We start from the raw sequence: 72,089 nt of genomic DNA on the forward strand, positions 1-72,089 counted from the left end.
GGTTGTATAAGTTTGTCTTCCATTACAACTTCCCATAGATCATAAGCTTCAAGATAAGATTTCATCTTCACTGACCAAATCTGATAGTTTTCACTAGTGAAAGTTTGTGGGGTATTCAAAGAGAGACCGTTGTTTGCCATTGTTAAAAATTTGGTTAAAAATCGGTATGGGTAAAAATGGGTATGGTTTAAAAGTGGTTGAAATTGGTTGTTTTCAGCGAATTCAGAGATCCGTCAAGATCAATGGAGGCTCTGATACCACTATTATGGATTTTAGAAAAATATGCAAGCAGCATTCTTGCTGAAAATAGGATTGAAAAACTGTCTCTAAAATTTTATTAATCATAGGACTTTAAATAGCCAAATAAATAAAGTAGTAGACTCCTCCTACAACTAAATTACTAAACTCTTACTATAATTAAAATTCTGAATCTTCTAGCAGACTCCTCCTAAAACTAAACAACTAATTATTTTAGAAAACAGTAGCAGTAACAGATGCAAAATCCAACATTTTTATCACAAGTAATTGAAATCCCCTGGAGTCTTTTTTCTTTTTTTAAAAGTTAAATCCAGAGCTTCTTGTTTTCTCTGGTACATGAAATATTCCTAAGATCAAAAGAAAGACGAGATAATGATTCTTTTTTTAAAAGTTAAATCCAGAGCTTCTTGTTTTCTCTGGTACATGAAATATTCCTAAGATCAAAAGAAAGACGAGATAATGATTTCCATAGAAATCTCCAACGTTTGGAATACACACTGGTTGCTACTGCTTCGTTAGTGGGAAGAAAAGAGATTATTGAACATAACACTTCATCTTGAAAATTGCTAGTCAAATCTGGAGCTTCGATTTTTTCTCTGGTACATGAAATATTTCTAACCCGCTTACGGCGTTTATGCTGCTTTTGCATTTTGAGAGAGAATTGGAGTTTGACAAATACCTTGTACCCTCGCTTTAATTTATATATCTTAGGTTTTTGGTCCTAAAAGGAGAAAGGCCCTTTTTATGTTTCCTTCCTACTAGAATCTCTCCTTCTCTTCCTAGAACTTCTTTATTAGTAAATCTACCCGCGTCGCGGTCATCAAAAGAGAATAAAAATATAGGTAAATAGTAATTGTTAGAATTATTATAAGAAATCAATCTTTACTAATCAAAGAAGTAGCCTAAAAAAGATGAAAAATTAATTTGTTAACTCATGTCCTTGAGATAACTCATGCAGTGAAACTTTTAAAGTCATCCTTAACATTGACCATTAAAATATAATTCTTATTCTAGTATTTTATCTCTAGGAGCAATATTAAATTTTATATAATAGCAAAAGTGAGTTTCAACAAAATTTATTCTCAAGAGCATACAATGAATGATAGTGGAAGTAGTACTCTTTGATCAGTTTACACAATTAATTATTCATTTTTTTTGTTTTATCATCATTAATCCCTATCAACAACCAAGAAGTTCTCCATTGCAAACAAAAATCCAATAAAACTTTTAATTTTCTCTCTCTTTATATATATATATATACACTAATAGTTTTTATTTTATGATATTATGTTAATGTTAAACATATGATATAAAATTATTTAATAAAAATGAAAGATAGAACCATTTAAAAAATTGGAAAAAACAAAACTGTAGAAACATATAATGATGAAATAGAAAGATGAAGAATAAAAATTTAACAAAAACATACATGTGGTTTCATGAGTGAGCACCATCTCGTGATATAGGAAAGTGAATTTGGAAGGATGCCCAATTTTTTGTTGCTCGTAATACGCAAGGCATGAGAAGATTCTCAGTTAGGTATGTTCTTTGTGCTATTTATGAAGAAAGTCCCCTACTGAAAAATGGGATGGAGAGAAGGATTAGTTCCAACTTTTAATTACTATCATTATTTCCATGATGGTAACGTTCCATCTATTAGAACTGTTGCATTCCTTTTTTCTTAATTTATGATTTATGATTGCAGCGTTACTTCTTCAGTCATAACCTTCCATAATGAGGTGTAAGTTATGAGGTGTGAATTTTTTAAAAATAAGATTAAAAGAAAAAAGTGAAATAAAAAGTCAAAAAAAGGAGAATAAAGATAAATAGAATCCCTACACAATGAAACACGCCACATCATCTTTCTCATTCCCAACTTTATATATATATATATATATATATATATATATATATATATATATATATATACACTTTTTTGTATCTTATATACGTAAAAGTGATTTAACTTTGTGTTCATTACCCAAAAGTCACTTTTTGTCACGACCCAAAATTCAACTAGTCGTTATGGCACCTAACCTAACCCGCTAGATAATCCAATTATCAACTATCCAATTCCAATGTAATTTAACAAGACAATTAAGCAAAAAAAATATCTAAATCTTATACATTCCCCAAGAATTGGTAGTACAAATCATGAGCTCCTAAGAATAGAGTTTACAAAGCTAGTATGAAATAAATACATCATCTGTTTGAAAAGTACATAAGTAGAGTTTTATGAATCTAAGGCTACCATGAACAAGAGGCAGCAACAACCGAAACGCAGGTACATCTTCAGATCCAACTCCCAACGAATACATCAACATCAACAGCCAACATCTGCACGCAAGGTGCAGAAGTGTAGTATGAGTACAACCGACCTCATGTACTCAATAAGTAACAAACCCAACCTTAGGTTGAAAGTAGTGATGAGCTTGTACCAAGGTCAGAGTCCAACTCCAATAACCAATAACAGTTCATAACAACACAACGCAAGTAATACAAGAATTAACTCAGAGATAAAATGCTCAACAAAATCATGATTTCTGAAAATAGTTCTGCCTTTCAAGTACATGAGTGAAAACCCAAATCGTTTATAGAAGTTGCCAAAAATATGAATAAGTTTAAAAACAGTAATTCTCCCAAAAATCCTTTCAATAATAATTAAGATGTTTTATTTTCTTTCCAGATAGCCAGTGTAAAACAAATGCATCGCCATGCCCATATGTCAACATGTGTGAGAAGTTATGAATGGCGTAATATCGTACAACATGAGAAAAATACATCTTTATGACTGTATGTCATGTGTGTATGTCAATGCAATGTATCTCAGAGATGAACTCATGTACTCACACTCTCAGAGTACTCAATCTCACTTTCTCATATATTCCACTCATCATGCTCAATCGCTCGGTACTGTATATGGCCAATCCGGCCCAGGGAAGATCCATCCCGGAATATACACATCAACCGATCATCAGTCACTTAGTACCGAGTAGGGCCAATCCAGCCCATGGAGAAGATCCATCTCCAGGTATATAATGCTTTGGACAAGATCCATGTCGAGGGAAGATCCATCCCTCAATCATAGCAACCGCGCTCACTGGGGGGGAGCGGTGTAGACTCCGGAGGGGCTCCTTCAGCCCAAGCGCTATAAACCGCACGAACAACTCACGTGCCATAGTATCAATATCTCAAAATCAGGCCCTCGGCCTCATTTAGTCATCAACCTCTCCAGTCTCTCGGGCTCACAATGACATGAACTAGCCCACAATGATGATATGATGTATCAATAAATAACCACAGAGACTGAGATATGATATGCAATGAATGAATATGACTGAGTATGACATTGCAATGTAATCAAATAACTCAATAGCAGTAATGACCTCAGTGGGTCCCAAAAGAATAAGCATGTAGACTAGACATGGTTTATAACACAAATCACAGCTCGATAACTCTAGTACGTAGAAATTCCATATTACAAATAAGTTCAGATAACTACATAGTACCTCAGAAATAACGAAGTTACAGTTCACACGGTGTACGCCCACACGCCCATCACCTAGCATATGTGTCACCTCAACACCAAACACATAACACGTATAGTCACGGTTCATACCCTCAGCTCCAAGATTAAAAGAGTTACTTACCTCGAACAAGCCAAATCCAATGTCGAGCAACCTAAACAATGCTCCAGAAATTCCATTCTGTGCATATCAACTCCTGAACGGATCGAATCTAGTCACAATTAATTTGATTCAGTCCACACAATTATAGGAATTAATTCCATATCAAAATTCTAATATTTTTCCACAAAATCTGAAATTACACTCAAAAATCGCACGTGTGGACCACGTCTCGGAATCCGACGAAACTCACAAAATCTGACAACCAATCCAATTATAAGTTCAACTATACTAATTTCACCCAAATCCGACTCCGAATCGATGTTCAACTCTTGAAAATTCATTTTATGAAATTGTAGAAAACTCTTCTGATTTCTCTTGAAAAATCAATAATCTAATGCCGAAAATGAAGATTAATTCATGAAATATACTCACAAGGGAGTCAAGAACATTTACCCCATATTTTGTGAAAAACTTCCTCTCCAAAATCGCCCAAACCGAGCTCCAAAATCCGAAAATTGCTAAAAATAGTGAAACCCCGAATTTAAGCTTTTGCCCAGCGTCTTCCGCATCTGCGGATAAGAGGTCGCATCTGCGACCCTCTCTTTTGCGGAAAAGGCACGCATTTGCGAGACAGGCCGCTTCTGCGATGGCCATAGTCGCATCTGCGATGCTCGCTTCTGCGCATGTGAACCGCATCTGCGGTTGCGAAGGTGTGTCCATGCACCCGCATCTGCGATCCTCACGCCCAGCTCCCCTTCACGCTTCTGCGATAACACTGTCGCTTTTGCGGCTCCGTACCTACACTCAACACTCCGCAGGTGCGGTCACACCAGAACTAGAAATCTTCAGCAATGCAACATGAAATGAAAATGATCCGAACAAGGAACTACTCGAGGCCTCAAATTACATCAAACAATGTCAAAATCGCAAATCATGCTCCAATTCAAGCCTAATAAACTTTGAAATTTCCAAATTCTACAAACAACGTTGAAACCTATCAAATCAAGTCCGATTGACCTCAAATTTTGCACACATGTCATAATTGACACAACAAACCTATTCCCATTTCCAAAATCGAGTTCTGACCCCGATATCAAAAAGTCAACCCTCCGGTCAAACTTCCAAAAATTCAACTATCGATATTTCAAGCCTAATTCCACTACGGACTTCCAAATAATTTTCCGGACACGCTTCTAAGTCCAAAATTACCATACGGAACTATTGGAATCATAAGAATTCAAATCCGAGGTCGTTTACACATAAGTCAATATTCGGTCAACCTTTTTAACTTAAGTTTTTAATTATGAGACTAAGTATCTCATTTCACTCCGAAATCCTTCCGGACCCGAACCGATTACCCCGGAAAGTTCTACAAAAGTTGTAAAGCATAAATTGAGTAGTAAATGGGGGAACATGGCTGTAATACTCAAAATGACCGGCCGTGTCGTTACATTCTCTCCCACTTAAACATACGTTCGTCCTCGAACGTGCTAAGAGCTGTTTCCAAGCCATTAAATCTTTATTCTATCTGACCACGCACGTACCCGGGGGTAATCCCACACCACCTTATTCCATATAGGCCTGACAATACAACATAATTGAAGATCATTACTTTAACCTTAGCCCATAAACCTTGGAATTCAATTTTCGACCTTCAGAATTTCTTTCAAGACGCGAATCTTACATTTACACAATGTATGAGTCTGAACAAGCTGTATTAAGACATAACCATGACCCTAGATATATTCACATATATATTATACATCTCGCATGCTCGCAGCACCATTCCTGATCACAGTAACTACTCCAACTAACCCAGTACTAGTATTAAACCCCATATTAAGCCAAACCTCATTCCAAAACCTTCGTACATTGTTGATAATAAAAGAAACATGTAGAATCTCGTAACCCCTTTTCAGTTCAACAAGTCATGGAGCTCTTTCGCTTCAACCAGAACCATAATCACTTTCTTAGCCTACTTTCAATGTCATCCTCCCAAATATATTGTTTCAAACCTGATAGTACCCACTCTAGGTCCAATGACCTTATATTATTAAACACAACTATCCCACAGACATGCCACACCAATATAACTTAGAGCCACAAACTGTGTCATCCATGCACCAATACGCAACAATTTAAATGTACTCAGTCGTGAAAAAAAATGACTCAAATGAGAGAACTACCCCGCATGATTAACAAGTACTGCCACAAAGAAATGCTAAAAATCCATCACACACCGTAGAGCCATCACACGATTCTAACACAAGGTTCATACCTTAACATAACTCCGCTGCAATGCGTGACCCCATCCAAACGCTGGTCCATATTATATACCTCGAGCCACCCTACTCAAAATCAATAACCACGGAGAGGAAAATGACACAATGCCACACAAAACCTGAAAGAACATAACCAATACGCAATCGATCATGCAATACACAAATACTCGTCTCGCTCGAATTCCTCCATGAGCCCCCCAATAGAACCGTACCATGTCTGCATATAACTAATGAATCACAACTCCTCGTAGCATAAAGGAGTAACTCACAGATCATTTCATACCACGAATAAGTTCAACATCAAATGAATGGCCGTTTCCTCAACAATAGCAGTATGGAGCCAACCAATCCGACACGGTGTAGAATACACATCCTAATTGGGCCTACCAATGGACCCCCAAATCGACTCTGGTAACACACAATTAGATACATAGCCCTCCGAAAATCCACAACGACTGAATCATAATGCATACTATCATCTGGCTAGCTTCGGCCACAACTTCATAGTCCGCAACCATGAAACAATCTGCTCCTAAAAACTCCCACTCTCCAAATCCATAAAACACACGAATCATCATTTCTGATCCCATCTCCACCGCCCGAAGGTCTAACACATCTCTCATACACGATTATTCCACGAGGAATACTTCTCCCATTCTTTCGTGCCACAAAGCAACATCTTTAAATCATCAGTCGATCAACCAGGAGAGTGTCGCAAAACTTATGACATATCCATAATTCAAAACATAGTGCGTCTTCTGAAATGCACACTCTACTCACGCAATAATAAATAGTTATAGCATTCATCTAAACATCAAAAACCGTCCATGCCCTCTAAGATTTTATGACCTCCCTTTCAAAACTAAACCGTGACCTTGCACACGCAAACCTTAATCCTACACAACACACCGCATCTATCATACCATCATATGAAAAATACGAGAACCTCATAATTATTCTGAGTCACAAGTAGAATACATATCCAACCAGCCAGAAGCCTTCCATTTGATCCCATCCGGTAGAAAAATCACAATACTCAACATGATCCTCAGGTCGGTAGTAAATATCCATCGCATACCGTGGTAGAAATCCTCGAGAATGCCTTGGAATGCATTTTCATATAATCAAGCTATCAGGACTAAATTTCTCTAACTCGACCAAGCCACGCAGGTCACCAAACCCAAGAATATTGCCGCCAAAACATTTGTAGAGCCTCACCATATCCTAATCATCCAAAAGAACTGAGCATGCCATTACCATACTGGTCTAGCCTACTACCCAGTTGTCCTATTTTCTCCGAGTTTCTTCTGAATTACCCTCAAGTTGACCCTTCTCCCTGTCAGAACACTACGATCCTTACCCAAAGCTCACTATAAGACACCCTAACATAAAACCACACCGCTCTAAGGCCCATAAGTCATCGTATTCTTCTTAAGGACCCCATAAATACCACAACCGAGACATCCACTCTAAAAGACCTTCTTCACGAGACCCATTAGAATAACAACACTCAAAGAAGTAATCCTGCCTTAACACCACCGATCAAATTCATACTTCGTGTGCACTACATCATCCACAAATAATAACTCACTCATCCCATGATTTTCATATGCTCATAAAGCGCAATATAACCCGTATTTAGGAATTTCAGTACTCTAGTCATTCTCGAACTCAACCTCTGCAAGTCATAACTAATCCATAAGTATGCCTCAGACCAACTAAAATTTAATAGATAACCATGAATTGAATTGTCAACAGCGGGCTCCCCCACTTGGCTCAAAGCCATAGATTAAAACACTTGATAACTCACAATATCCATACTTTATTACTGTCATAATACTGCATTCAGTTCAACGAAAATTCTTCTCAAGATCATACAATGCCAACCATAAAAAAAATGCCTCAATTATCCGCTAAGCTCGTATTTATTCTCTTGACACTCAAGTCAACTTTCTTAACCAGATTCAAATTCGATTCTTAACACATACGCCCTGCTAGTAAAAAAAAAACTCTCCATCCACATTATAAGAAACACACATACGTAGATTACTCCGCAGGGGATAACCCACCTACTTAGCCTCAAATTGGTATCTTGTTATACCCTTTCGCAGTCACAATTACTATGCAATCACTTAGTCTATCTGAGTCCAAACTCATTAACCAGACATGAGAATTTAATTTGTCCCTACATTTAACAACGTGAAAGGTCTTTCAAAACATTCATACTCGTGAATGTACGTCACATCAAAATGAAAAATCAAGCACCCAATGGACCTTTTTACATCTCAAGGAAACACTTCTCGTCATATTCAAACCATCATACCACATCCTACAGTCACATCATACTCATCACGAAGCAATTCCACAGCTCATCGAGCCACAAATTCCATTCATAGGGACATTATAAGATATATGAGTCTAAATGTACAAGTTACAACTAAAGCTACCGAGCTTAAGCTGCGGTCTAACCATGGCCTCAAGTCCTCCAGACTGGCCCATCACAAAAAAACAGAATACTCACGTCAAACCTCGTTCATGGAATCACAAGTCGGCGATGCACAGATGATACCGAGCGCTCATGTGCACATATGAATGCGTGGAAGGAATTCAAAGGGTGATGTTTCAAGCTGAATAAATTTCGCACGATAAGGAAAGGAAGATGGGAAATTACCCTAAATGCCCTGTAGCCTCTTAAAGATAAGTATGGACGTCATCATACCGATCCGCAAGACTCTACTAGACACTTGCTCATGACTTGTAGAACCTATGAACCTAGAGCTCTGATACCAATCTGTCACAATCCAAAATCCAACTAGTCGTGATGGCACCTAACCCAACCCGCTAGGTAATCCAATTATCAACTATCCAATTCCAATGTAATTTAACAAGACAATTAAGCAAAAGAAATATCTAAATCTTATACATTCCCCAAGAATTAGTAGTACAAATCATGAGCTCCTAAGAATAGAGTTTACAAAGCTGGTATCAAGTAAATACATCATCTGTTTGAAAAGTACATAAGTAGAGTTTTATGAATCTAAAGCTACCATGAACAAGAGGCAGCTACAACCGGAATACAGGTACATCTTCAGATCCAGCTCCCAACGAATACAGTAACATCAGCAACCAACATCTGCACGCAAGGTGCAGAAGTGTAGTATGAGTACAACCGACCTCATGTACTCAATAAGTAACAAACCCAATCTTAGGTTGAAAGTAGTGACGAGCTTGTGCATGTAGCCTAGACATGGTTTATAACACAAATCACAGCTCGATAACTCTAGTACGTAGAAATTCCATATTACAAATAAGTTCAGATAACTACACAGTACCTCAGAAATAACGGAGTTACAGTTCACACGGTGTACGCCCACACGCCCGTCCTCAATACCAAACACATAACACGTATAGTCAGGGTTCATACCCTCAGCTCCTAGATTAGAAGAGTCACTTACCTCGAACAAGCCAAATTCAATGTCGAGCAAGCTAAAACATGCTCCAGAAATTCCATTCTCCGCGTATCAACTCCTGAACGACTCGAATCTAGTCACAATTAATTTGATTCAGTCCACACATATATAAAAATTACACACAAAAGTCGCACATGGAGCCCACGTCTCAGAATCCGACGAAACTCACAAAATCCGACAACCCATCCAATTACTAGTTCAATCATATTAAGTTTAACCAAATCCGACTCCGAGTTCAAATCTTGAAAATTTATTTTATGAAATTGTAGAAAACTTCTCCTATTTCTCTTGAAAAATCAATAATCTAACGCCGAAAACGAAGATTAATTCATGGAATATACTCACAAGGGAGTCAAGAACACTTACTCCAAGTTTAGTGAAAAACTTCCTCTCTAAAATCGCCCAAACCGAGCTGCAAAATTCAAAAATTGCTAAAAATAGCGAAACCCAGAATTTAAGTTTCTGCCCAGTGTCTTCCGCATCTGCGGACAAGATGTCGCATCTGCGACCCTCGCTTTTGCTAAAAAAGGCACACATTTGCGAGACAGGCCGCTTCTGCGATGGCCATGGTCGCATCTGCGATGCTTGCTTCTGCGCACGTGAACCGCATCTGCGGTTGTGCAGGTGCGTCCATGCACCCGCATCTGCGATCCTCACGCCCAGCTCCCCTTCACGCTTCTGCGATAACACTGCCGCTTTTGCGGTACCGCAACTGGGCTCAATACTCCGCAGGTGCGGTCACACGAGAACTAGAAATCTTCAGCAATGCAACATGAAATGAAAATGATCCGAACCTCGTTCGAAACTCACCCGAGCCACTCGGGACCCCATCGAAATATACCGAGAAGTCCCATAACATAACACGGACCTACTAGAGGCCTCAAATTACATCAAGCAACGTCAAAATCGCAAATCATACTCCAATTCAAGCCTAATGAACTTTAAAATTTCCAAATTCTACAAACAACGTCGAAACCTATCAAATCAAGTCCGATTGACCTCAAATTTTGCACACAAAATGGACCTATTCTCATTTATAGAATCAGATTCCGACCCCGATATCAAAAAGTCACCCCCCCCGATCAAACTTCCAAAAATTTCAACTTTCGCCATTTCAAGCCTAATTCCACTACGGACTTTCAAATAATTTTTCGGATACGCTCCTAAGTTCAAAATTACCATACAAAGCTATTGGAATCATCAGAATTCAAATCCGAGGTCGTTTACACATAATTCAATATCGGGTCAACCTTTCCAACTTAAGTTTTCAATTATGAGACTAAGTTTCTCATTTTGCTCCGAAATCCTTCCGGACCCGAACCGATTACCCCGGCAAGTCATACAACAACTATAAAGCATATATATTGAGCAGTATATGGGGGGAAAGGAGCTATAATACTCAAAACGATTGGCCGGGTCGTTACACTTTTCTTTCTTTTATTGCAGAAAATTATTTTACTTTGCTCTAATTATCACAAAAGTCACCTTAGCCAGATTTTATAATACTTTTACTTGAAAAGTCTATTATGTCCTTGACATTATAAATCCTCTCATTTATGTAATACCTTCTATATTATATACTATATAATATATTTTTACCTAGATATTTTACTTATAATTAAAATAAATTTATATTATTTTCTTTATTATTTTTATAATATATTTTTACATTTAATTTTTTCATGACACTAATTTGTTTAATCATATTCAAACATGAACACATTTTAAAATATAAAAACAACAAAAAATATTTATTTTTAATATTTATTTGAAATAATAAAAATAATTCGTTTAACAAAGATGTATTCTGTTAATATTAAAGATATTTGTTTTAAAAAATAAAGATGTGTACAGTAAAACTTTTAAAAAATCAAAGATATTTGTTTTAATATTATGTTTTATCTGTTAATATTATTTATTTGAAAGTGTTAATATGATATGTCAATGTGCTAAATATGGGTATTTTGTTTATTGGATTAACGAATATGGTTTGACTGATAAATTTGTGAGCATTGATTTTATAATTTTCATTACAAATATTTTATTAGGCATGTTAAGAACGTTGACTTGCAATTTATTCGTAGTAATGTTACTGACAAATTTAATATTGCTACCTATATATATATATATATTGAAAATTAACGTTAAGGAAAATTAAAAGTAAGAATATATTATAAAAATAATAAATATAAGTTAATTATAAATAAAATACCTAAGTACAAATATATTATATAATAAGATGATTTATAATGTCAAAGGCATAATAGACTTTTCAGGTAAAAATTTTATAAATTTGGTCAAAGTGACTATTGTGATAACTAGAGCATAGTAAAATAACTTGTGTACCAAAAGAAAGAAAATTGACTTTTGAGTAATGAATACAAAGTTGAATGACTTTTACGTAACAAAAAAAGAAGTAACTTTTGGGTGATAATGACAAAGCTAAATGGGCACCCATGAAATTTACTCTATGTTTGGTTCATTAGATAAAACAAATAGGATATAGAGGTATAACATAATGTGTTTGGTTTTATAATATGTAAACTTGGACTTTTTGTTTCAATTTTAACCATGAACTTCTTAAACGTTCCTCAAGAGAAGAGCTTTGGAGAAGGGCACTTTTATCATTTGGTTGTTTATCCCGTGTCACGACCCAAAATCTCACCTGTCGTGATGGTGCCTATCTCAATACTAGGCAAGCCGACAATCTTAATAAATCACTATATCTTTTAAGTTTGAAAATATAATATCTAAATTCAGCGGAAGAAATCTCACAAATACATATATAAACACTCCCAAAATCCGGTGTCACTGAGTACATGAGCATCTAATATGAACACAAAGTCTGATTGACAAAATACTGTTTGAAAGTATAGAACAGTACAATAACTGAAAGAAAGAGAGTCAAGGTCAGTGGACTCCAGGCAGCTACCTCGATCGTCTCCAACTGATAGAACTCTGACATCTAACGATCGTCGTGTACAAAAGCACGTGGATCTGCACACGAGGTGCAAAGTGTAGTATGAGTACAACCAACTCAATAAATAACAAGACTAACCTTTGGGCTGAAAGTAGTGACGTGCTCCGCAGGTACAGTCCAGTATAAATAATAACAATACAGAAATGTAGGCATGCTTTCAAGTTCAACAGTTGCTTTTAGTACAAATAAAACATATCAATTCTGAACAATACGAGGAATATGACATCTCTGTATTTACATGCCAAAGTACATATTGTATGTGATGCACCTTAGTGAAAACTCCATGTACTCACACTCTAAAATACTCAATTACTCAGTACTGTATATGGCCAGTCCAGTCCAGGAAAGATCCATTCCAAATATATATGTATACCCATCAACTGACAGTCAGTCACTCAGTACTGTATAAGGCCAATCCAGCCCAGGGGAAGATCCATCCCCAAATATCAATGATTCAGAGAAGATCCATGTCCAGGAAAAAATTCATCCCTCATTATAAATGCTTCGGGCAAGATCCATGCCCAAGGAAGATCCATCCCTCGATATAAATGCTTCGGGAAAGATTCATGCCCAGGAAAGATCCATCCCTCAATATAAATGCTTCAGGTAAGATTCATGCCCAGGGAAGATCCACCCCTCAATATAAATCAACCACGCTCACTTGGGGTATGTGCAGACTCCGGAGGGGCTCCTTCAGCCCAAGTGCTATAAATCAATCGCGCTCACTAGGGGTGTGTGCAGACTCTCGGAGGAGCTCCTTCAGCCCAAGAGCTATATAAAGCCAATATTGCCTACTGCAGGCGGGCAGTCCCGATCCGTATAATAATAAAGCCTATAAGGCCTACTGCAGGCGGGCATCCCCGATCTATAAAATAGTAAAGCCTATAAGGTCTGCTACAGGTGGGCAATCCCATTCCATGTAGTAACCATATATGTAAAGCCAATTTGGCCTGCTGCGTCGCGCAGCTCGATCCCATAAATATCCTCACAATGGACAAATATTACTGAGTGTGAAATGTATATATTTGAACAATTAATTCAACAGCAACACGACCCCATGGGTCCCAAAATATTGGCACGTAGCCTAAACATGATCTTTAATAGGAGCCTCATTTCAATTTCTCTAACATGTGGAGAATGTTTAGATAATAACATGATTCATTAATTTTACAATTGCACAGGATTTATTCAAGACATAATTTATATGGTGCACGTCCACAAGTTCGTCACCTATCATGTGTGTCACCTCCAAACAATTTATATCATACCAAATTTGGGGATTCATACCCTCAGAACCAAGTTTAGAAGTGTTACTTACCTCAAACTGTGTAATTTCTCACTTCGCTATGCCCTTGCCTCGTGAATTGGTCTCCAAAAGCCTCGTATCTAGTCACAAATAACTCGATTCAGTCAATAAAAATTATTGAAATTATATCCATAAGAAAATACAAATTTTCCAAAACAATCCGAAATTTAGCTCAAAAATTGCCTGTGGGGCCCACATCTCGGAACCCAACAAAAGTTACAAAATCCAAAAGCCCATTCAACTACGAGTCTACCCATACCAATTTTACAAAAATCCGACCTCAACTCGACCCTCGAATCTTCAATTTTAACCAAGAGGGTTTTTTTAAATTTTCCAACTTAATTCACCCATTAAATGTTAAAAACAACCATGGATTCGGGTAATTTAACCAATATTGAGTTAAGAACACTTATCCCGTTGTTTTCTCTAAAAATCTCCCAAAATCGCGTCAATCCGAGCTCCAAATCGGCAAAAATAAAATGGGAAGTCCCATTTTCAGAACTTAAACATTCTGCCTAGTGATTTCTTCTATGCGATCGCGGACTAAGTCACGCGATCGCGAAGCACATATTTTCATTGCCCAAAAATAGCTCTATGCGATTATGCAAAATTCCCACGCGATCGCGAAGCACAGTCTCTGCAAGCCTACGCGATCGCGAACCTTCTCACGCGATCGCGAAACATTAAGCGCGTGGCCCAACTCCTCCCTCCGTTCCTCTTCGCGAACGCGACTAGCCTACGCGTTTGCGATGCACAGCCTGGCCAAACCCACGCGATCGCGCATGCCTTCACACGATCACATAGCACAAAATCTCACTACTCTAACTTAGCCTATGCGATCACGGACATTCTCATGCGATCGCGTAGAAAGAAACCAATGACAGAAAACCACCATTCTTCAGCTCGAATGCAAAGTCCAAAATTAATCCGTTAGCCGTCCGAAACTCACCCGAGACCCCCGAGACCTCAACCAAATATACCAACAAGTCCTAAAACATGATACAAACTTAGTCTAAACCTCAAATCACATCCAACAACGCTAAAACCACGAATCATACCCCAATTCAAGCCTAATGAACTTTAAAACTTCCAATTTCTACAAACGACGCCGGAACATATCAAATCACGTCCGATTGACCTCAAATTTTGTACACAAGCCATAAATGACATAACATAGGTATTTTAATTTTTAGATTAGGGTTCCGACCCCGATATCAAAAATTCAATCCCCCTGTCAAACTTCCAAAAAATTTGACTTTCGCCATTTCAAGCCTAATTCCTCTACGGACCTCCAAAAAAATTTTCGGACGCGCTCCTAAGTCCAAAATCACCATACGGAGCTATTGGAATCATCAGAATTTAAATATGAGGTAGTTTACACATAAATCAACATCCGGTTAACTTTTTCAACTTAAATTTTCAATTATGAGACTAAGTGTCTCATTTCACCCCGAAATCCTTCCGGACCCGAACTAACTAACCCGATAAGTCATAAAATAACTGTAAAGCATAAATTGAGCAGCAAATGGGAGAACATAGTTATAATATTCAAAACGACCGGTCGGGTCGTTACATCCCGGAATTAGTTATTCCGGGATTTATCCAAGAATGTGGTATAAAAATCATACTACAGTTGTGGTATAACCAATCCTGAATTATTTATCATGGAAATAAAAACCCAATCAAACACGGTATTAAATAATCTCACATTTTATCCTTAGATTATTATCTGTTATTCTTGTAACCAAACGATCCCTTACGGAGAAATTTATACATCAAATGAATAAATTATTTGTATGACACAATAAGAACCATTGCGTAACATGCACTACAACATTATGCATTTACAGCTACAAAATATATTGTAGCTAAATATGAAAACTTCCGTGGCTAAACACTTTAGCCACAATATTCTTTTCCTATTTGCACCTCAAGTGCTCAAATAATTTAACTTGCCAAAATAATTCAACAACAATATTTTTCCACAATAAAGATCTCACGGCTCATGCCAAAATAAATCATCAATAATATTTTTCCACAATAAAGAGCTCACGGCTCATGCCAAAATAAATTATCAATAATATTTTTCCACAATAAAGAGCTCACAGCTCCATCACAATGAGTACGAAAATCTTAAAAAAATATTCAGGAATAAATAATTTAGGAAAATAATATTTCAAAATCTTTAATTCGTTGCTTCAATATCAAGTTTAAAAATATCAAATACTTCATATTAATAATATTTAATTTAAAGAAAATCAACCTTCAAATAATGCACAGAATAAAAGAAACCAAGTTTCAACTAAACAGGTAAAACAATTAGCAGAAAAAGGTCAAACAAATTTAAAGTATATATCTTAGATCAATGATGAAGAATATAACAAGATAAAATAATTTAATAAATGCGCAATAGTGATCTACACAATTTAAAACATAATCTTTCACATTTAGCCCGTGTACACACTCGTCACCTCGTGTACCCGACTTTTCACACATTTTCAATAATCACATCAATACCAATCCTAAAGAAAATTTCCCCCACACAAGATTAGATAAGTCACTTACCCCGACTTGCTCCAATTTAACCAAGTAGTACGCCTTTTCCTCGATTTTTCGACTCCGATCGACTCGTATCTAGTCATAATTAATTCGATACAGTCAACAAAAATTATCGTAATCAATTTCATAAGAAAATATTACATTTTTCAATAAAATCCGAAATTAGCTCAAATTTTGCCAGTGGGGGCCACATCATGGAATCCGGCGAAACTTACAAAATCCGATAACCCATTCAATTACGAGTCCACCCATACTAATTTTACCAAATTCCGATAACAACTCGACCTCCAAATCTTAAATTTTCTTTTCTGGAAGATTTTGCAAAAATCTTGATTTTTCTTCCATAAATTCACGGATTCATGATGTAAATGAGTATGGAATCATGAAATATAATCAATATAGGATATGGAACACTTACCCCAATGTTTTCCCTTGAAAATCGCCCAAAAATTGCCCAAGTACCGTGCTCCAAAAATCCAAAACGAAATGAAGGAAATGACTATTTTTGGTCCTTAAGTTTCTGCCCATCCGTCACTAAAAGTCCATTTTCCGTCCTAAAAGTCCACCAGAACTTGCTTGTACCAGCCTTCCTTCAATCGATCATAACTTTATGTACGAATGTCCAAATGATGAATGGTTTAACTTTCTGGAAAGTAGAATCAAAAGATACAACTTTTATGTTTTGAAACTTTTCCGATTCCTTATGAATTGCGAGATATAAGCTTCCAAAGTCGGCTCCATACATTAGAAATTTCTAGTGAAACTGCTCTACCAGCCTTCATTCAATCCATCATAACTTTCTGTACAAATGTCCAAATAATGAATGGTTTAACTTTCTGAAAACTAGAATCAAACGACGACAACTTTCATGTTTTGAAAATTTTCCGATTTCTTATGAATTGCGAGATATAAGCTTCCAAACTTGGCTCCACGCACCAGAAATTTCCAGCAACCCTCTTTGTCCGAAATCCATTCCTTTTACCTTCCGAAATCCACCCGAGACCCTCGGGACCTTAACCAATTATACCAACATGTCCCAAAATACAATACGAACTTAGTAGAGGCTTCAAACCACATCAAAACGACGAATCACACCTCAAATCAAAATCTATGAACTTTGAACTTTCAAATTCTATATCTTGTGCCGAAACACATCAAATCAATTCGGAATGATTTCAAATTTTGCACACAAGTTATAAATAACATAACAGACCTATTCCAATATTCAGAATTAGAATCTGACCTCGATATCAAAAAGTCAACCCCCCGGTCAAACTTTCCAAAAATTCAACTTTTGGCATTTCAAGCCTAATTCCACTACGGACTTCCAAATAAAATTCCGATCACGATACAGACCTACCAGAACTGTCAAAATACTAATCCGAGTCCGTTTACTCAAAATGTTGATTAAAGTCAACTCAGTTGAGTTTTGAAGCTCTAATTCACATTTTAATTCATTTTTCATATAAAAACTTTCTGAAAAATTTTACGGACTGCGCACGCAAGTCAAAGAATTATAAATAGTGCTTTTGAGGTCTTAGAATACAAAAATAATTATTGAATTTAAATATGATATTTTGGGTCATCACAGAGGTGATTTGAAGGTTCGACTAAGTTCGTATGATGTTTTGGGACTTGATGGTATGTTTGGTTGAGGTCCCGGGGGGCTCGGGTGAGTTTCAGATGCTTAACAGATCATTTTTGGAATTGGCTTGATAGCTGATGTTCTGGTTTCAGCAGGTTCTGGTTTCCTTGTACGCGATCGCAGGGATTCATTCGCGATCGCGTAAGCTTTTTTGAGGCAGTGATATTTTGTGCTTCGCGATAGCGTGAAGCGAGACGCGATCGCGTAGGTATGTGAGTTAGTTATTCGTGAACGCATGAAGAAGGTCGCGTTTGCGTAGAGCAAGTGAGGCAGAAATAGAAGTCACGCGTTTTGTTCTTCGAGATCGCGTGAACGAGTCCGCGATCGTATAGGTGTGTGAAGTTGTGCATCACGATCGCGTGGAGAAGTATGCGATCATGTAGGGTTAAATTTGGGCAGTGGAAAACTGTGCTTCGTGATCGAGTAGAGCAAATGACTGGGCAGTGAGTTTAAGTTCTGAAAATGGGACTTCGTCCCATTTTCCATTTTTGACGGATTGGGGCTCGGGAAGAGGCAAATTTTGGAAGATTTTCAGAGGAAACAACAGGTTAAGTATTCTTAACTCAATATTGGTTAAATTACCCGAATCCATGATTGTTTTTATTATTTAATGAGTGAATTAAATTGGAAAAATTTAGAAAACCCTCTTGGTTTAAATTGAAGATTTGAGGGTCGAGTTGAGGTTGGAATTTTATAAAATTGTTATGGTTAGACTCGTGGTTGAATGAGCTTTCAGATTTTGTAACTTTTGTCGGGTTCCGAGACCTGGTCCCCATGGGCATTGTTGAGTTAAATTTTGGATTTTATTTATGAAAAAATAGTATTTTCTCATGGAATTACAACAACAACAACAACAACAACAATAACCCAGTGTAATCCCACTAGTGGGGTCTGGGGAGGGTAGTGTGTACGCAGACCTTACCCCTACCATGAGGTAGAGAGGTTGTTTCCAATATACCCTCGGCATACTTCCCTCCAAGAACTCCCCACCTTGCTCTTGGGTTGACTCGAACTCACAACCTATTGGTTGGAAATGGAGGTTGCTTACCATCAGAGCAACCCCTCTTGTTTAAATTTTCTCATGGAATTAATTTCAATAAATTTTATTAACTGAAACAAATTATTTGTGACTAGATTCGAGGCATTCAGAGGCCGATTTGCGAGGCAAAGGCATAGCAAAGTATTGAATTTCATGGCTTGAGGTAAGTAACATTTATAAATCTGGTCCTGAGGGTATGAAAACCCGGATTTTGGATCATGTGATTATTTTGGAGGTGACGCACATGCTAGGTGACGGCGTGTGAGCGTGCACCGAGGAGATTGTGACTTCGTCCATCCTGTGAAACTGTAAAGTTGAATAATTTGTTGTTAGCTATATTCTCTCTATGTGTTAAAGAAATTTGACTGTAAATCATGTTAAAAATCATGCTTGGACTATGTGATAGTACTATTGGGACCCACCGAGGTCACGTACTTGTTGAATTATTTGCTAATTGTTGTATTGTACTCAGTCATGATTTTACTTGCGTATCATACCTCAGTTTTTCTTGATATTTTTTGATACTCTATGTTATCTTTGTTTGGGCTGATCTTTGTGATTTTCGAGAGCCCGAGAGACTAGAGAAGTTGAGGACTGAGTAAGGCCGAGGGCCTGTCGGTGAGGTAATGATACTATGGCACGTGAGTTGTCCGTGCAGCACGTGAGTTGTTCATGCGGATTATGGAGCTTAGGTTGTAGGAGCTCCTCCGGAGTCTGTACACCCCTAGTGAGCGCGGGTGCCCATTGAGTGTGAGTGCTGAGGGCTGAGAGCCGAGTGGTTGAGTTGTTGTGATGAGTGGAGTGACTGTTGCCCTGAGAGGCTGAACTTGCTTTGCGTTTGTTATTGCACTTAGTTGCTATTTGTCATTGTTGTGAAATTGTCTGAAAGAATTTAAATCCGGATTACGTGAACTTGAACTGTATAAAACTAATTTGACTTAAACTTAGCGAATCAAAAGCATGTCTACTCTCTGCTGGAATTACTGAAAATGTACTATAACTGCGTAGCTTGTCACTATCTTTAGTTCCTTATTTATTATTGTTACTTGATGAGTTGGTTGTACTCATACTACACCCTGCACTTCGTGTGCAGATCTAGGTGTTCCCGGACCTAGCGGGTGTTGATTCTCTCGCACAGTTGATTTTTCGTAGATTTAGAGATAGCTCCCGTGTTTCGCAAACCTTGTCTCTCCTTCCCTATCTCCTTGTTTATTGTATTTGGTCTTAGACTATTATAGACCCTATTTTCCATACTTGTATTCATACTAGATGCTCATGTACTCAGTGATACTGGGTTTTGGGAGTGTTTATATATGTAATTATGAGTTTTCTTCCGCTGAATTTAGATATTATGTTTTCAAACTTCAAAGACATGGTGGCTTATTGAGATTGTTGGCTTGCCTAGTATTGGGATAGGCTCCATCACGACATGTGAGATTTCAGGTCGTGACAAGTTGGTATCAGAGCCTAGGTTACATAGGTCTCACGAGTCATGAGTAGGTTTAGTAGGGTCTTGTGGATCGGTACAAAGACGCCTGTACTTATCTTTGCGAGGCTGTCGAACCCTTAGGAAAATTTCACTTTCTTGTATTCTATCGTGTGGAATTGATTCAGCTTGAAACATAACTTTTTGAATTCCTTCCACGCATTGCGTATGTGCATATGAGCGCTCGGTATCAGTTGTGCATCGGCTTGTGATTCTATGAACGAGGTTCAAGATGTGTATTCTGTGTTTTGGTGATGGGCAAGTCTGTAGGACTTGAGGCCAGGTTTAGACCGCAGCTTAGGCTCGGTAGCTTCAGTTGTAACCTGTACATCTGGACTCATATGTCCGGTATTGTCCCTAAGAGTGGAATTTGTGGCTCAATAAGCGGTGGAATGGCTTTGTGATGAGTATGATGTAACTGCGGGATGTGTTAAGACAATTTGAATGTGACGAGAAGTGTTTCCTTGAAATGTAAAGGAAGGCCATTGGGTACTTGATTTTCATTTTGATGTGATGTACGGTCTCGAGGGTGAATGTTTTGAAGGATCTTTCACGTTGTTAAATTTTGTGACAAATTAAATTCTCATGTCTTGTCAATGAATTTGGACTCAAGAAGAGTAAGTGATTGTGTATTAATTGTGGTTGCGAATGGGTATTTCTGATGTTGATGGCTCTAGAAAGATGATCTCGGAACCTTAACCAATTATACCAACATGTCCCAAAATACAATACGAACTTAGTCGAGGCTTCAAACCACATCAAAACAACGAATCACACCTCAAATCAAAATCTATGAACTTTGAACTTTCAAATTCTATATCTTGTGCCGAAATACATCAAATCAATTCGGAATGATTTCAAATTTTGCACACAAGTCATAAATGACATAGCAGACCTATTCCAATATTCAGAATTGGAATCCGACCTCGATATCAAAAAGTCAACCCCCTGGTCAAACTTTTCAAAATTTCAACTTTTGGCATTCAAGCCTAATTCCACTACGGACTTCCAAATAAAATTCCGATCACGCTTCTAAGTCCAAAATAACCATACGGAGCTGTTGGAATCATCAAAATTCTATTCCGGGGTCGTTTGCATATAATTTGATATCCGGTCACTATTTGAACTTAAATTTTTAATTTTTCATCAAAATTCCATCTCGGGCTAGGGACCTCGGAATTTGATTCCTGGCATACGCCCAAGTCCCAAATCACGATACGGACCTACCAGAACTGTCAAAACACTAATCCGAGTCCGTTTACTCAAAATGTTGACTAAAGTCAACTCAGTTGAGTTTTAAAAGCTCTAATTCACATTTTAATTCATTTTTCATATAAAAACTTTCTAAAAAATTTTACGGACTGCGCACGCAAGTCGAAGAATAATAAATAGTGCTTTTTGAGATCTTAAAATACAGAAATAATTATTGAATTTAAAGATGACATTTTGAGTCATCACAGAGGTGATTTGAAGGTTCGACTAAGTTCGTATGATATTTTGGGACTTGATGGTATGTTTGGTTGAGGTCCCGGAGGGCTCGGGTGAGTTTCAGATGCTTAACAGATCATTTTTGGACTTGGCTTGATAGCTGAAGTTCTAGTTTCAGCAGGTTCTGGTTTCCTTGTACGCGATCGCAGGGATTCATTCGCGACCGCATAAGCTTTTTTGAGGCAGTGATATTTTGTGCTTCGCGATCGCGCGAAGCGGGATGCGATCGCGTAGCTATGTGAGTTTGTTATTTGTGAACGCGTGAAGAAGGTCGCGTTCGCGTAGAGCAAGTGGGGCGAAAATAGAAGTCACGCATTTTGTTCTTCGAGATCGCATGAACGAGTCCGCGATCGTATAGGTCTGTGAAGTTGTGCATCACGATCGCGTGGAGAAGTATGCGATCACGTAGGGTTAAATTTGGGCAGTGGAAAACTGTGCTTCGTGATCGAGTAGAGCAAATGACTAGGCAGTGAGTTTAAGTTCTGAAAATGGGACTTTGTCCCATTTTCCATTTTTGACGGATTGGGGCTCGGGAAGAGGCAAATTTTGGAAGATTTTCAGAGGAAACAACGAGTTAAGTATTCTTAACTCAATATTGGTTAAATTACCCGAATCCATGGTTGTTTTTATCATTTAATGGGTGAATTAAATTGGAAAAATTTAGAAAACCTTCTTGGTTTAAATTGAAGATTTGAGGGTCGAGTTGAGGTCGGAATTTTATAAAATTATTATGGTTAGACTCGTGGTTGAATGAGCTTTCAGATTTTGTAACTTTTGTCGGGTTCCGAGACCTGGTCCCCATGGGCATTTTTGAGTTATGTTTTGGATTTTATTTATGAAAAAATAGTATTTTCTCATGGAATTACAACAACAACAACAACAACAACAACAACATCCCAGTATAATCCCACTAGTGGGGTCTGGGGAGGGTAGTGTGTACGCAGACCTTACCCCTACCATGAGGTAGAGAGGTTGTTTCCAATATACCCTCGGCATCCTTCCCTCTAAGAACTCCCACCTTGCTCGTGGGGTGACTCGAACTCACAACCTATTGGTTGGAAGTGGAGGTTGCTTACCATCAGAGCAACCCCTCTTGTTTAAATTTTCTCATGGAATTAATTTCAATAAATTTTATTAACTGAAACGAATTATTTGTGACTAGATTCGAGGCATTCGGAGGCCGATTTGCGAGGCAAAGACATAGCAAAGTATAGAATTTCATGGCTTGAGGTAAGTAACAGTTATAAATCTGGTCGTGAGGGTATGAAAACCCGGATTTTGGATCATGTGATTATTTTGGAGGTGACGCACATGCTAGGTGATAGCGTGTGGGCGTGCACCGAGGAGATTGTGACTTGGTCCGTCCTGTGAAACTATAAATTTGAATAATTTGTTGTTAGCTATATGCTCTCTATGTGTTAAAGAAATTTGACTGTAAATCATGTTAAAAATCATGCTTGGACTATGTGATAGTACTGTTGGGACCCACAGAGGTCACGTACTTGTTGAATTATTTGCTAATTGTTGTATTGTACTCAGTCATGATTTTACTTGCGTATCATACCTCAGTCTTTCTTGATATTTTTTGATACTCTATGTTATCTTTGTTTGGGCTGATCTTTGTGATTTTCGAGAGCCCGAGATACTAGAGAAGCTGAGGACTGAGTAAGGCCGAGGGCCTGTCGGTGAGGTAATGATACTATGGCACGTGAGTTGTCCGTGCAGCACGTGAGTTGTCCGTGCGGATTATGGAGCTTGGGCTGTAGGAGCTCCTCCGGAGTCTGTACACCCCTAGTGAGCGCGGGTACCCATTGAGTGTGAGTGCTGAGGGCTGAGAGTCGAGTGGTTGAGTTGTTGTGATGAGTGGAGTGACTGTTGCCCTGAGAGGCTGTACTTGCTTTGCGTTTGTTTCTGCACTTAGTTGCTATTTGTCATTGTTGTGAAATTCTCTAAAAGAATTTAAATCCGGATTACATGAACTTGAACTGTATAAAACTAATTTGACTTAAACTTAGGGAATCAAAAGCATGTATACTCTCTGCTGGAATTACTGAAAATGAACTATAACTGCATAGCTTGTCACTATCTTTAGTTCCTTATTTATTATTGTTACTTGATGAGTTGGTTGTACTCATACTGTACCCTGCACTTCGTGTGCAGATCCAGGTGTTCCCGGACCTAGCGGGTGTTGATTCTCTCGCACAGTTGATTTTTCGGAGATTTAGAGATAGCTCCCGTGTTTCGCAGACCTTGTCTCTCCTTCCCTATCTCCTTGTTTACTGTATTTGGTCTTAGACTATTATAGACCCTATTTTCCATACTTATATTCATACTAGATGCTCATGTACTCAGTGACACTGGGTTTTGGGAGTGTTTATATATGTAATTATGAGTTTTCTTCCGCTGAATTTAGATATTATGTTTTCAAACTTCAAAGACATGGTGGTTTATTGAGATTGTCGGCTTGCCTAGTATTGGTATAGGCTCCATCGCGACATGTGAGATTTTAGGTCGTGATAAGTTGCTATCAGAGCCTAGGTTACATAGGTCTCACGAGTCATGAGCAGGTTTAGTAGGGTCTTGTGGATCGGTACAAAGACGCCTGTACTTATCTTTGCGAGGCTGCCGAACCCTTAGGAAAATTTCACTTTCTTGTATTCTATCGTGCAGAATTGATTCAGCTTGAAACATAACTTTTTGAATCACTTCCACGCATTGCGTATGTGCATATGAGCGCTCGGTATCAGTTGTGCATCTCCGGCTTGTGATTCTATGAACGAGGTTCAAGATGTGTATTCTGTATTTTGGTGATGGGCCAGTCTGGAGGACTTGAGGCCAGGTTTAGACCGCAGCTTAGGCTCGGTAGCTTCAGTTGTAACCTGTACATTTGGACTCATATGTCCGGTAATGTCCCTAAGAGTGGAATTTGTGGCTCAATAAGCGGTGGAATGGTTTTGTGATGAGTATGATGTAACTGCGGGATGTGTTAAGACGATTTGAATGTGACGAGAAGTGTTTCCTTGAAATGTAAAGGAAGGCCATTGGGTACTTGATTTTCATTTTGATGTGATGTACGGTCTCGAGGGTGAATGTTTTGAAGGATCTTTCACGTTGTTAAATTTTGGGACAAATTAAATTCTCATGTCTTGTCAATGAATTTGGACTCAAGAAGAGTAAGTGATTGTGTAGTAATTGTGGTTACGAATAGGTATTTCTGATGTTGATGGCTCGAGAAAGATGATCTTCTAAGAGACTTAGAGTCGGTAACATTTTATTGGTTCTGGTGCGACAGAGATGCATTTCGATTTGATGCAACAGTTGGGCAGCAAAATATGAGGGAATACATGACGGGAAGTGTTTCATGGTGGTTGAAGTACTAGCAGGTCAAGTAGGAGAAGTAGAGGTTGAGAAGTTTCTTAAAGGAGATGAATTAACCGAAGTAAGAGTGGCAGATTAGCATATGAATTCAATGGTAGGGTAGTCGTGCGCCTTGAGAAAGTGTAGAACGGTTTGGAATCGTGATAAAATGTGATTTGTCCTGCAGACTTTATCTGGAGTGATGGTTACTGTATGAAGAAAGATTGAATATGGCAGAAAGGAGTTTGTTTGAAATGAAGAGGGATGTGAAGATCTGATTATCGTTTTAGGTGAAATATGACTTGAGTCTGGAAGATATTGTTGAACTTTCAGTTGATGTCAATAGGGAAAGTGCAGACTTATACAAATGGTGGGCGAGCATGAGCTTAGGAGAATTTACTGATTATGTAGTCGTTGCACCCAGTGCAGCGTCGTTGGAAGATGTCTGTAAGGAATTCCACAGGTGGGTTATCTCCTGTGAGCAGTTAGCAGTGGCATAATGTTGATGAAGCTTTTATGAGGAATATTACTTGCTACCCATTATCCATTTTTGACGGATTGGAGCTCGGGAAGAGGCAATGTTTGGGAGATTTTCAAAGGAAACAACGGGGTAAGTGTTCTTAACTCAATATTGGTTAAATTACCCAAATCCATGATTATTTTTATCATTTAATGGGTGAATTAAGTTGGAAAAATTTAGAAAACCCTCTTGTTTTAAATTGAAGATTTGAGGGTCGAGTTGAGGTCGGATTTTGGTAAAATTAGTATGGTTAGACTCGTGGTTGGATGGGCTTTCAGATTTTGTAACTTTTGTCGGGTTCTGAGACGTGATCCCCACGGGCGATTTTTGAGCTAAAGTTCGGATTTTATTTATGGCAAATTAGTATTTTCTCATGGAATTAATTCCAATAAATTTTATTAACTAAAACGAATTATTTGTGACTAGATTCGAGGCATTCAGAGGCCGATTTGCGAGGGAAAGGCATAGCAGAATAAAGAATTTCACGGCTTGAGGTAAGTAATAGTTATAAATCTGGTCCTGAGGGTATGAAACCCTGAATTTTGTATCATGTGATTGTTTTGGAGGTTACGCACATGCTAGGTGAAGGGCGTGTGGGCGTGCACCGAGGGAATTGTGACTTGGTCCGTCCCGTAAAACTGTAAAGTTGAATAATTTATTGTCAGCTATATGCTTTCTTTGTGTTGAAGAAATTTGACTGTAAATCATGTTAGAAATCATGCTTAGACTATGTGATAGTACTGTTGGGACCCACAGAGGTCACGTACTTGTTGAATTATTTGCTAATTGTTGTATTGTACTCAGTCATGATTTTACTTGCGTATCATACCTCAGTCTTTCTTGATATTTGTTGATACACTATGTTATTTTTGTTTGGCCTGATCTTTGTGATTTTCGAGAGCCCGAGAGACTAGAGAGGTTGAGGGCTGAGTAAGACCGAGGGCTTATCGGTGAGGTAAGGATACTATGGCACGTGAGTTGTCCGTGCATGATATTATAGCACGTGAGCTGTCCGTGCAGCACGTGAGTTGTCCGTGCGGATTATGGCGCTTGGGCTGTAGGTGCCATTCCGCAGTCTGTACACCCCCAGTGAGCGCGGGTACCCATTGAGTGTGAGTGCTGAGGGCTGAGAGCCGAGTGGTTGAGTTGTTGTGATGAGTGGAGTCACTATTACCCTGAGATGCTGCACTTGCTTTGCGTTTGTTATTGCACTTAGTTGCTATTTGTCATTGTTGTGAAATTCTCTGAAAGAATTTAAATCCGGATTACGTGAACTTGAACTGTATAAAACTAATTTGACTTAAACTTAGGGAATCGAAAGCATGTCTACTCTCTGCTAGAAATACTGAAAATAAACTACAACTGTGTAGCTCGTCACTATCTTTAGTTCCTTATTTATTATTGTTACTTGCTGAGTTGGTTGTACTCATACTACACCCTGCACTGCGTGTGCAGATACAGGTATTCCCGGACATAGCGGGTGTTGATTCTCTCGCAGAGTTGATTTTCTGGAGATTCAGAGATAGCTGCCGTATTTTGCAGACCTTGTCTCTCCTTCCCTATCTCCTTGTTTACTGTATTTGGTCTTAGACTAACCGTATTTTTCAGACTTGTATTCATATTAGATGCTCATGTATTCAGTGACACCGGGTTTTGGGAGTGTTTATATATGTAATTGTGAGTTTTCTTCCGCTGAATTTAGATATTATGTTTTCAAACATAAAAGACATAGTGGTATTATTTAGATTGTCGGCTTGCCTAGTATTGAGATAGGCACCATCACGACAGGTGAGATTTCGGGTCATGACACTTATATCCCCTATATTATGAAAATCCTACGGTTACACTTCTTTTTTTTTGGTTAAACTGAATTTTTTTATTTAACCAAGTGTAAATATGTACAACCACACGCTCATTGGACTCTAGAGTCAAGTCTCATAAAAATAACCTATCCTTCGTAACACTTAAGTTCCACAGCCGGAGCTCAGACTATATGCTAACATGGATATCTATTTATCCTATCTAGTATTGCCCTCCATTTACAGTGTCTTTCTCCCATAATGTGCAATTTAAGACAATTTCTCTAACTCTATCCCTATTCTCTTTCCTTGTATTTTGAAATCTTCTAAGGTTCCTTTCCGTCCATATATGGTAGACTGCTGCTGCGAATGCACTCCCCAATATTTTCCATTGTATGTTCCTGCTCCTTATTTTTGTAGACAGCCATTCGACTTCTTCCTGCCACCTGCCTATTTGTCTATCAGTAACAAACAAGCTTAGCAGATTCTGCCATATAAACTTCGAGTATGGGCACTCAAAGAACAAATGATCATGTGTTTCCTCTTCATCAGTGGTACATAGGACACAAGACTTGGGCACTAGTATCCCCCATTTGGTTAATCTATCCACTGTTGCTAATCTTTGGTGAATTGCCATCCACAAGGCGAATTGATGTCGAGGCAGAATGCCTTGTGTTATGAATAATGCCTTCCATAAAACCTTTGGAAACTGTGGTTGGATTGAAGTATATACTTTACTGATATTGTATTTCCCCTGAGTAACATAAGTCTTCAGTTCTTGGATTCCAGCAACTAACCATTTTCTAGCCTCGAAAATCTTCCTCACCAACCAGCTATCATGTTTAGGTGTATCCATGGTCTCTAAGTCATTCTTCTTTATATATTGATTGTGGATCCACCTGACCTAGAGTTTATCTTTCTTTTGTGCGAGTGCCCACAGAAGTTTGCCTATTGCTGCTCTATTCCATATAATAAAATTGATGATGTTCAGCCCTTCTGCTGCTTTTGGCCTACATATGGTGTCCCATGCAATAGGAGCTTTCTTACCTTCAGTACCTCCATGCCAAAGAAAGTTCATGCATATTCCTGTAACCATGTCGTGCATCTTCTTTGGGAGAAGAAATACATGTGCCCAATAAGTTTGCATTTCAAGCAACACAATTTTAATTAGTTGGACTCTCCCTGCATTTGATAAGAATCTAGCAGTCCAACATCTCACTCTCTCTGCAATTCTGTCCACCAATGGCATACGCTGACTGATAGTGAGCTTCTTTGAGGACAATGGCACACCTAAGTATTTGAATGGCAGGGTTCCAGTGGTGAAATGCAATTCCTCCAGTATTTCATCCTTATATTGAGTCGGTACACCTATTACATACAGTGAGATTTTCTCCATATTTGCTTGCAATCCTGAGACAACAGAAAATTGTTCAAATTGTTTCATCATGAGATTAATAGACACCTTGTCTGCTCGACAACACATCAACAAGTCGCCAGCAAAGAAAATATGTACCACTCCCAACTTTTCCCATTTAGGATGATAGTTGATGTCTGGATTTGATCTAAGCTATTTCAACGATCTGTTCAAATATTCCATCACCAATACAAAGAGGTAAGGTGACATGGGATCTCCTTGACTCAACCCTTTTCTTGCTTGAAACATAGATGTTAATTCTTCATTAATCAGTAGAGCATAAGTAACTGTGCGTACACATTCTATAATGAGATTAACCATTTTATATGGGATCCCAAGTTCCAGCATAAGATCTCTCAAGAAGCTCCATTCAACTGAATCATAGGCCTTTCTAATGTCCACCTTAATCGTACATCTTGGTGATACTGTTTTCTATGTATACCCTTTGATCAGTGCATGAGCTAGTATTACATTATCCAAAATGTTTCTCCCTTCTATAAATGCAGACTGGGAAGGCCCCACCAGGTAATCCACAACCATTTTCAGCCTAGCAGTAAGTATCTTAGCTATAATTTTGTACATTGTAGAGCAGCAAGCAATAGGTCTGAACTCTTTTACATTATTTGGATTTGCCACCTTAGGTATGAGCGTGACAGTGGTACAGTTGATCTCTCTTAGTAGTTTCCCTGTTTCAAAGAATTGCATTACTGCTTTTATAACATCTTCACCAATCACTTGCCAGTTTTCTTTAAAAAATTCAGTTGGATAACCATCCATCCCAGGTGCTTTATCAATTGGCAAGTCTTGCACAGCCTTTATAATCTCCTCTCTTGTTACATACACTAGCATTTGTTGCTGCTGTGCAAGTGATAAGCAAGGGCCATCCTGACTATGTTAATGTCAATTCCAGGCATTACTGGGGCAGCCTCTCCTAACAGCTTCTTGAAAAATTACATAAACTCCTGTTGAATCTGTACAGGCTCAGTTAATCTCACATTCTGTTCTGTACAAATAGAGGTGACTTTATTTCTTGCTTGTCTAGCCTTCAGTTATGCATGAAAGTATTTAGTATTAGAGTCTCCATGAGTAATCCAGATAGCCCTCGACTTCTGCCTTAGGATCTTTTCATGGATAGCATCCCATTTCTCAATTAGCAGCAAATTCTTCTTCTCTTGCTTAATCAGTTGTGAGTTTATGTGATCATCATTCAACTCCTGCTGTATAACCTTTAGGTCCTCTCTCAATTGTTTGAGCTTCACCTCCACTGATGAGTATTTCCTTTGTAGCTTCCTACAAATGGTGTACATAGTGTGCCCTTGTATGGCTTGACCCCATAGATGTTTCACTACTTCCTTATACTCCTCTTGTTGCAACAGGACATTCAATAATCTGTATGGCTTCTTAACAAGCACCCTATATATTTCAGTGTTTAATAGAATAGGTGTGTGGTCAAAGCATCCAGGCATTAGATAGATTGCTTCAACTCCTGCATAAGCCCAGAACCATTCAGCATTTCCAAACACCCAGTCTATATGACTGTATATCCTATCTTCAGCCCTCCACTTATTACTCCATGAAAATTGAGCCCCTTTCTTGTTTATTAGCCCTACACCAATGTCACTGATGCATTGCTTGAAATCAACTACTTCATTTTGGTGCACAGGTGCCCCATTTAGTCTGTCCTCCACAGATAAGACACTATTAAAGTCCCCCATGATCAACCAAGGTCCTCTAATTGTTGTGTTGATGTTCCTCAATTGATCCTACAAAGGTCTTCTATCAACTATAGTATGTAGCTCATACACAATAGTTATATAGCTCTGGAATACAGAGTTTCTATCTTGTATATGGCAGTGAATCAGTTGTGAAGATAGCTTCAACACTTCCTCTGAGGTATATCCATAACTAAATGTATGTTAAAATATACTTATTCAAAAAATTAAATTTTTAAATAAAAAGTTCTACATATTATTTTTATAAATTTAATAGAGAAGATAAATATTTTTGTTGAAATTTTTTATTCACGCGTTTGATTAAATATAAATTGCTTAATAAGATATGCAACTATTAGTGAAGACTTTCTTAAATTTTAAACATGTAAGTTATCTGTATTTTTAATTAATTATAAAATTCTTATTACATATGAATAATTCAATTTTATTTTAGTTTGTTTATTTATTGAACCGCTGAAAAATTATCTTAAATTTGTTGTATGCTATTTTATTTGTGTAGGATTTTCATTATATGAGAGGCTTACATATGTTTAGAAGAAAAAAAAAGAATAGTATCATTATAGTTAAAGACTTTGGGAAGATAAAACTATTTTGTCAAATATATAACAATTCTAGTTATCTAATTAAGTATTTTTGGTTCATTTCATGTTTGAGAGTTAAGAAAGATGCATATTTCATAAAATAACTGCATGAATAAAGATTTACAACAAAAATGTTTATCCTCTTTTTAAAATTTTATAAAAATAACTACATGAATAATGCTATAATTGTAATTTATTATTTAAATAGTTTTATTTTAATAAACGTAGTTATACATAAAACTCATAGAGGGTGTAAGTGTAAGATTTTTATAATATAGGGGAAGTAAGTTTGATTTTAAAATACAACAAATGTATCTAAAAATTGATTGATATTATAATGATTAAACCTAAAAATTAAAATGAATAATAAAGTTAGCGATTGAAGTTTCGTTTCTAGATCTTCTGCTATATGTTAGTACAAAAACTAGCAACAAATTTCATTTTTCGTCACAAACCCGTCACTATTTTACAATACTTTTTTTCAGTTTAATTTTTATTCTGTTTAAATTCTATTTTAAGATTGAAGGTGTTTTTCATTTTATTCTTTCTTATTTAGAAGTTAATTAATTCTTCAAGTTATATACATTGTTGTTTTTCCAAATTTCTATATGAATATACTTTTTCATAACCGCATATAATTTTTAGACTAACTCTTGTCATGACTTTCATAGTCGAAATAAAAGAATTCTTCTACAAAAATATTTGCAGCTAATTTATTATAATTAACATATTATTACTGCAATAATAACCTCAAATGTATGACAATATATATAGTTATCGTCAATTATGAAAGGTAATTGTCTACAATTCATTTTGTCATACAAATAATTGGAACTATTAAGCTAACTATTTGTATCGTTTTTTTTTAACTTGAAGCAAAAATATCAATTAACTACAAGATTGAGTTTTAACTGATTTAATGTGACTAAAATATTATTATTGCTACACAAAGCTTCGAGTCGTTGCAAAAACTTATGAATAGCTATAAACTTTCACCACAACAATAAATATGTGGCTATATCATTTATGACAAATAATTGTAGTTACTAAGCCGACTATTGACATGATTTATTTAAAAATTGATGCAAAATTGTTTGCTCAACTACAATATTTTAATTTAAATAATTTATTGTGACTAAAAAAATTATTTTGCTACAGTAAGTTTCAGCATGTGGCAAAAACTATTGATTAGCTATGAAAGTTTATATTTGTGGCTATATTATTTTGTCATGACAAATAATCATAGCTATTAAGCCAACTATTGCCACAATATTTTATAACTTGAAGCAAAAATATTTATTTAGCTACAACAATTTGTTTCAAAAGATTTATTGTGGCCAAAAGTATACTATTGCTACGGTAAATTTTAACCCGTGGTAAAAACTTATGATTAGCTATGAAATTTTACTGTAGCAATAAGTTTGTAGCTGTTTAGGTAGTTATTGCCACGAAAATTAGTAATTATAGCAAAAATAATGAATTAGCTTTGTAAATTTAGTTTTGTAGCTAAGAAATTTTAAGAATTTATAGATAGCCACGAAATTCTAATTTTTTGGCTATTATTGAGTAATAGCTACAAAATTTAGATTTGTAGCTAAGGGTGGCAAGTGGGCCGGCCCGGGACCGCGGGCCAAATGGGCCAGGACTTGTAGGACCGGTATTCGTGGGCCTGGTTTGGGCTTCTAGGCCGGTTCGACAATTGGGACCGCTGGGACCGGGACCGTTTGGGACCGGGATCGGACCGGACCGGTCCCTCGCGGGCCAAACGGTCCCAACGGTCAAATTTAAAAAAAAAAATTTTATTTAAAATCTAGCCGTTGGGGGCTGTCACAAAATAGTCGTTGGCTATTTAAGAAATAGCCATTTAATCCCCCCAACTTTGTTTTAACCCCAAACTTTTTATAATTACATTGTTTCCCTATTTTCAACTATAAATACCCCCTCATTCTTTTATTTTTCTTACAAAATCATCAATCTATTACAATCTCTCTCTAATTTTCTTCTATAATTGCTACTATTGCTTACTTTATTGTTATAATTTGTGAAAAAATTGTGAAATTGGTGAATTGAAGTCTTCAAGTCTTCAACGATAATCAATTTTCAATAAGTTGTTCGTCAATTCGTTAAACTCGTTCCAACTCTTAAATTTTAATATTATAGCTTTGTTTGTTTTATTTATTTTCTATTACTTGATTAATTAAGATGGCTTCCTTAAAAAACGTTTTTGGTGAAAATAAGGGAAAATCCAAAAGTGACGAATCTAGTGCTCAATCTGTTCCTCCTCCACTGCCCCGGGCTCCCCGAATCAAATCCTATATCCGTCCTACACCTGCTATTCTTGGTAGCAATAATAGTTTATTATAATTTACTGAGAGTCAATTTTGCCATAATATTAGAGCTGGTGAACAATTTACTGAGAGTCAATTTTTCCATAAAATATTTTGGATCGCGGGGGAGGGGGGATGGGAACTTTGGCTAGACACATATTGAAACACCCTCAAGATAGAGTGAGATATCTTCGTCTGAAAGCTTTGGCCGAGGGGAAAAGTGTACATACTCCCAATCACAACTAAATGAGCTTGAAGTTTATTTGTCGGAGGGAATTGAGGAAGTGAATCCCGACGGCTCCTTTAATATGTTGGAATGGTGGAAGGACAAAGAAAATCACTTTCCGGTTCTTTCAAGGATGACCCGAGATATTTTAGCTATTCAAGCTTCAACAGTGGCATCGGAGAGCGCTTTCAGTCAAGCAAGACTTCAACTCGGTGATTATATAGCGTCTATGAGGGAGAGCTTGGAAAAATCAGTACTTTTCAGAGATTGAATCTGGTCAGAAAGAAGAAATTTTGGACTTGCTGAATCACAACCAGAGGAAGACGAAACTTACGAAGAAATGCTAGCTGAACTTGCGGAGGATGCTGCTTCGCCTGAAAGCGGCGATGACCAATCTAGTTTTCCGCCACCATCAACGGAAATTCCTCCGGACCTTGATGGATTTATGAAGTTTGTAAGAGATACCATGTAACATGTATGAACAAAAATTAGTATGTATTATGTAACTTGTATTTTGGCACATCTTGATTAGTTTCTTTTTCTTCTCAATGGTGGTATTAGCACCTTGTTATGCTCATTCCATAAGGGGGGAGGGAAGACTAAGAAAGATATTGTCATGTTTTTTTTAATGCTATAATAAAATTACAAGGCATTGCTTTGAATATCTATTTACAATATTTTTGTCTTTAGACTTTAAGTTTGAATTAAAAAATTTAGGTCACAATTCTATAATAAAATTTACAAGGCATTGCCTTAGATATTTTTTTTAACATCTTTTTGTCTCTAATTTCTATTTAATTTTAAAAACAAAATCTGTTGGGCCCACTTAGCCCATTTAGCCCTCGGACCGGGACCGTTTAGCCCGAGACCATGAGTTTGTGGGCCCGGTCCCGGGCCGGTTCTTACAAAAAGACCATTTGGCCCGGGACCGTTTGGCACATTTAATTTGGGACCGGCCCGGAATCGGGACGGGGACCGTTTGGGCCGGCCCCACTTGGCCCGTTTAGGCCCGGGACTGGCCCACTTGCCACCCTTATTTGTAGCTTAGATTTCGTAGCTACAGATATATTTTGTTGTAGTGATGTGAGAAATAAATTGTAGATCAGCCACAATTGTTTCTCTGCCTAGCTTATGTACATTTATGTGTACACTAAACTTCCTATAGTCTTCAAGTTCACTTATCTCCTTTGGAAATTCAAGAACTTGATGCCATATGCAAAAGACAAAACAGAATAGAACTGGCCATGCAACATGAGCAACAGCAACAACTCGCAGGAAGTCATTCTCAAATCCCAAATTTTCTTTGAGATACTAACTACTTTAACGGTATGTTGCCAACGCCTGGTACCTGAGACGTTACAAGACCATATATTGTCCACGCTACTGGAGAACCCCAGTAATACCACCTCCACCATATAGGAATTTGCTGCAAAAGCAATTTTGATGTATCAGGTATTGAAATGTTTTTCCTTGTTTTAGATTTCAGATAACTGTTCTGCTTCTTTGGATCTAAATAGGTGCTTTTGCATAGTAATGTTTGTATAGGGTAAAAAATTAGTTTATAATAAATGATCGAATGCAAAGGCCGATCTAGGATTTTTATAACATGGGTGTACTACTAAAGAAAAGAGAAAAAAGAAAATATTCCGTGAGAATTGATCCTACTCCTCCAGGTATTTTACTCAGCACTTAACCAAGTGCACTATTTAGTCTCTTTGGAGCGTGTGAGCCAGAAGATAATGTTAGATTAATTCTAGAAAATATGTATATAAAATATCGAATTTGACGGAGAGATCATGGGTTCATGTGCCCCGTAAAATAGGCTACAAATCCGCCTCTGATCGAATGATAGCATGACACATGGAATCAAAGACAGGTAAAAGGTGAATCAAGTAACAACCAGTATCGGGAACAACAACTGCAATTGACATCGGATAAACCCCAAAGGGAGCAGATCTAGTATTTGTCATCGGATAACATTCAATGAAGAATATTCTCTAACATTAAATGTGCAGCTATTGCAGAGAATATTTGTATTCATGGCATGCAGTTACATATTCATCAATGACTCCTTCATTATCATTTAAGTGGATTTTGATCCTAAAATCTTGTTTCCCTAGGTATAGCAATAAATAGAACGCTCAACAGCCACCGCAAGACACAAAACTCTTGGTAAAACATATGATGTATTCAATTTTAACTCTCAATTAAACAACTTTATTTGCTCTTTTACGTTGTTCTCATTTCTGTCCTCGGATACACTGCTCTCGGAGCCAGGCTTGTTATCTTCTTCAATTTCAATTGCTAAGTTTTACTTCTATTCTTATTTATTTATCATTTTTGATCAAATCGGTCCACTTGTCTTTAAATCACGTAACAAATTCAACTGTACTATTTTACGAGTAAACAGTTTGGCGCCCACCGTGGAGCTTATAGACAGATGCATAACTACTTTGATCCTTACGTTTATTACTAACTTGTTTGACTTTTTCCTTAGCAAAAAAAAGAAAATGATAGCTAGTGAAACATCACGCACAAAGTTGAGGGACACAAAAATTTGTCTCAATATGAAGATTCAATCCGCGACACCCGTAACGAATGGGACAAAGAGAAATTTGCCACAACATGAAGATTTATTCAACATTAATCTTATTTTGTTTCTTTCTCCTCCCTGCAAAGCCAAAATATGAAGTTCACCAATGAGTACCTAGCCTGCGGTTGCTGCTAGCCTCAACAAAGCCATCTTGTGTCATTAGCTTCTTCAGAAGAGTTTGATTTGCTTCTCCTCCTAGTTTACTTTGAAGTTTGCTAATAGTTACATACTTCATTGGAACTTGGAAGAGCATGATACAAAGCCTGAAACAAAACGGTGCCATTACAAACGTCACTCCAAAGATTAAGCATCTAAATTCAATACATCTCAGAACAAAAATTTTACTATTAGTAAAATAGGAAACTGTTATATGATTCCTCTTATAACTTTGATAACAAGTACAAACTACAAGACCTATTGAATCTACTTGAAGCTATGTATGCTGCTGTTCTGTTCCTTGGCGGAACTAACACTTCAGCTGTCCGGTGTGTTGTTGCAGTAGAAAGGACAGTTTTCTATGGAGAAAGAGCAGCGGGGATGTATTCTGCTTTGCCTTATTGACGTAACTAAGAGTCCACCAAACTGTATAGAGAACCTGGTTCTGTATCAGTTCTTACAAAACACACACACAACAGTAAGTAAATAATACAATAATATTTTACGTGGAAAACTCCCAACTCACGGGATTAAAAACCACGACTTACGCTCGTAGGAATTCAACTTTACTAACCGAGCAACTTTAGATTACAATCTATTGTAACCTAGGAATTAAACTCTTAATCCCCCACCTACTTGCAATAACTAAATTGCAAGCCTCTTTGTAATAACTCTATTACAAAGCTAACAACTTTGACTAACTCTAGTCAAACACAAACACAAGATTTATGGTTAACAAAGGTATCATGCGAGATGCTTCTAAATAAGTTGAGCAGGAATTACAAGTGTATAACATTAAAAAAGATGCAACAATACTAATGACGCACGATGTACTCAATGTTGGAATCTCGTCCTTCGTTCTGTTGATACTTTGTTCGTCAATGCCTTGGAGTAAATAACGGCGGATGTATACTTGAGATTAAAATATATTTTAGGATTTGCAAGTGTGTGTAATCCCTTGCCTCATGTTGGTAATATATAAGTGAGGTAACCAAGAATGATGCAAGCAAGTATCCGGTGCACAACATGCTTCAATAGTGACTGTTGCACTATTGCGTTTGCAGTGTAACAACTTTAACAGCTATAAAGAGTTGACTTGTACTGTGACCGGAGGAACTGATATCTATCTGTTTCCTTAACTGATTTCATTGGAACTTGTTCCACACACACTACTAGAAATTCGGCAAAAATCGACCACGGTCTACCGACAAATTTTGGTCGGTCAAAAACTGGTCGGTCGTTTTTTCAAAATATTTTATTTTTTAATTTTTTTTTACGAAACCGATCAATTTTGGTCGGATTTCTTTGGCGCAAAAATGCGGAAAATAATTTTTGAGTCCCGCAAAATTTATATTTCAAGAAATCGACCAACTTTGGTCGGTTTTTTATTTAAAATAAATTAAAATTAATATTAAAAAAATCGACCACAATCGGTCGGTTAATTCGGTCAGTAATTTTATTTTTTAATAAAATCGACCGACATTGGTCGGTTATTTTTGTGCAAAAATATAATTAAAGAGTATAAATAAAATAAAAGACAGTCTTAAAATAAAATGCACCAATAGTCTAGTGGTAGAATAGTATCGTGCCATAGTACAAACCCCGATTCGATTCCTAAATGGTGCATGTTTTAATTACATAATTAAAATACCGATCGACTTTGGTCGGAAAAAACCGACCAACTTTGGGTCGGCATGCCCTTCCGACCTTCAAAATGCCAACCATATGTTAATGGTCGCGTTTTGGACGGTTATTGGCCATTACCAACCTACTTTGATCGGGTTTTTTGGACGATTTTTGCCGAATTACTTGTAGTGGCATTTGACTTGTTATTCTGAGCACGGAGAGGTTTTGTATCAGATTCCCTGTCACGACCCCAATTTCCCTCCATAAGATGTCGTGACGGCACCTAATCTCTAAGACTACGTAAACCTAACAAGTACGCGGAATAACTAAAATATTAAGCCAAATCTCAAAATGTCAACCTCTGTAATAAATAAAAAATTACAATTCAATTAATAACAACTCCTAAAATCCGGTAGATATAAGCCACAAGCTCTAAAGAGAAATACTAAATGTCCCTATACATTAGATTCTAATGAGGATAGGAAAACAACATAGATAGAGGGGGACTCCGAGGTCTGCAGACGGTGGTAGATATACCTTGAAGTCTCCACGTACGGACTAGCTCACTGATACCTGGTTTGGTAGGAAGTACTTGGATCTGCACAAATTTTTTTGCAGAAGCGTAGTATGAGTATACCACAACAGTAACCAGTAAGTGCCAAGCCTAACCTCGGTAGAGTAGTGACGAGGTTAGGTTAGGGCCTACTGGAAATAATAAGAAACAAGGCAGGAGGTATAAAAATATAGTAAAATGACAGAGAAGTGAAACAATGAGAATTTACGGAAGGTAATAACACGGAATCAAAGAAAGACAAACACAACATGAAAGGAAAGCAACGATCTTACAAGTTAAGGAAATACAACAACAAACAATACAGCAAATAGAGGAAATCAACAGGGGTACTCCTAAGGTAGCGCCTCGTAGTCCCAAAAGTAAATATCTCACAATCTTTCCTTATATTATCGCGGGAGCCTTTATATTTGGTTTTGAAAATTATTTTAAAACATGGGTAAAGTAACATCAACACTGTTGCGACCAAACACACTCACGCAAGTATACGCGGTCGTCGAGTAATAAAGTGACTAAAAGTCGGATGTCGAACCCACGAGGACTTATGATTAACTATTAACTAAATTAGACTATCCTAATTATCTAAACAAGAATTAAATCTAAAAATATTTTATTCCAACTAATTAAATAAGAAAAATATAAATAATAAACTTTGAACAGAGAAAGAGCAGATTTTAATGATATCAATGTAATGAAAATGATCTAGGGTTATGGGCTATCTAACAATCCTATTGTATTCTTCAATTGAATTGACCGACTAATTTATCTAGCTTATTGGTTGACAGGGGTTAATGCTCATAAGAATCTGTCGAGTTCTTACTCGCCTATTCAAGCTAACCTAACGCCTATATGTCTATGGAGTTAGAATCAACAAGAACGCATTTATAATTCCTGTAAATCAACCAAGCAAGGCAATTAGGTATATGTCTATCCTAACCACGAATCCGTTCCCCGATACCCGAGTTCAAGAACTTGCCCTACTCAATCCTATATGCAATATAGAATTCCCACTTTCGAGTTCAATTCTAGATTCGTAGATAATATTCAATTGGTGATCAAGCAATTAAATAATTAAGTGCAAGATTGAATAAATAAACTAATATGATAAATCAAGAAGTCAAAATCAATATCGGAATAACAATAGTCATGAAAGAACCACAACCCTAGAACGTGAAGTTTAGCTCCACATAGACATGGTAGCCAAACAACAAATCATATAAAGAAACATAAAAATTACTAAGTTTGGTGGGAGAAAGATGAAACTTGATGAATTCCGGCCTCCACAGCTTTTCGTGGCTTTTTCCCCCTTCCCAATATGTTCGATAACCTAAAGGAGGCGTTTTTGGCTTATATATTGCGTACAAAAGTCGTGGGCCAAAGCTCTCCTATTTCTAATCCAAATCAGCTTCAGGGATTGATGCTAGGGTGGATGCGACGCATCCACCTCGTCCTCCATTTCAATTTTGCCTGCGAAGGTGGATGCGACGCATCCACCTTGTCCTCTATTTCTCAGCTTTGCATGCGAGGGTGGATGCGACGCATCCACCCCTAGTTCCTCCATCTCAGCTTTGCCCAGGTGCGGATGCTATGGCGGATGCTATGGGCTGACTTCACTGCTAAGGGTGCGCGAACTGATCTTTTTCTAGATGGATGCGACGCATCCAATCTCTCTTCCTCTACCTAGAGCACCTTTTCTTCATATTTTTGCACTCCAAACACCCTAATTCACCACACACAACTCAATTAGTCATAAAACCAATAATTAAACCATGTTGGGCATTTTAAAGATCAAATAGCATCAAAAAGCGATTAAAACATGGGTAAAGTAACATCAACACATATCGAAATATGCCAAACATCACTACCCCACACTTAAACCTTTGTTCGTCCTCGAACAAACCATCCTATAGTAGACGAAACAAAATTAAGCTCTTATCATTCAAAGCACACTGCACCTATGACCGTGGTTATTTGCAACAATTAGGCTCTAGGCTATGCATCACATACCCTTCCCTTTACTTATGCCATTCTTTAAAAATATTCGAACAAAGACAACATGCTCACAACAATCCTAACCTCAAAAACCGACTCAATGTCACTATGCACTCATGGCTTGAACACCCAACATCATAGAGAAGTCTAATAACGTTACCTATCCCTCGTGAAACCATGTGCCCTCACAACAAGAACAAGAGAGCGAGTTCAATCCACACATTCGAATCTCATGATCAAATATATTTTAATGACTCACATATATCAAAGAAAATCGCTCACTCTCACAAAGAAGTCACATGCATGAAATTAGTACCATAGGCTTGCCCTTAATGTAAATCTCTACTAATGTAAGCTCGCTCGATCTAAAATCAATTAGGACTTTTTCATGGTTGTAATGTGGGCTAAGGGACGGGTAGGATATATTTAAGGAATAGTGACTCACCCTCCTAAGCACTTTAATACATCACAAAATTACTTTAAGCATTTTTTTTCTTCAACCCCACTTCAATTTCACAAACAATATCACCCCCAAAACAGTCCCTTTTTCTTTAAGCACTACTTTAGTTCATACCCACTAGCAAGAACAAGATAACAATTTATTCATTTATATTTTTCTTTCTTTTTTTTCCAAATTTTTCTCTTCTTTTTTTTTCTTCTTTCAATTTCCGCTAGTGGTGTATTATTTTACAAAATAAGTGCACCCTTCTTTCTTTCATTGGTTCCACTCAAAAGTCACCCCACACTTAGTCCCTTCTTACTTTCATTTAGCGCTCATCTAACAATTAAAGTGCTTTAAGAGGTAAAAGGATCAAAACAATGTCAATTAAGAATAAAAAGGGTATAGGCTTGTAATGTGGGTACCAAATAAAAGGTCTACAGGCTCAAAAGGGTTAACTAGGGATAGATTTTATTTGTGATAATAAATAAGCTCAAAAAGATCAAAGAAAGCCTAAAATTATTTTTCAAACCGAGCATCACCTAAAATTTCACTTCAACTCACATACCGGGCAAGTTCTAGACACAAGTATAATACATGGACAACACAAAAACCTCACCACACATGGCACATGACTCACTAAGGACGATCACATTCCGACTCTCAAGCAATGCAAGTATTCACGGAGCCACGAGATATTAAGTATTAAACACAAGGTGAACATAAGTCATGTAAACGAGACATAGGCGCCACAAAACATGCTATCCAATTTAACAAGGCATCATCAATAAATTCAAATCATACAGAAAATACTACACATGCGAAAGTATAAATATGTTACTATCAAACAAGTCAAGGGCGCCTAGGTTCATCATTCTTGCTCCTTTTATTCCCTAAATTCCTAATCTACTCGGAAAGAAAAAAACTACCCGGTTCAAACTACATCCCATGGAAAAGAACCGAGGCACAAAGAAAAATCACAGGGGATTATTACTACCTAAAGAAAGCTAAAAGACATATTTTTGGATTTTTGTTTAGACTTTAATCCCTCAAGAAAACTGTCTAGGAGATCAATCGTCGGGAAAAGTCTAATTTTTCTAATTTTTCATTTTTTTTCCACAAAAGCTACTACACTTAAGAATGAGTACTACAAATAAGCTAAAATAGCACAGAAACTCATCCAAACGATCTCCTCACCCCACACTTAAAATTTTTCAATGTCCTCAATGCACACTATAAATAATAAGAGGGTAAACGAGACTCCCTGGTAGGCCAAAGGCCGAAGCAATAGCGGCTCACGAGGTACTCAGACTTCCCCCAGGCATCGTCCTTTGTGTGGGCACCCCACACTTAGTCCTCACCATCTAGCTCGCTTTTGCACTCTTCTAATGGCTTTGCTTCCTATGCTCATAATCCTACAAAATAAAAATAAATACTATAAAATAATAAAAATAAAATAAAATAAAATAGAAAGTAAACAAAAATAAAAGAAAGCAGTAACGTTGGGTTGCCTCCCAACAAGCGCCTGATTTAACGTAGCGGCACGGCGTGAACCACTTTTTGCCTCCACCTCGAACTTATGAATTGAGCCCCTAACATGGCATCCAGTTTGCGGCTATGCTCCAGTGGTGGGGCTACAAAGATAACCAGGCCAAGTAATAAATTTTTCACTCTACACTCTCGGCCTTTAGATGAGGAATGTATTTTTTGCTTTTTGGCATGACAAATTCAAAAATATAGGCATCATGTTCCTCTTCCATTGACTCCTCCAAAGGCTTAGATGACTCGATTTCCATGTCATCATCCAAATACAATGTCGAAAAATGTTTAGAATGAGGACCAACACGCCCCAACTTTAGAATTATATTACTATTTATATCCTCATATGTGCACACATTAGAGTCTTCAAATATAACATTATCTGCTACCTCGCATGGCTCTAGTGTACTTTTCTCAACATGGGCATCATCAACAGAAATATGCTCGAATGATTGGCTCTCCACTTTTAGCTCCTCAATTTGGCGTATAAGCTCCTTTTCAGCTTCTGACAACTCATTACTATTTTGTTGGGCGATAGACGCAACAACCTTTGCATTTAATTTATCTTGCAAGTCGTGAATAGTAGTGACAAATTTATAGATCCCTTGTCCCAGTTTAGATCTTCCCTCTATAAAGTGTCTCATCCCATCAGTAAGTTCCTCATGTTGAGCTTCATATATTTCTAACTTTTCAGCCTGTTCTGCCAGCCAAGTTTGGCTCAAAATCTCCTCTTTTTCAAAAATTTTCTCTTGCTGGTACTCGCTCTCTTCATTCAATTCTTCCATATTGGCCTTCATTCTTGTGATTGCTGCCCTCATTCTTTTCATATCTTTTTTGAGTTCATCCTGTTGCTCTGCTACTTGCCTCAGAATATCCCTAATATATGCATCAGGCTCCATATCCTGCACTTCATTGCCCCTATCAAACTCAGAAATATCATTAGAAAGATCATAATAAGGGCTCAGAGAAGGATGAACAAAATTAGGACAACCATCCCAATGGCCATCTTGACCACCACACATATTACAAATATTCCACTCAAAGGATTGAGATTGTGCGCACAACTCGCTCCTGGGAACATTCTGACAATTTTTCCACCAGTGGGGTCCTCCACAATATGGACAAGGATCATCAAAATAAGAATAACCATCATTCGAATAATTTTTATTCCAAGATGCCATGCTAAAATAAATAAAAAATATTAACTAAAATAAAATAATAAAAAAAACATGAATAGATAAAAAAAATGTCTAATCTAGAAAAATAGCAAATTTCTAAGTCCCCGGCAACGGCGCCAAAAACTTGTTGCGACCAAACACACTCACGCAAGTATACGCGGTCGTCGAGTAATAAAGTGACTAAAAGTCGGATGTCGAACCCACGAGGACTTATGATTAACTATTAACTAAATTAGACTATCCTAATTATCTAAACAAGAATTAAATCTAAAAATATTTTATTCCAACTAATTAAATAAGAAAAATATAAATAATAAACTTTGAACAGAGAAAGAGCAGATTTTAATGATATCAATGTAATGAAAACGATCTAGGGTTATGGGCTATCTAACAATCCTATTGTATTCTTCAATTGAATTGACCGACTAATTTATCTAGCTTATTGGTTGACAGGGGTTAATGCTCATAAGAATCTGTCGAGTTCTTACTCGCCTATTCAAGCTAACCTAACGCCTATATGTCTATGGAGTTAGAATCAACAAGAACGCATTTATAATTCCTGTAAATCAACCAAGCAAGGCAATTAGGTATATGTCTATCCTAACCACGAATCCGTTCCCCGATGCCCGAGTTCAAGAACTTGCCCTACTCAATCCTATATGCAATATAGAATTCCCACTTTCGAGTTCAATTCTAGATTCGTAGATAATATTCAATTGGTGATCAAGCAATTAAATAATTAAGTGCAAGATTGAATAAATAAACTAATATGATAAATCAAGAAGTCAAAATCAATATCCGAATAACAATAGTCATGAAAGAACCACAACCCTAGAACGTGAAGTTTAGCTCCACATAGACATGGTAGCCAAACAACAAATCATATAAAGAAACATAAAAATTACTAAGTTTGGTGGGAGAAAGATGAAACTTGATGAATTCCGGCCTCCACAGCTTTTCGTGGCTTTTTCCCCCTTCCCAATATGTTCGATAACCTAAAGGAGGCGTTTTTGGCTTATATATTGCGTACAAAAGTCGTGGGCCAAAGCTCTCCTATTTCTAATCCAAATCAGCTTCAGGGATTGATGCTAGGGTGGATGCGACGCATCCACCTCGTCCTCCATTTCAATTTTGCCTGCGAAGGTGGATGCGACGCATCCACCTTGTCCTCTATTTCTCAGCTTTGCATGCGAGGGTGGATGCGACGCATCCACCCCTAGTTCCTCCATCTCAGCTTTGCCCAGGTGCGGATGCTATGGCGGATGCTATGGGCTGACTTCACTGCTAAGGGTGCGCGAACTGATCTTTTTCTAGATGGATGCGACGCATCCAATCTCTCTTCCTCTACCTAGAGCACCTTTTCTTCATATTTTTGCACTCCAAACACCCTAATTCACCACACATAACTCAATTAGTCATAAAACCAATAATTAAACCATGTTGGGCATTTTAAAGATCAAATAGCATCAAAAAGCGGTTAAAACATGGGTAAAGCAAGAATTGAAAAAATCTCCCCAAAAAGTCGACCAGGGCCCGTGTCTCGGAACCCGACCAAAATTATAAAATCCAAACACCCATTTTATATTGAGTCTAACCATACAAGAATTATCCAAACCTGACCTCATTTAACCTTTCAAAACCCAAAAATTTGGTCTAAGAACTTTTACACTTTTTCCCCAATTTTCCACCGCAAATCCTTAATTAGATGAAGAAATCGAAGATAGATTAGTGTAAATTAATTAAAAATGAGTTAGGAACACTTACCCCAACAATCCTTTCCAAAAATCTCCCAAAATATTGCCTAAATCCGAGTTCCCAAGTTCAAATGGTGAAAATGACATAAACCCTCGATTTTGAGATTTTAATCTGCTGCCCAGGTATTCCTTCTTCGCGAACACGGAAATAGCCTCGTGTTTGCAAAGCACAACATAATTCAGGCCCAAATTCCTCTTACGCAAATGTGAGGGGCCACTCGCGAACGCGGTGACCAAAGGTCTTCAAGCTTCGCGAATGCGAAGACCTTCTCGCTAACGCGTAGACAATATGTGAGACTCACCCCACCTCTCTTCCTCTTCATGAACGCATTAACCATTGCGCGATCGCGTAGCACCAAGACCTGACCCCTTCACGAATGCATGACCTCCTACACGAACGCGGAGGGAAATTTTCCAGCAAAACTTAAACTCCTCTACGCAAACGCGGCAACACCTTCGCGAACGCATAAAAGGAAACCAGAAGTACCAGATTTTAAGAGTCAAAATGTTCCGAAATGCGCCGAACATGGTCCGAATCACCTTCGAGGCCCTCGAGACCTCAAACAATAATACTAACAAGTCCTAAAACATTATACGAACTTAGTCAAGCCTTAAAATCACATCAAACAATGCTAAAAACATGAATTGCGCATCGATTCAAGCCTATTGAACTTTAGAACTTCTAACTTCTACATTCGATGACAAAACCTATCAAATCACGTCCGATTGACCTCAAATTTTGCACATAAGTCATAATTGACATTCCAGACCTATTCCAACTTCCAGAATCAAAATCCGACCCCGATATCAAAATGTCCACTCCCAGTCAAACCTTCCAGAAATTCCCCAACTTTCCAACTTTCGCCAATTAACGCCGAAATGACCTACAAACGTCCAAATCAACATCCGGACATGCTTCTAAGACAAAAATCACCTATAGAGATATTAGAACCGTCAAAACTCCATTCCAGAATCGTCTTCACACAATTCAAACTACAGTCGACTCCTATAACTTAAATTTCCAATTTAGGGACTATGTATCCCGTTTCCACTCTGAAGCTCTCCCGTACCCTACACCAAGCACCCTAGCAAGTCAAGTAACCACAAAATGAGATAGAGGGAGCAATAAATAGGGGATCGAGGTAAATACTATCAAAATGATCGGCCGGGTCGTTACATCCCCTATCTGGTTCTTATATGAAATTTGTTTAACCATCAAACCAAAAAGGCACATAACTTATCAATATCTTCCTTTTTAATGATGACAAACTTAGAATTGATATTCCCCATGAGAACTAGATCTCCAAATTCTCCCTCTGCAAAAGAGCAACATAATAACCATATTCCCGCAAAATAGCCATATTCCCCCTGAGATCCTGTTTCTCCCCATCAATTTTCTTCCCCCTTTTGGCATCATAAAAAGAATTTTACAAGTAAACGTAAAAAAAAGTCCAGTAAAGTTAACTTATGCCCCTTGTGTGCACACAACATAGCTAAGAACAAGATACAAGAGTATAACATGCATTTAAAATGGACTAAGATGCTCATTAAATTTAAGGAGAAGAAAAACAAGTAGTAGTACCATCATTTCAAAACATCCACAAAATAAACATTACTAAAGAACCACAATCATAGGGAAAAGAAATCAAAACAGGGTTTGGGGTCCATTGGTAGGCCCAATTAGGATGTGTATTCTATACCGAGTTTGACTAGTTGGCTCCATATTGCTATTGTTGAGTGATGTACCATTCTGTTGATATTGAACTTATTCGTGGTCTGAAATGATCTGTGAGTTACTCTTCTATGCTACAAGAAGTTGTGTTTCATTGGTTATATGCACACATGGTGCGGTTCTATTGGGGGCCTTATGGCAGAATTTGAGCGAGATGAGTATTTGGGTGTTACATGATTGATTACGTATTGGTTATGTTCTTTTAGGTTTTGTGTGGCATTTTTGTCATTTGCCTCTCCGTCATTGATTTTGAGCAGGGTGGCTCGAGGTAGATAATATGGACCAACATTTGGATGGGGTCACGCATTGCAGCGGAGTTATGTTAAGGTATGAACCTTGCGTTAGAATCGTGTGATGGTTCTACAGTGTGTGATGGATTTTCAGCATTTCTTTGTGGCAGTACTTGTTAATCCGGCTGGGCAGTTCTCTCATTTGACTCATTTTTCATGATTGAATACATTTGAATTGTTGTGTATTGGCACACAGATGGCACGGTTTGTGGCTCTGAGTTATATTGGTATGGCATGTCTGTGGGATAGTTGTGTTTAATAATACAAGGTCATTGGACCCAGAATGGGTACTGTCAGGTTTGATTATAATATATTTGGAAATATGACATTGAAAGTCGGCTAAGAAAGAGATTATGATTTTGGTTGGGGCGAGAGAGATCCATGACGTGCTGATCTGATAAGGGGTTACGAGATTCTGCGTGATTTTATCCAAATCATAGCTAACTTATGGCATTTTACAAGTAAACGTAAAAAAAAGTCCAGTAAAGTTAACTTATGCCCCTTGTGTGCACACAACATAGCTTAGAACAAGATACAAGAGTATAACATGCATTTAAAATGGACTAAGATGCTCATTAAATTTAAGGAGAAGAAAAACAAGTAGTAGTACCATCATTTCAAAACATCCACAAAATAAACATTACTAAAGAACCACAATCATAGGGAAAAGAAATCAAAACAGGACACTGTAGAATAGGGCAGGGACTGACAAACTGGACACTAACAAGGGGACAATTTAGGGGGCACTGGAAGAGGAAGGGAAAGACGAAGGAGAAAGAGCCTTGAGGAGACCATCCACATGAGCATTAGCAGCCCTCTGCGCATTGATAAGCAGCTCTTTCATGTTATCTGCCTGTTTCCTCAGTTCTGCATTCTCAGCCATCAAACGGGCAACTTCTGCACCCTGAGCACTGCTAGAGCCAGGTTCCACGCTGGATTGACTGAGCTTTCCCTCAAGAATGGTATTCTGGGCCTTCAACCTCCTTATCTCCTCATTAGCAGCACTCTGAGCATCAATCAACTGAGAAATTGTAGAATTGCTACCAACTCCCCTCTTCTAATCAATACATTTGTATTCCTCCAACGTATTCAATGAGAACATTTGCTTACGAATTCCCACAACTTCTCTCCCCAAGGGTACTTCAAATTGTTCAAAAACTTTAGTGAGCAGGAACCCATATGGAAACCCATGGTTCCCATCCTTGAAGTCTGCCACCTTCATCATGTGCTCAATTAGGATCCCGGGCAGATTGATAGTAGTGTATCCGTCCAATGCCTCCAAAAGAACCAGGTCCACTATCGATGCAATGGATCATCTTTTAGCTCAAGGTAGCAGGACCTTGTTTACCATCTCAAACATGAGTTGGTATTTTGGAAGTAATGCCTTCTTGTGCACCCATTCCCCTTGCTGAACAACCTGGGCTTTAGAATAAACTTCCTAAAACTTGGGGAATAGGTCCCCTCAACAGTTGAGAGCCCCTCAGTAGGCACATAAAGAATAATTCCCACTACAGCCTCATCTATCACAAAATCCACACCATTGACCTTCAGGCAAATGTTGTCATCATCCACAGTGAACAGATCAACATAGAAACTACGAACTTCCTCCTCATAGACCTTTGGACTCTGAACAGTAAAGAGATGAGTCCACTTATGAAATTTGCATATTTCAACTAACTGACTCATCCCTGACTTGTCAAGAATGTCAATATCACACATTCTGCCCCACATCACGTTTTGCTTCTTCAGCTTTGCTTTCTTTTCACTCTCAAACACTTCCACTCTGACCCTTTTTGAGGAAACAGGTTCCTCACTGTCACTTGGCTTTATATTGTGAGGCTTTTTCTTCTCAACACCTTTCTCCTTCCCAGCAGGCTTTGCCTTCTCACCAGACTTTTTCTTCTCAGAACTCTGCTCCTCACCACCAGTTTCAACACCCTTCACAGATGACACCTTCTTAGACTTCACATGCACAATCTTCTTAGAGGATTGATGAACAAAGGAAGAAAGTTCCTTATTCACCTCTTCGTCCTTAACTTTCACAAAATTTTCCATAGGCATATCCTCCTCATCAACTAATCCAGTCGCCTTTACCAGTCTTCTTCTCTTTTTTTTCTCCTTGTTCTCCTTTAAAACATTTTTAAGGGCAACTTTCTCTTGTTGCCTAGTGGAGGGTTTTTTAAGAACAGATTCTTAAGATGCTGTCCCACCACTTCTAGCAGTGATGAACTTGGCTACATGCACATTTTCATAATCCTCCTCACTTCCAGCTTCTCCTTCTTTTTATAACGTAGACTTTATATTAGGAAACACAAAGTCTAAAGGGGTTGCATCAAGGTGAGGGGAAGGGGGAGGGTCAGCACTGTCCGGAGGCTGTTTGGTGGAGTATAGAGTTTCATCCCAAGTAGGAGCTGAGTGCTCCTCTTGGGAAGAGGGAACAAGTCCCTCTATTGGCTCCCCTGTAGTACTAGCTGGTACTAAGTCACCTTGAGGCACAAGTCCCCATTTCCATCCACATTCCTTATTTCTTCCCTTTGAACCCCATCGCTCACATCACCAGACACATACTCCCCAACCAGAATCCCTTCAGCAGCAATAAACAACATATTTTTTATAGCTTCTTTCTCACCCAAATTGTCCAATAATGCAAAATCAGTAAGAGCTAGAGGAGCATTACCTGATGGTGATAGGACGTTTAGATCAAAATTTTGAACAGAGGGGGTTTCAGATGCACCAAATTCTTCACCAAGACTATTGACAACCACTTAGTCTACACTTTCTTCCTCAACCCGCTGACTTGATACCTGTGTACCTTCTTCCCATTCCACCAGTCCTTCACTTCCATTTTATCTTTTGTAGTAAAGGGAGATGTTGAAGAGACAAACTTATTAGGACTTTGGGTTTTCCGACTTCGGTGGGAACTAGAACTCGATGAAGTAGGAGAGGAAATATTGGGTGGTGGTTGGTTGGAGATAGGGGTTTCAGTAGGTGAAGGAAGAGGCTCCGATCCTAATGGATCTACTTTGTGAAACGAAGGCACAATAAGGATTTCAGTGGTGCCTTTTGGAGACTCTGGTTGCTGTGCAGACATGGTTAATTTTGAGAGTGAAGACACAAAAAGATGGTTTTTAGAGAAAAAGAGAGGTTTAGATGGTTATGAGAGAGATTTTTTGTTTGTGGTTATTTAGAGGGAAAGTAAGTACCGGTTACTAATGGACGCGATAGAATGGGTAGTCGAGTCGGTTCGTAACAGGTGTGACCTTTGGGTTTAAGAGATATGGGAAAAGGGCGGACACATTTAATGTCGTCGCACACTAGCAGTTCGAAATGAGCATGAGTATAAGAGGAACTACTAACCTGAGTCACGGGAACCAGGTTTCCTGACTAATTTTGCAAATATGAGTATCATCCTTCTACCAAATTTGTAATGTCATTAGCTGCTTGTTTGTCCTGTAATTACCATGCATATTTACCTGAAACGATATGGATTTGAGTTATGATTTTCCAAAAAACACTTTTTAGCAATTCACTTTACCATCCTATCATAGCCAGTCATTGAAAGACCAGGTTCTCAGTTCAATTTTATCAATCCCAGCTCCAGTCGATTCTTTTCAAATTGCTCTCTACTTAGTGCTTTGGTGAAGATATCAACTACCTGGTCCTCTATTTTGCAGAACTTTATACAGATGCGACCCTTTTCAACATTGTCCCTCAAGAAATGGTGTCGCACATCAATGTGATTTGTCCTCTTATGCTGAATCAGGTTCTTTGCCATATTCATGGCACTTGTGTTATCACAAGCAGTGGCACACAGTCTGAAAATACACCAAAAATTTCTAATTGTTGCTTGATCAACAGTAGTTGAGCACAACATGAGGCAACTGCTACATATTTAGCTTCTATAGTAGAGAAGGTTACAAAGTTTTGTTTCTTTGTATCCTATGAAATTAGGCGTGATCCCAAAAAAATATGCCATACCAGATGTGCTCTTCTTATCTACCAGATAACTAGCATAATCAGCATCAGCATACCCAATTAAGTCGAAGTTATCTCCTGGGTGATAATAGATGACCAGGTCCTGTGTTCCTTTAAGATATCTCAAAATTCTTTTAGCAGCTTTCAAATGAGATTCTTTTGGACTTTATTGGAATCCGGAACACAACCCAACAATGAACACAATGTCAGGTATGCTGGCTATTAGGTACAAGAGAGAACTAATGATACCCCGATACATGGTTTCATTTACAAGGGAACCAGTTTCGTCCATGTCTAGATGAGTGGCTGTAGCAATAGGAGTATCAATGGTCTTTGAACTTTCTATCTAAAACCTCTTCAGAAGCTCCTTAATGTATTTCTGCTGACTTATCATCGTTCCCTTAGAGGTTTGCTTAACTTGCAGTCCTAGGAAGAAGTTCAGTTCCCTCCATCATACTCATCTCGAACTTGCTTCTCATAATCTTGGCAAACTCCTCACAAAAGGAATCATTTGTTGCACCGAAGATGATGTCGTCAACATAGACTTGAACAATTAGCAGGTTCCTTCCTCTTTTCTTTAGAAAAAGCGTGTTGTCAATTTTCCCTAGTGAAGCCATTCTCTAGACGGAACCTGGACAACCTTTCATACAATGCATGAGGGGTCTGCTTTAATCCATATAAGGCCTTGTCAATATTGAATACATGTTCAAAACCAGGTAGTTGTTTGATAAAAACTTCTTCCTTCAAATATCCATTCAGAAATGCACTCTTGACATCCATTTGGAACAATTTGAATTCCATATGAGATGTAAAAGGAAAAAGAATTATGATGGCTTCCATTCTTGCAACTGGAGAAAAAGTTTCATCATAATCAATTTCTTCCTATTGATTATAGCCTTGAACCACCAACCTGGCTTTATTTCTTGTTATTTTGCCAAATTCATCAAACTTGTTACTGAACACCCGCCTAGTTCCAATAATTTTTCTATCTGATAGTCTAGGAACCAGGTGACACACGTTGTTTCTCTTAAATTGATGGAACTCTTCTTTTATAAAAACAATCCAGTCAGCATCTTTCAATACTTCCTTGATATTTTTCGGTTCAATTTGAGATAGAAAATACGAGAAAGAAAACATGTTTCTTGTCTTTAATCTAGCCTGAAATCCTGAATCCAGAGGATTAATTACATTCTGAAGAGGATGTGAGCGTTTGTGCTTCCAGTTGGACACCTGAGTCTCAGGGTGTGAAGGACTAGGTTCCGCTGGGTGAGACTCATCATTGGCATCCATAGAGGTGTGAGTACCATTTCTCTGCCCAACATCAGGGGTTCCTTGCACAACATCAACAACTCTATTTTCTGCTTCAGTTGCTGTGATAGAGGAACCAGGTTCCTCCGAATCAACTGGAGGTTCTGCCGCTTCTTCTTCACTAGACTCCTTGACCTGACTCATCAGATCTTCCTTCCCGTTTGCCATATCAATGATTTCTCCAGGAACCTTTGAATACTCTCCATCTTAGTCATTCTTATCATGTGAATCCTTCCCACTTGAGTGGTATGATTCATCAAAGATTATATGTATGCTTTCCTCTACACATTGAAGTCTTTTATTGTAGACCTTGTATGCTTTGCTTTGTGAAGAATAGCCAAGAAAAATCCATTCATCACTTTTAGCGTCAAATTTTCTCAACAATTCCTTACTATTATTAAGAACAAAACATTTGCAACAAAATGCTCTCAGGTAAGTCAGCTTTGATTTTCTCACATTTAGCAATTCATACGGGGTCTTGTTTAGGAGGGACCTAATCATGCACATGTTTATCAGATAGCAAGCAGTGTTCACTGCCTCGGCCTAAAAGCTCTTTGGTAAACCATTTTCAATTAGCATCATCTGTGCCATGTCTTCAAGATTCTTATTTTTCTCTCCACAACACCATTTTGTTGAGGTGTTCTGGGAGCTGAAAAATTATGACTTATTCTATTTTCAGCACAAAGTTCATCAAATTTGCATTTTCAAACTCATTACCATGATCAGATCATATGTTCACAACATTATGGCTCATCTTCACTTAAATATGCTTCACAAAGGCATCAAAGACTGGAAAAGTTTCATCCTTGGTTATAAGGATATGGTCCATGTGAATTTGGAAAAATCATCAACAATAAGAAAGATGAACTTCTTTCCTCCTCTGTTGGGCATCCTCATAGGTCCACACAGATCCATATGGAGAAGATCCAGTGGCCTTGAGGTCCTTACTTCCTTCTTTGGCTTGAATGAGAATCCGACTTGCGTCCCTTTCACACATGCATCACACACCTTGTGATCTTTGAACTTTGACTTCGACAGCCCATGAACCAGGTCCTTCTTGATTAGCTTGTTCAATAGAGCGAAGCTTGCATGTCCCAATCTTCCGTGACATAGTTCAGCATCATCATCAACAACACTCAAACATGTGAGATTGCCACTGTTCAAAGACTCAAAGTCTGCAACATAGATCTTTTTGAATCTTTTTACCATCAGAACCACTTCACCAGTTACAAGATTGGTGTCTGTGCAAGACTATGATAAGAACTCCACTTTGTTTTCTTTGTCGCAGATTTGAGAGACACTCAACAGGCTGTATTTCAAGCCATTCACATTATACACATTTTCAATTGTATGAGTGAGTGTCTTCCCAGTTTTTCCAACTCCTAGAATGTATCCCTTTTTGCCATTACAAAGGACACACTCCCTCATTGTAAGGCTTTGAGTGAAAGAAAATCATCAGTACTTTCAGTCATGTGTTTAAGCAACCACTATCCATGTACCATATTTAGTTGCATCTTTTCACTGCTGCCTGTACAAGAAAATCAGAGATTAAACTTAGGAATCCAAACAAGTTTGGGTCCCTTGTAATAAGGAAAGGGATGAATTAAACTTATTTTTGTCCAAGCAAGCATCACACGTTTCTTTTTGTGAGAGAATCAGGTTCCTTAGTAGTAGATACTTTTTCAATAAAAAATTTTATTTTTCTATTGGGACTGAAACCTTGCTTTACATGAATTTTTGAAATGGCCAGTGTTACCACAATGAGTGCAAAGCCAGTTATCAGATACATTAACATACTTACTATGTGGGTTGTAGGGAGCCTTTTCTTTTTGGAATCCGATTCCCTACCTGTTCCCCCCATTACTTTTATATATGGAAGTGATTAAGTCATAGGACCAGGTCCACTTCAGAGATTTATTAAGGTTATTTTTAACCCTGCTTAGATCTTTCTAAAATTATCTATTTCTTTCAAGTTCAACACAAAGACTCAGTTTTGCCTTTTTGAGTTCATTTTCAAGCTTACGGTGTGCCTCACTCGCCACCTACTTTCCTTTTGAAGAGTTCATGCAATTTTCTATTTAAGTTCTTACATATTTATTGTCCTTTTTATCTCCTCTATTGTTTCCTTCAGATCCACAACTAATACTAGCAAGTCATCTCTCTCATATTCTACTCTTTAATTTTCTCAGTTAGAACATCTTTTTCTTTCTTTAAATCCCTATAGTTTCTTTCAAATCAACAACTACGACCAATAAATCTTCTCTTCCATGATCTACCTATCCTATTTTATCAGTTAAGGAATTTTTATCATTAATGAGATTATGGTAAGCATCAATCAAGACATTTGCTAAAGATACCAACTTCTTTTGAGAATAAGACTTCAAATTTCTTTGAACATTTAGAAGTTTGCCTCATCGTTATCATCATCTTCATCCTCGTTAGATTTTTCATCAGTGCAAATATAAAGTCATATTATGTTGCTTCGATTTCAACGACCATCATGGAGGTGTCTCCTTGTTCATCATCACCTTTAGATTTACTAGAGGAATCTCTACATGCAACAAGACCTTGTTTCACAATAATATCAGGGGCATATCTTTTTTTTGAATTTTCTCTCAGGGACTGGGTTCCTCTTGGTCGTCTTGTCTGTGTTGTTCTTGTAATGGTCCTACTTGTAGAGAGGAAAATTTTGATGAAATGTCCTAGCTTTCCGCATTTGTGACATCAACCATAGGCTTTTGTTCTGCTAGAGCTGCCCTTTTTAGGAATACCTCCATTTCTACGAACCATTTTTTGAAAGAAAAATGACTTCCGGGCCACTTAAACTTGTATCTATTTTTCAAACCGGTAAATAAACTTACGCGTTTCCCATTTGAATACCTCAACTCATTCATTTACATAATTTTAAACCCCTTTAACCGTACCATGGTTATGTGGCGACAATGTAACTGACGTGGCAAAAATGCATGCTAATCATGCCTATGAAGCGCATTTATATAATGAATATGAGAGAAAAAATTACTAAAATTATAAATAATAAATAAATGAAGGAAAGGCAAAAAATAAAAATAAAAAAGAAGAAGGAAAAGGTTCCTTTCCAGCCACTTTGGGACCCCCCTTCTTGACCTTCCCCTTTTTGTTCCCTTGACCCTCTTTCATCCGCTTCCATCCCCCTCATTTCTTCATCTTCTCCAATTTATCTTCTGCAAATGTTTCCTCTTCCCCTTCCTCTTACTCAAAAACCACCTTCAAAAACATCATCATCACCACTTTCATTACTGCCACCCCAAACACCACTTTCAACCATTAGTTTTTAGAGCAACTTTTGCTATAAGATGCAAATAGATCGTTAGGACAGATGGGCGGAATAAGGATGCCGACGAATGCGAAATTGAGGAAAGAAGTATAGGGGTTGGTCGGAATAGCCATCTTGGGGATTTGTTTCATGGGTAGATAAGGTTTAAAAGAGTTTGCCCCCATTTGGGAGAGCATTTTACAGGAAGTGTCGCCCCAACTCATATCTCCCTGATTTTGCAGTTGATGAGCATAAATTGAAGTCTCGTTACCAGCAAATTTGGGAAAGAATACATGAACTAGGACTAGGTTTTGTGTTTAAAAATCTGGGAGAGGCAAACTTTATCTTAGTACGCGAGTTCTACGCCGGGTGGAACCTTTAGGATAAGGAGCAATTTGTGCCTATTCGTGGGAGGCTTATTGATATTTTGGCTAGCACATTATGTAGATTTTTGGATGCCCCTGATGTCTCATGTAGTCTGTTGTGTGACTTTATTGACCGGCTTGCTTACAATGATATTAGGCACACACTGTGTGGTGTTAATTTGAATGAGGTGTGTACACGAGACAAGAGATACACCACCAGTACTTCTTTACCTAAAGTGAATTTTACGAAAATTGCTAAAGTGTGGCCGCGCTTGGTAAACACAAGACTAATGCGGTGTGATCATGATTCTGCTGTTATCCGAGAGAGTGTATGTCTAGGGTATTTCTTAACGAAAGGGTGGCCGGTGAATATGGTCCAGTTGATACATAGCCAGATGGAACAATCTAGAAATGGCATGCTTACTAGGATATTCTTTGTGAATTTGCTTATGCAACATTTGCGTAGAGAGCAAGTGGATGAGGAGGCCAAGTTTGACATGTTGATTCCAGCCACATCTCGAGCTACCGACATTGCTGTTATTCGTGGGCCAGATGAGTAAGATAGTATGTCATTGACTACATTGGAGCGTCAGGCTCGTGATGAGAGTGTACCAGCTCATTTATATGTGATGATGGATTTGCAGTTGAGGACTGGGGGTAGGTTTGCTACCTCAAAGGAGAGGACTCAGTTGACTAAGTGGTTCCCGCTTACCATACCTGCACATCGATTGGTTGGTTTAGCTGTGGGTCAGGGGGTGCTACTAGAGGAAGATATCAACACTCCAAAGCATTCGGTACAAGGTGACGAGGAGCAGGTTGATCTAGCGGTTGATACCACTGGTGCAGATCTGGGTGATGAGATTGATGATTAGGATGAGGCTGACTGAGCCTTCTTCGATGAGATCCATCGTCTCGAGGATTGATCAGAGAGTTCTCATTCACCCTTTCTACTTTAATTATGCATTGGGGACACTGCATGTTTTAAGTGTGGGGTGGGTAACTCTCGTTATGCAAAGTAGTAATAGATTAGTAACCATATTAGCTTCTTATATTTTTAATTTCTAACTTCTGATTTTCTTTATTGTTAGCTTCTTGTTTTATTATTTTAGGATGCTTTAGAATAATATTGAGTAGTGTAGTAGTTTTCTTTTTTTTTTTTTTAATTTTCGAAAAAAAAAACACAAGAAAACAAAATGAACTTTTCCCGATGATGGATCTTCTAGACAGTTTTCTTGAGGGATTTTAGTCTAAACAAAAAATACAAAATAAAATAGAAAATAGACACAATACAAACACATGTATTTTATTTTCTTTAGTTAGTAATAATCCCACATGGTAGTAGTTTTAATATTTTATTTTATTTTATTTATTTACGTTTAGAGTAGTATGTAGGAAATAAAGGAGAAGAACTTATGTGACTTGCACCTTTTGATTTGTTTAATGGTTGCATACTTAGGTTTTGGCATGCGTTTCACCTTCCCTTAGCTTTAAACATATGATGATGCCCTGGTAAAAATGAATAGCATATGGTATAACTCCTAGGTCTCGGTTGCTTGACTTTTGTTCACTTTGTGCTTTATGCTTAATATATCTCTTGGCTTTGTGAATACTTGTTTGATTGAGAGTCTGAATGAAACCGTCCTTAGGGAGAAATTTGCCATGCGTGCAGTGAGTTCTTTTTATAGTCCATGTTATTGCATTTGAGTCTAGAACTTGTCCGAAATGTGAATTAAAGTGAAATCCTAGGTGTTGCTCGGTTTGAAAGCGATGTTAGGCTTTCTTTGATCTTTTTGAGTTTTGTTGCTTATCACAAATAAAATCATCCATAGTTACTCTTTTAATCCTATAAGCCTTTCTTTTGGTACCCGTATTACTAGCCTATCCCCGTTTACTCTTAATTGGATCATTTTGATCTTTAGACCTCTTAAAACACTTGAACTGCAAAGAGAGCGCTAGAAAGAAGTAATGAGGAAAACTTGGGGTAGCTTTTGAGTGGAACCAATAGAAGTAAGAAACGTGCACTTGTTCTTTAAATAAATCCTCTAGCTGCAAGGCAAAAATACAAAAGAAAAAAAAAGAAAACAAAGAAAAAAAAAGAGAAGAATAATTGAGAATAATTGAATAAATAAAGGTTTCTTATTTTTGCTAGTGGATGTGATATGAAGTAGTGCGTAAAGAAGAAGGAAAATATTCTGGGGTGAGCTATCTTGTGATGATTGAAGTAGATTGAAAGAATTACGCTTAAAGTTGAATACGTGATGTATTAAAGTGCTTAGGAGGGTTAGCCACTATATCCTAAATATATCCTGCTCATCCATTAGCCCACACTACAATCATAATAAAGTCCTAGTTGATTTCAGACCGAGCGGGCCTACATTAGTAGAGGTTTACATAATTGGCAAGTCTATGGTACCTGTGACTTCTTTGAGAGGGTGAGTGATTTTTCTTCACATGTGTGAGTCCTTAAAATATATTTGATCATGTGATTTGGATGTGTGGACTGATTACTCTTTATTTTATGGTGAGGGCACATGGTTTCACAAAGGATAAGTAACATTATTAGACTTTTTTGTTAGATTAAGTATTCAAGCCTCGGGTGCACTGTGACATTGAGTTAGTTTTCGAGGCTAGGATTATTATAATCATGTTGTTCATGTGTTGGATGTTTTGAAATTGGGCATAAGTATGGGAAGTGTATTGTGACCGCATATGCTAGAGCTTAATTGTTACTATCAACCATGATCATATGTGATGTTTGGCATATTTCGATATGTGTTGATGTTACTTTGCCCATGTTTTAACCACTTCTTGATGTTATTTAATCTTTAAAACGCCCAACATGGTGTAATTATTGGTTTGATGACTAATTAAGTTATGTGTGACGATTTAAGGTGTTCGGAGTGCAAAATATGAAGAAAAGGTGGTTTAGCCAGAGGAAGAAGGGTTGGATGCGTCGCATCCAACCTAGGAAAACATCATCTTGCATGTAACCTTAGCATTGAAGTTGGGCCATAGCGTTCGCCATCGCGTGCGAAACTGAGAAATGGAGGACAAGGTGGATGCGTCGCATCCACCTTCGCAGGCAAAAATTGAAATGGAGGACAAGGTGGATGCGTCACATCCACCTTAGCATCAATCCCTGAAGCCGAGTTGGACTAGGAATAGGAGAGTTTTGGCCCACGACTTTTGTACGCAATATATAAGCTAAAAACGCCTCTTTTAGGTTATCTAACATATTGGGAAGGAAAAATAAAAGCCACGACAAAGCTGTGGAGGCCGGAATTCATCAAGTTCGATCTTTCTCCCACCAAACTTAGTAATTTTTATGTTTCTTTATATGATTTGTTATTTGGCTACCATGTCTATGTGGAGCTAAACTTCACGTTCTAGGGTTGTGGTTCTTTCATGACTATTGTTATTCGGATATTGATTTTGACTTCTTGATTTATCATATTAGTTTATTTATTCAATCTTGCACTCAATTATTTAATTGCTTGATCACCAATTGAATATTATCTACGAATCTAGAATTGAACTCGAAAGTGGGAATTCTATATTGCATATAGGATTGAGTAGGGCAAGTTCTTGAACTCGGGCATCGGGGAACGGATTCGTGGTTAGGATAGACATATACCTAATTGTCTTGCTTGGTTGATTTACAGGAATTATAAATGCGTTCTTGTTGATTCTAACTCCATAGACATATAGGCGTTAGGTTAGCTTGAATAGGCGAGTAAGAACTCGACAGATTCTTATGAGCATTAACCCCTGTCAACCAATAAGCTAGATAAATTAGTCGGTCAATTCAATTGAAGAATACAATAGGATTGTTAGATAGCCCATAACCCTAGATCGTTTTCATTACATTGATATCATTAAAATCTGCTCTTTCTCTGTTCAAAGTTTATTATTTATATTTTTCTTATTTAATTAGTTAGAATAAAATATTTTTAGATTTAATTCTTGTTTAGATAATTAGGATAGTCTAATTTAGTTAATAGCTAATCATAAGTCCTCGTGGGTTCGACATCCGACTTTTAGTCACTTTATTACTTGACGACCACGTATACTTGCGTGAGTGTGTTTGGTCGCAACAAGTTTTTGGCGCCGTTGCCGGGGACTTAGAAATTAGCTACGTGACTAAGTTAAGCTTTTATTAGATATTTGTTTTCAAGTTTTAATTTTCAGTTTGCCTGGTTTGTGTCAACGCAGGGTCTTCTCTCGAATGCAGAGGAGTAGAAGTGCAAACAACCTCATTCCTCTTGATCCAGAAATCGAACGAACACTACATAGAGTGAGAAGGGAACACGAAGCTAGAACGAGAATAGAAAGAGAGTTGGACATCGCAGTCCAACCACAGCCAATAGATATGGCAGGCAATGAAGAACGTCCGGTAATTGAAGCCGCAAGGCCCAATCTTGCGAATATGACTCAGGCTATTGTGAAGCCTGATATCACTGGGCATTTTGAACTCAAACAGTACATGGTACAGCTGATTCAGTCCACAGGACAATATGTGGGTCTATCTCATGAGGACCCGCAGAGGCATATTCAGAACTTCTTGGAAATCACGGACACTTACAATTATCCGAACGTCTCCAAGGACTATGTCAGGCTGACACTATTCCCTTTTTCACTGTTGGGGGAAGCTAAAAAATGGTTGCAAAAGGAGCCCGCGAACTCTATCCACACTTGGGATGATCTAGCAAGGAAATTCCTGATCAAGTTTTTCCCAACTAAGAAGACAAAGTTGCTGAGGAGCCAAATTCTTGGGTTCCAACAACGGGATGGCGAGACACTTCGTCAAGCTTGGGAAAGATACAAGAAGCTACTCAGAGACTGCCCGCATCATTGTCAAAATGATGAGGTATTGGGTCACACCTTTGTTGATGGGTTAGATGAAGCATCAAAGATGAATCTTGACTCAGCTTGTGGGGGTAGTTGCATGGCAAGACCGTATAGTGAAATACAACTCTTGCTAAATAATTTCACTGCTAATGACCATAATTGGCAAGGAGAGGGGGATTCACGAAGGGGAATTAAACAGAAGGCCGCCGGTTTGATTGAGCTTGATGACTTTTCCGCCATGAGAGCCGATATAGCAAAATTGGCAAATCAGATGAATAGAATGACAACACAACAAATGCAACATGTACAGCAGATGTCTATTTGTTGCGAACTATGCGGAGACAGTCATATGATTGACATGTGCCCCACGAATCCTGAATCTATATACTATGTGGGGCAACAAAACAGAGGTCCTATGAATCAACATGCGCAATATGGGAACACTTACAACCCAAACTGGAGGAATCATCCTAACTTCTCATGGGGCGGAAGTCAACAGAATCAGTATAGGCCTCAAGGGAATTTTACTCAACCTCAGAAGCCACCCCAACAAATGGAAGAAAGTACGAATGACTTGCTGAAAAAGTTGTTACTAGACAATCAACAGCTCAGGACCGATTTCAGAAATCTTGAGAGGCAAATGGGGCAGTTAGCAGCAAACCAAAATACTAGACCTACAGGCTCACTTCCCAGTGATACAGAGAAGAACCCTCAAATTAATGCAGTTACACTTAGAAACGGGAGGGAACTAGAGGAAGTGCCAAGGAAGATAAAAGAAAAACCTATACCTGGGGGGAGTTGACACCTAAGGCAACACAAGAGTCAAAGGAAGATGATGCAAGTTCAGAGCGAATGGAGGTTACAAGGCCACCACCACCTTTCCCCCAAAGATTGCAGAAAAGGAATGACGATCGCATGTTCAACAAATTTCTCTCCATGTTGAGTCAGGTTCAATTAAATATTCCATTAGTGGATGTACTTCGTGAAATTCCAAAGTACGCTAAGTACATAAAAGACATAGTGGCTCATAAGAGGAAATTGACTGAGTTCGAGACGGTTGCACTTACTGAGGAGTGCACATCAAGGGTCCAAAACAAGCTTCCCCAAAAGCTTAAGGATCCTGGCAGCTTCACCATTCCAGTACAAATCGGTAATATTGACGTGGGACGTGCTCTGTGTGATTTGGGTGCAAGCATAAATCTGATGCCTTTATCCTTGTTTAAGCAATTAGGTCTGGGAGCTCCGAGACCAACCACCGTGATGTTACAATTAGCTGATAGGTCCATAGCCTACCCCGAAGGAGTGATTGAAGATGTGCTGCTGCAAATTGGAAAATTCATCTTCCCAGCTGACTTCATTATTCTAGACTTCGAGGCTGATGAACAAGTTCCAATCATATTGGGACGACCTCTCTTGGCTACTGGCGATGCAATAATTAAAGTGAGAGAAGGGAAAATGATTATGAGAGTGGACAACGAGGAAGCAGTCTTCAATGTCTACAAAGCAATCCAACTTCCCCGCCACTATGAGGAGCTCTCTATGATATCTGTGGTGGAGGTGGATGAGAAACTTCTTGACACGAGTGTATATCTAGACGACTGTTTAGAAAAAGCAATCATGATGTTTGATAGCTTGGAGATGGATGATGAGGTTGAGGAGATGATGCATATCCTAGATACATCATGTGGTTACATGCAAGGAATAATCCCGTTTGAGCCCCTGAATAGGCCAAGTGGCCCCCCACCAAAGCCGTCAATTGAAAAAGCTCCAAATTTGGAACTTAAACCCCTACCCCCTCACCTTCAATATGCTTATTTGGGAAGTTCTGACACTTTACCTGTTATTATTTCTGCTCACTTGTCTAAATTACAGGAAGAAAAGCTATTAAGGGTGCTACGTGAGCACAAGCGAGCAATTGGGTGGACAATGTCTGACATTAAAGGCATTAGTCCAGCTTTCTGCATGCACAAAATCCTCATGGAGGACGGACACAAGCCAAGTGTAGAACACCAACGCCGACTAAATCCAATCATGAAAGAAGTGGTAAGAAAAGAAGTGATTAAGTGGCTTGATGCAGGTATTGTATTTCCAATCTCTGATAGTAAATGGGTAAGCCCCGTTCAATGTGTGCCGAAGAAAGGGGGATAACCGTAGTAGTTAATGAAAATAATGACTTAATTCCTACAAGAACTGTAACTGGATGGAGAATTTGCATAGATTACAGAAAACTGAACAATGCCACCCGGAAAGACCACTTTCCCCTTCCTTTTATTGACCAAATGCTTGATAGATTAGCTGGCCAGGAATACTACTGTTTCCTGGACGGTTATTCGGGGTATAATCAGATTGCTATAGCCCCAGAAGACCAAGAGAAAACTACATTTACATGTCCTTATGGCACGTATGCGTTCAAGAGAATGCCCTTCGGTCTTTGTAATGCACCTGCGACTTTTCAAAGGTGTATGATGGCTATTTTCATTGACATGGTTAAAAGATTTGTAGAAGTATTCATGGACGATTTTTCTGTGTTTGGATGTTCTTTTGATAGTTGTTTGATGAACCTTGATAAAGTGCTAGCTAGGTGTGAAGAGACGAACTTGGTGCTAAACTGGGAAAAGTGCCATTTCATGGTACGTGAAGGTATAGTTTTGGGGCACAAGGTTTCAAAAGATGGTCTACAGGTGGATAAAGCAAAGGTGGAGACGATTGAAAAATTGCCCCCGCCGACATCCATCAAAGGCATTCGCAGTTTCTTGGGTCATGCAGGTTTTTATCGTCGTTTCATTAAAGATTTTTCGAAAATTTCTTCCCCTTTGTGCAGGCTTCTAGAGAAAGATGTTACCTTCAAGTTTGATAATGCATGTCTGAAAGCATTTGAGGAGCTGAAGGGAAGATTGGTGACTGCACCAATTATCATTGGCCCCGATTGGGCACAACCATTTGAGTTGATGTGCGATGCAAGTGACATAGCAATTGGAGCGGTGTTGGGGCAAAGGAGGGATAAAATCTTTCACTCCATTTATTATGCAAGCAAAACTATGAATCTAGCTCAGATGAATTATACAGTGACTGAAAAGGAGTTGCTTGCAGTGGTGTGGGCGTTTGACAAGTTCAGATCCTATCTAGTGGGAACCAAAGTCATCGTCTACACAGATCATTCAGCTATCAGATACCTATTTGAAAAGAAAGACGCCAAGCCGAGGCTGATTCGTTGGGTCCTCCTCTTGCAAGAATTTGACTTAGAGATCCGAGATCGAAAAGGGACAGAAAATCAAGTGGCCAATCATTTGTCCAGATTAGAAAGTCGGGACCATGTAGCTGAAGGAGGGTCAATTAAAGAAACATTTCCGGATGAGCAAATATTAGCAATCACCTCGGGTGAAGCCCCATGGTATGCAGATTATGTGAATTTTATCGCAAGTGGGGTGACGCCACTAGAATGGACAGCTGACAATAGAAGAAGATTCCTACATGATGTAAGGTTCTACGTGTGGGATGAGCCATTCCTATATAGGCAGTGTGCAGATCAGTTGGTGAGAAGGTGTGTTCCTGAAAAAGAGATGAAGGCTATACTACATGACTGCCATGCGTCACCATATGGAGGTCATCACGGCGGGGATAGAACCGCCCAAAAAGTGCTACAATCAGGTTTTTATTGGCCAAAATTGTTTAAGGATGCACATGCCTTCGTTAAAAATTGTGATAGATGCCAAAGAACTGGAACTATCATGAGGAAGCACGAGATGCCCTTGCAAAATATACTGGCGGTAGAACTTTTTGATGTTTGGGGGATTGATTTTATGGGACCATTCCCATATTCTAACGGACACAGATACATCTTGGTGGCGGTCGACTATGTTTCTAAGTGGGTAGAGGCCATAGCTCTTCCTACTAACGACGCAAAGGTTGTGGTAGGCTTTGTAAAGAAGCACATCTTCACATGTTTTGGGACCCCAAGAGTGTTGATAAGCGACGGGGGAACTCACTTTTGTAACAAACTGCTGAATAATATTCTTGCAAAATACGGAGTCAAGCACAAAGTTTCCACTGCCTATCATCCCCAAACGAGTGGTCAAGTAGAAGTTTCCAACAGAGAGGTCAAGCAGATTTTGGAAAAGACAGTAAGTATGAATAGAAAGGACTGGGCCGGGAAGCTGGATGACACATTATGGGCATATCGCACTGCGTACAAGACCCCAATAGGCACTTCTCCGTACAGGTTGGTTTATGGGAAGGCCTGCCATCTGCCCGTCGAGCTTGAACACAAAGCATATTGGGCGATTAAAAAGCTAAATATGGAGATGGACTTGGCCGGTGAGAAGAGATTGCTACAACTCAACGAGCTTGATGAGTTTCGATTGCATGCGTATGAAAATGCCAAATTGTATAAAGAGAAGACCAAAAGATGGCATGATAAGCATATCCAACATCGTGAGTTTGAACCAGGTCAAGAAATTCTACTGTTTAATTCAAGGCTAAAGCTTTTTCCAGGAAAGCTTAAATCTCGATGGTCGGGTCCGTTTGAAGTGGTTAGTGTGAAACCTCATGGTGCGATAGAATTGTGTGATAAGGGGTCCAATACGACATTCTTGGTAAATGGCCAAAGAGTAAAACACTATTGGGGTGGTGACATTGCACGTCACAAGACCACAATGGATTTAGTGGAGGCATGAAGAACATGTTGTGTCGTGCCGCGACGTTAAATCAGGCGCTTCTTGGGAGGCCACCCAAGTTAGTTAGTTTATTTTTATTTTTATTTTTATTTTTTTTGTAGGACATAGATCTTAAAAAAAAAAAAAAAAATTTATTTTTTGACGGGCCAATTGCTCAAGGCAGTGAAGTCTGCCTATCGCGTCCGTGTCGCGTCCGAAAATTTTTGAAGGAAGACAAGGGGATGCGTCGCGTCAAAGCTCGCACGCACAGGTAAGTACTATATATTTTAACACATCTTAAGATAACGAATTCGTTAAAAACTCTTCTTGCGACGCATCCACTCGTCTCTTTTTGGCGACGCCTACGAACGCAGAACAGAATTCTTTAATCGAAATTGTAACGCATACAAACGCGACAGGTACGCATCATCCTCTTCGTTCTTCCGTTGGCTCCTCTCCTAATTCTTCTCTCTTCCCTCCCTCAATGGTAGCAACAAGTAGGTTTTGCAATTTCAAAATTTTTTAGGGCTGTGGTTCTTGGTCGTTGTAATGGTTGCGAGATGATAAACTATAATTCCCTTCATCTCGTCCAACTTTGGGAGGGTAGTTGCATTGCTCAACTGATAGAATGAACTAGGCACACTTGTTGCATACCACATGTTCGACGAATTGTCCCTGAGGAAAATTTAGGCGTCGGTGAAGTCTGAGTAACCGAGCAACATTGGTGTATGCTTGAGAATAAGTGTGGGGTCGAGTGAGGGGCTATGTGAAATTGAATTTTTGAAGAGAGTTATCACATACTTGCTGAAAGTCATGAGCTACAATTCCATGAAGTAGTGAATGGCATGACTTTACGAATAAATTGAAGTCTGCAAGCTGTTGCAATTGCTTTCAAGCTGAACTTCGCTGTTTCATCTGCTAATTGTTGAATTCTTTGCATTGCAGGTACTTAGATTCGTAAAATGACAGCAGTGAGTAAACCATCCAAGCAACAAGACAAAGATGGTAACAAGAAACCGCCCAAAAAGCCTACCGGAAGGGCAGCGGGCGGTCCAAATCCACAGAAAAAAAGGAAGCGGACGGAGAAGGAAATGGAACTGCTGCCTAGGCAGTTAAGTGATGATTCAGAGCAAGAGGAGGAGGAAACATTAGTCAGGAGGACAGTGAAGAAGGGTATTACACCAAGCAAAGGAATAGAGATAAGAGAGCCTGTGACATACCAAAGAAAAGCTTCGAAAATGAGTGATCCGACTGATAAAGGGAAGGAGAAGATTACTACAGAATCTGAATCCGATTCCGATTCGGACAATGACCACCTACAGGTCAACATGAGTGATGAAGACGAGGGTGAACCCATAGACCGAGTTGATTGGGAGAAATACTTTGTTAATGAGAAGGCATTCCGAGCCTATAAGAAGATACTGGTTTCAAAGAAGTATATTCCGGAAAAGCCGATAAACATCGGACCACTTAAGACAAAGTACTCAGAGTTTCTAAAGTCAATTCGAGAGGTGCAAAAATGGGGACCCATTCTGAAAGGTCACGGCAAAGCCAACCTCACCATTGTTAGAGAGCTCTACGCCAATTGGCGTCACGCAAGGGAAACATTGTGCGAGTAAGAGGGGTAGATATTAATGTGTCAGCTGAAGCTCTGAATAACTTCTTAAGGGTGCCACACACACTTACAGACAGGTTTGACTCCATATGCAAAACACCAGATTATGCACACATTAAGTCTGTCCTATGCCCTACCAGGAAGGATGCAGAATGGAAGCATGGGAGTATGGAGTACCACTCTATAGCCAAGGAATTCATGAGTGCGTTAGCACGTGTGGCTCTAAATTTCATTTGTAACCGCCTGCTGCCATGCCAACATAAAACTGATGTCCCTCGTTACCGCGCACTCGTATTATATGCTTTATTAGAGGGGATACCACTCAACTTCGGAGCCATCATGCATGATCAAATGCAGCGAACCAGGATGAATTACAAGTGGAGGCTGTTCTTTGCTAATACCCTAACGGCTTTTTTAACAGAGATGGGAGTACTATGGGACAAGGAGAATGACGCCATTGAGGCTAAAGCTCCAGGACCATATGATGTCACTCATGTTCTAGAGCCGAACAAGGGAAGGTCTTCTAAGCTCACCATTCAACAATTATTTGAGCATATGCAAGCAGATATGCAAGAGAACAGGGCTGAGCTGATAGCGACTCGTGTCGAGTTGAGTGCCACCAGGGATGAGTTGCGACAGACTCGTGCGGATCTAAGCCGAGTTCAGACCGAGCAGGCCACGATGATGAAGGAGATATCATTACTCCTCAGAGCTCTGGTTCAATGTGCAGGTACCGACATCTCCCAGCTGATTGCATCATCCACTGCCGGACCATCCACTCCTGTTCCTCCCATAGTCACTGAGGCTCCACTCAACAGGCCTACTGAGGTCGCTGTAACACCTGATACAGAATCCGCACCAGTTGTTGATGATAGGAATGCTATGGATGCAGATGCTCCTCCACAGACTGCGGATGAGCCCTCCACCTTGACTTGAGGGAGTTCTTCTCACCCTACTTTACCTTGTTTGTGTGCGTTGGGGACAACGCACAGTCCTAAGTATGGGGTGGGGGTGATTCATGTTTTGATGTATGGATGAATGTACTAAAATATTCACTGGATTAATGGAATAAAATAGCAGTAAATTCATCTATATGGAGTAACTATCAGTTTATCTATCAGTTTATCATTATTAAAAATATATATATATATATATATATATATATATATATATATATATATATATATATATATAGTATCTTTGTAGATAGTAATAATCCCCTGTGGTTTTTCTTTGTGCCTCGGTTCTTTTCCATGGGATGTAGTTTGAACCGGGTAATTTTGTTTTCTTTTTAGAGTAGAGTAGGAATGTAGGGAATAAAAGGAGGAAGAATGATGAACCTAGGTGACCTTGACTTGGTTGATAATGGCATATTTAGGCTTTTACATATGTAATATCTTCCCTTCTCACTCTGAAATTATTGATGATGCCTTGTTAAAAGGGATAGCATGTTTTGTGGCGCCTATTTCTCATTTTCATGACTTGTGTTCACTTTGCGCTTAATGCTTAATATCTCGTTGCTCTGTGAATACTTGCATTGTTTGAGAGTCGGAATGTGACCGTCCTTAATGAGTCATGTGCCATGTGTGGTAAGGTTTTTGTGTAGTCCATGTAGTGTACTTGTGTCTAGAACTTGCCCAGTATGTGAGTTGAAGCGAAATTTTAGGTGATGCTCGGTTTGAAAAATGATTTTAGGCTTTCTTTGATCTTTTTGAGCTTATTGCTTATCACAAATAAAATCTATCCCTAGTTAACCCTTTTGAGCCTGTAGACCTTTTATTTGGTACCCACATTACAAGCCTATACCCTTTTTATTCTTAATTGACATTGTTTTGATCATTTTACCTCTTAAAGCACTTTAATTGTTAGATGAGCGCTAAAAGAAATAAGAAGGGACTAAGTGTGGGGTGACTTTTGAGTGGAACCAATGAAAAAAAGAAGGGTGCACTTATTTTGTAAAATAATACACCACTAGCGGAAAGTGGAAAAAAAAAAAAAAGAAAGAAAAATATAAATGAATAAATTGTTGTCTTGTTCTTGCTAGTGGGTATGAATTAAAGTAGTGCTTAAAGAAAGAGGAAATATTGTTTGAAGTGATATTATTGGTGAAATTGAAAGGGTGTTGAAGAATTCGCGCTTAAGTTATTTGATGATGTGTTAAAGTGCTTAGGAGGGTGAGTCACTATTCCTTAAATATATCCTACCCGTCCCTTAGCCCACATTACAACCATGAAAAAGTCCTAATTGATTTTAGATCGAGCGAGCTTACATTAGTAGAGATTTACATTAAGGGCAAGCCTATGGTACCAACTACATGCATGTGACTTCTTTTGTGAGAGTGAGCGATTTTCTTTGTGAGCATGAGATTCGAATGTGTGGATTGATTCTACTCTCTCTGCTTTTGTTGTGAGGGCACATGGTTTCACTAGGGATAGGTAACGTTATTAGACTTCTCTATGATGTTGGTTGTTCAAGCCATGAGTGCATTGTGACATTGAGTCGGTTTTTGAGGTTAGGATTGTTGTGAGCATGTTGTCTTTGTTCGAATATGTTTAAAGAAGGGCATAAGAAAAGGGAAGTGTGTTGATGCATAGTCTAGAGCCAAATTGTAGCAAATAACCATGGTCATAGATGTAGTGTGCTTTGAATGATAAGAGCTTAATTTTATTTTGTTTACTATAGTGATGGTTTGTTCGAGGACGAACAAAGGTTTAAGTGTGGGGTAGTGATGTTTGGCATATTTCGATATGTGTTGATGTTACTTTGCCCATATTTTAACCACATCTTGATGTTATTTAATCTTTAAAACGCCCAACATGGTGTAATTATTGGTTTGATGACTAATTAAGTTATGTGTGACGATTTAAGGTGTTCGGAGTGCAAAATATGAAGAAAAGGTGGTTTAGCCAGAGGAAGAAGGGTTGGATGCGTCGCATCCAACCTAGGAAAACATCATCCTGCATGCAACCTTAGCAGTGAAGTTGGGCGATAGCGTTCGCCATCGCGTGCGAAACTGAGAAATGGAGGACAAGGTGGATGCGTCGCATCCACCTTCGCAGGCAAAAATTGAAATGGAGGACAAGGTGGATGCGTCGCATCCACCTTAGCATCAATCCCTGAAGCCGAGTTGGACTAGGAATAGGAGAGCTTTGGCCCACGACTTTTGTACGCAATATATAAGCTAAAAACGCCTCTTTTAGGTTATCTAACATATTGGGAAGGAAAAAAAGCCACGACAAAGCTGTGGAGGCCGGAATTCATCAAGTTCCATCTTTCTCCCACCAAACTTAGTAATTTTTATGTTTCTTTATATGATTTGTTGTTTGGCTACCATGTCTATGTGGAGCTAAACTTCACGTTCTAGGGTTGTGGTTCTTTCATGACTATTGTTATTCGGATATTGATTTTGACTTCTTGATTTATCATATTAGTTTATTTATTCAATCTTGCACTCAATTATTTAATTGCTTGATCACCAATTGAATATTATCTACGAATCTAGAATTGAACTCGAAAGTGGGAATTCTATATTGCATATAGGATTGAGTAGGGCAAGTTCTTGAACTCGGGCATCGGGGAACGGATTCGTGGTTAGGATAGACATATACCTAATTGCCTTGCTTGGTTGATTTACAGGAATTATAAATGCGTTCTTGTTGATTCTAACTCCATAGACATATAGGCGTTAGGTTAGCTTGAATAGGCGAGTAAGAACTCGACAGATTCTTATGAGCATTAACCCCTGTCAACCAATAAGCTAGATAAATTAGTCGGTCAATTCAATTGAAGAATACAATAGGATTGTTAGATAGCCCATAACCCTAGATCGTTTTCATTACATTGATATCATTAAAATCTGCTCTTTCTCTGTTCAAAGTTTATTATTTATATTTTTCTTATTTAATTAGTTAGAATAAAATATTTTTAGATTTAATTCTTGTTTAAATAATTAGGATAGTCTAATTTAGTTAATAGCTAATCATAAGTCCTCGTGGGTTCGACATCCGACTTTTAGTCACTTTATTACTTGACGACCGCGTATACTTGCGTGAGTGTGTTTGG

The 72,089-nt window shown here is 38.3% G+C and overlaps 2 protein-coding genes across 2 annotated transcripts; both read right to left on the reverse strand.

Annotated features, from left to right (window-relative positions):
• Positions 1 to 28,041: 28,041 nt before the first annotated feature.
• Positions 28,042 to 28,674, reverse strand: LOC107812960 (uncharacterized). The gene has a single exon (XM_016638149.1). It carries the CDS (start codon positions 28,672 to 28,674, stop codon positions 28,042 to 28,044), a length of 633 nt encoding a protein of 210 aa, XP_016493635.1.
• Positions 28,675 to 30,281: 1,607 nt separating this feature from the next.
• Positions 30,282 to 30,947, reverse strand: LOC142168022 (uncharacterized). The gene has a single exon (XM_075228673.1). It carries the CDS (start codon positions 30,945 to 30,947, stop codon positions 30,282 to 30,284), a length of 666 nt encoding a protein of 221 aa, XP_075084774.1.
• Between the last annotated feature and the right edge of the window lie 41,142 nt (positions 30,948 to 72,089).

The sequence above is a fragment of the Nicotiana tabacum genome, chromosome 13, assembly GCF_000715075.1.
Source record: "Nicotiana tabacum cultivar K326 chromosome 13, ASM71507v2, whole genome shotgun sequence".
NCBI classification, from domain to species: domain Eukaryota; kingdom Viridiplantae; phylum Streptophyta; class Magnoliopsida; order Solanales; family Solanaceae; genus Nicotiana; species Nicotiana tabacum.

Coding starts and splice junctions, on each gene's coding strand:
- LOC107812960 (XM_016638149.1), bottom strand. CDS start 28,674: ATGGATACACCTAAACATGATAGCTGGTTGGTGAGGAAGATTTTCGAG.
- LOC142168022 (XM_075228673.1), bottom strand. CDS start 30,947: ATGGGGGACTTTAATAGTGTCTTATCTGTGGAGGACAGACTAAATGGG.